This window comes from Leishmania infantum, chromosome 20, assembly GCF_000002875.2.
Source record: "Leishmania infantum JPCM5 genome chromosome 20".
Lineage (NCBI taxonomy): Eukaryota > Euglenozoa > Kinetoplastea > Trypanosomatida > Trypanosomatidae > Leishmania > Leishmania infantum.
In genome coordinates, this window is record NC_009404.2 from 215,843 (window position 1) to 284,122 (window position 68,280).

General features: G+C 58.4%; 11 protein-coding genes across 11 annotated transcripts; all 11 read left to right on the plus strand.

Annotated features, from left to right (window-relative positions):
* Positions 1–2,266: 2,266 nt before the first annotated feature.
* LINJ_20_0660 (conserved hypothetical protein) lies at positions 2,267–4,114 on the plus strand (the record flags this gene model as incomplete). The annotated part of the gene is made up of 1 exon (XM_001465156.1): positions 2,267–4,114. The coding sequence occupies one exon, from the start codon at positions 2,267–2,269 to the stop codon at positions 4,112–4,114; it is 1,848 nt and encodes a 615-aa protein (XP_001465193.1).
* A 992-nt stretch (positions 4,115–5,106) lies between these two features.
* LINJ_20_0670 (conserved hypothetical protein) lies at positions 5,107–6,327 on the plus strand (the record flags this gene model as incomplete). Its single annotated transcript, XM_001465155.1, has 1 exon — positions 5,107–6,327. The coding sequence occupies one exon, from the start codon at positions 5,107–5,109 to the stop codon at positions 6,325–6,327; it is 1,221 nt and encodes a 406-aa protein (XP_001465192.1).
* A 1,421-nt stretch (positions 6,328–7,748) lies between these two features.
* LINJ_20_0680 (conserved hypothetical protein) lies at positions 7,749–12,311 on the plus strand (the record flags this gene model as incomplete). The annotated part of the gene is made up of 1 exon (XM_001465154.1): positions 7,749–12,311. The coding sequence occupies one exon, from the start codon at positions 7,749–7,751 to the stop codon at positions 12,309–12,311; it is 4,563 nt and encodes a 1,520-aa protein (XP_001465191.1).
* A 1,666-nt stretch (positions 12,312–13,977) lies between these two features.
* Positions 13,978–17,637, plus strand: LINJ_20_0690 (conserved hypothetical protein; the record flags this gene model as incomplete). Its single annotated transcript, XM_001465153.1, has 1 exon — positions 13,978–17,637. The coding sequence occupies one exon, from the start codon at positions 13,978–13,980 to the stop codon at positions 17,635–17,637; it is 3,660 nt and encodes a 1,219-aa protein (XP_001465190.1).
* Positions 17,638–19,823: 2,186 nt separating this feature from the next.
* Positions 19,824–22,979, plus strand: LINJ_20_0700 (putative kinesin heavy chain; the record flags this gene model as incomplete). Its single annotated transcript, XM_001465152.1, has 1 exon — positions 19,824–22,979. One exon carries the CDS (start codon positions 19,824–19,826, stop codon positions 22,977–22,979), a length of 3,156 nt encoding a protein of 1,051 aa, XP_001465189.1.
* Positions 22,980–24,195: 1,216 nt separating this feature from the next.
* Positions 24,196–26,397, plus strand: LINJ_20_0710 (rRNA biogenesis protein-like protein; the record flags this gene model as incomplete). The annotated part of the gene is made up of 1 exon (XM_001465151.1): positions 24,196–26,397. One exon carries the CDS (start codon positions 24,196–24,198, stop codon positions 26,395–26,397), a length of 2,202 nt encoding a protein of 733 aa, XP_001465188.1.
* Positions 26,398–27,631: 1,234 nt separating this feature from the next.
* LINJ_20_0720 (putative serine/threonine protein phosphatase 2A regulatory subunit) lies at positions 27,632–29,431 on the plus strand (the record flags this gene model as incomplete). The annotated part of the gene is made up of 1 exon (XM_001465150.1): positions 27,632–29,431. The coding sequence occupies one exon, from the start codon at positions 27,632–27,634 to the stop codon at positions 29,429–29,431; it is 1,800 nt and encodes a 599-aa protein (XP_001465187.1).
* A 1,555-nt stretch (positions 29,432–30,986) lies between these two features.
* On the plus strand, positions 30,987–31,733 carry LINJ_20_0730 (conserved hypothetical protein; the record flags this gene model as incomplete). The annotated part of the gene is made up of 1 exon (XM_001465149.1): positions 30,987–31,733. The coding sequence occupies one exon, from the start codon at positions 30,987–30,989 to the stop codon at positions 31,731–31,733; it is 747 nt and encodes a 248-aa protein (XP_001465186.1).
* Positions 31,734–33,182: 1,449 nt separating this feature from the next.
* On the plus strand, positions 33,183–33,830 carry LINJ_20_0740 (conserved hypothetical protein; the record flags this gene model as incomplete). Its single annotated transcript, XM_001465148.1, has 1 exon — positions 33,183–33,830. One exon carries the CDS (start codon positions 33,183–33,185, stop codon positions 33,828–33,830), a length of 648 nt encoding a protein of 215 aa, XP_001465185.1.
* A 4,709-nt stretch (positions 33,831–38,539) lies between these two features.
* Positions 38,540–42,556, plus strand: LINJ_20_0750 (conserved hypothetical protein; the record flags this gene model as incomplete). The annotated part of the gene is made up of 1 exon (XM_001465147.1): positions 38,540–42,556. One exon carries the CDS (start codon positions 38,540–38,542, stop codon positions 42,554–42,556), a length of 4,017 nt encoding a protein of 1,338 aa, XP_001465184.1.
* A 15,478-nt stretch (positions 42,557–58,034) lies between these two features.
* Positions 58,035–61,241, plus strand: LINJ_20_0760 (conserved hypothetical protein; the record flags this gene model as incomplete). Its single annotated transcript, XM_001465146.1, has 1 exon — positions 58,035–61,241. One exon carries the CDS (start codon positions 58,035–58,037, stop codon positions 61,239–61,241), a length of 3,207 nt encoding a protein of 1,068 aa, XP_001465183.1.
* Between the last annotated feature and the right edge of the window lie 7,039 nt (positions 61,242–68,280).

Consider the following 68,280-nt stretch of genomic DNA (forward strand, 5'->3'; position numbering starts at 1 on the left):
GGCATCCCCCCAAAATCGCGGTGCAGGATGCGGCACGCCACAACGAGAGGTACTCGACGGCCACCGTTCCACACCAATGAGCAAGGATTCTGAGCTCACCGAGCGACAGGAGTCCACCGTCGCCCAGCTCCATACGGGTCGCATGGAGTGCGGATGCTGCGCTGGCTGCTCCTCCGCTAGCATCGTGGTACTCCCCCCCCCCGCCCCCGCGTGCTTCTGCTATGAGAGCGTCCGCTCTGGCGCTGCGCCGAAGACGCTACGCGAGATTTGCGGATCGCTCGAGGCCCAGAGCACACCTCATTTCACGCTGTGGCCTTGCGTGCAATGATGTGAGTGCACATGTGCTCCTTGCGCTGCGTGAGCCTCCTCCGTTCGGTGTCTGTGGCTGCCCCCTGCGCCCCCCTTCAGAATGGCAGGCTGTGAGCCCTTCGTGCCCAGGCACATGCCTCTCCGCGGGCCCATTCCGCTCAGCGCACCCACTGCGGTGAAAGGTGTGCGAATTCGGGAGAAGGCGGAGTGTCCCTGCCGCCACAGGCTCACGGCAGCGTCCCATCTGCCGCGGCACATGCGGGCAAGCCGTCCAGACACGCCCCCATGGCATCGACGGAAATGGAATGTAATAACAGCGAGCCCCCCCATCCCCAGGCAGCAACGCCGTCCTGACGCAGAGCCCAGGATGCAAGAGTGCGAGCGCTGTGCGCACGAGCTGTCAAGTACGGCTGGCATGGCGTATCGCATCCGACCAAAGCATCCCGAGGCTGGCAGAGCGCGACTGCTGGACGAGAAAGGTGCGAAGAGACTCGAAACCGACCAGCCCCACAGTGCATGCGCGCGAAGCATGCGGCATCCTCTCCATGTGACCGGGTGGGCTGATGAGGCGCAGACGCCGGAGGCATCACGCCAGCACCGCGAGTTGCACCAGCGAGTCCTCTCCAGGCTCACATGTGTGGCGAGTCCCCACACCCTATCATGCAATGCCGCGGCTTGAAGCGACTTAGGAAGAGGCACGGCGTGCCGGCCGGGTGCAGGGCCTCAGCGAGGGCCCTGGCCTGAGGCTGGCCAACCTCCTCCCGGAGCTCATCGGGCATGCGCCTAGACCCATCCCCTACTACCCGCACGGCAGACGCCACCGCCACCGCCCTCGAGCAGGAGCCTGGACGCGGCCCGCACAGGTCAAGGCATGCAGTTCACGCAAGGCCGCCTGGCGCCGGTCGCGCAGCACGTACCTGACGAAGGGCCGAGGGAGGAGAGGGCGAGCCCGTACGACGCACGGCCCCGATTCGACGGCAGGGCGGTTCGTTCTAGAGGGTCGGGGATGGTGCCGTGGTGCAGCAGGGCCAGGTGAGCGGTGGTTGCCTGCATCTATCGGCTGACTTGTACGTGGTGGGATGGGCGCGTGGGAAGATATGTGAAAGGCAGGAACGCTGCATTGCTTCTTCGCATCTCTCTGTGCGCATGTCGGCTTACCTTTCCTTCTGCCTATCTGCATCGATCTCTTTTGTCGTCTGATGCATGTCTTGAGGCAGGCTCACCAGCGCTCAGTCCGTCGCTCGCGCAGCCCGCTGTGTCTCCGCTTGCAGACGGTGTGTACATCAGTATAACAACAAAAAGCGATCGCACGGTAGAACTCGGCGCTGATGCGCCTGTGTCTTCCGCTGCATGGGGCTGCTTTGGTGTTTACCAGCGCTCCCTTTTTTTTTCTTTTTTTTTCGGCACTCTCTGGTACAAGGCGGACGTACGTGGGTGGTTGGGGGCACAGGAAGGCGTGCGCACATTAGAGCGCAGGAGGAAGAGGAGGAAGGGATCAAAGGCCTGCGTCATTCTGCCGATACAGTCGTGCAGCAGAACGAGGCTGTCGTTTTTCCGGCTGCTCGCCACTTTTCCTCCCTCCTTCATCTTTCCGCCGGCTCCTTGGCCGCCACGGGCTCGCGCCCTCGTGCACTTCACACCGCCGCAGCTGCTCCGTCTGCAGGTTGCCTTGATGGGCCTCTGAGGCCAGCCGTGTTTCTTTTTGCCCCACCGTCGATGCACCTGACGTGACTGCCCTTCGCGTCGCCTCTTAGCCCGTCATCTCTGTGCTGGTCCTCCTCCGCCCCATCACCACTGCGCAGCCCGTCCTTTGCGTCCGCGTTAGATTACATACACCCACACACGCGCACACGTTGCGGCACAATAGTACCGGGCGAGCCTCCTCTCCCACCGCTTGCCGGCAAGCGAGTGAGCCGTTCGCACTCACGACAAGCCAGCACGTGCACAAGCACCAGACATGCTTGCCACCGTTCTTCATGTGCTGCTGTTTGTTGCCGGGCTTATTGGTCTCTTGGCCATCAAGAAGCAGCGCCTTCGGCACATACCGACCCGTCGCACGCACATCCCGCGGCGCCATGCTGAGGGCACGCTGTGGTTGCAACGCTTCGTGAATGCGGTACTGGACATGCTGCACGGCGCGTTGGCTGAGCAGCAGGCAAGAGCGGCTGCAGAGGCGGCCGCTGCAGGAGGCGGCGCAAGTGTCTCATCCCCTCCACCAGAGCCAGTGCACGGCGCGCCCTTAGAAAACGATGCTTCAAAGAAATTCGATGCGCCCGCGAGCGGTGACGGCACTGTGTGCGACGGCGATGCTGACAGCGTGAGCAGCGCCGAAGTGCTGTCCGAGCTGCCGTTCCTCAACGCCCTAAAGGCGCAGCTGGAGGAGCAGATTAGCGCGCTGCTAGAAGACAAGGGCATCGCCTCCTTCGCCGACTTTCGCGTCAAAGACTGGGGTGGCAAACCTCCTGTGATCAAGGCGCTGTACCTCTCCCACGGCGGGGGCGGGGGCAGCGGCAACACCGCTGCGAGCGTCACGGGAGCGTCCGCGTTGTCCCCCGCCGCGCCTGCTGCACCTTTGGCTGGTGGTCTTGGGAGCATGGCCTCCTTGGACAGCATGGGTCCTGGCGGCGCTGCGGCGGTGGCACAGCAGCGCGTCGCTGGAGTGATGCCGCTAGGCAACCTGAGTGGATTAGGGAAACAGACACAGCAGCAGCAGCCACAAAATCCTCCAATTCAATCGCCCGTGTCGGTTGGGTCGTTCTCGTACACGAATCCGATGCAGCCCCTCGCGGCCTCAACAGTGAGCGCAGAGCGGCAAAGTGACGTCAGCGGGGACGCCGTGAACGCAACTGTCCGCTCATCGACGGACCCGTCGATGCTGACTAGCCTCCGGTACCGAAGCTCAGGCGATGAATCCGGCGCCGCGGCAGGGGCAGGGACAGCTGGACGCGAGCGCAATGTAACAGGCCCCATGGCACACTCTGTTCGCCTCAGCAGCAGCAGTGGGGCGCACGGAGGAGCTGACCCGAGCTCGTCAGTAGCAGGGCCTTCCTCGGCTGTTGCCGCGGCGGGAGTGACTGCCGCACATACTTGCGGCGCGAGGCACGCCACAGACACAACGCGCTCGCTCTCCGTCCTGGATGCTGAGGTCGAGGTGGAGTACAGCGGCAACTTCAGCATGTCTCTCAACGCCGACCTCCCCATCGCGCGCGGGCGCTATCTGCAGGTGTACGTGTCGCTCAGCGATGTGCGCATGCTCGCCGCGCACGTGCGGCTGCGCCTCTCCCTGGAGTACGAGCCAGCCACGGTAGAGTCACCCCAACCGCAGCCCTATCTGAGCGGCACACTGTGGCTCCTTTCCGATCCGATGTTCGACGCCGCCTTCCATTCCACTCTCACGCAGTACCGTATCCGCGACTTCTTCATGGTGCCAGTGCTCGTGAAGCTCTTTCTCCTTCGCTTTGTGCGCACGAAGCTGCGACCCTCTTCACAGGCGGTGACTGCCTCCCGGCCTCCGGGGAGCCATCGTCGTCGCGCTGGTGCCGGCGCCAGCGGTACCATCGGCACCGCCGCTGGCAGTGCTGCCTCGGGAACCGGCGGTGAGCAGAGCGCCGGCGTTTCCACAGGCATGCTGGCCGACGTCAACGAGGATGCACAGCATGGCGCGTCCGATGCGTCGGGGCTTTCATTCCGAGTGCAGCTCCCCGCTGACGTGGTGGATGGCGGGGAGCATGGGTGGTCGTCGATTGCGCGTGGCTCGATGAGTGAGCAGCCCGTGCCCTTCACCAGCGCCTACTTTGTGCGCTGAGTGCAACGGCTACAGGTGGTCTGGCACCCACAGGCAGAGAAAGTACGAAAGCAATACTGCATGCGCAACGTCGGCTCGCAATCAGTGTACGTGTGCTTTTGCTGCCTTGCATCGCGTCCGGAGGCGAAAGCGAAACAGGCGAAGATGGGCCGAATCGAGTGAAGCGGTAGACCGAGTCGCAAGCACGGTGAGGACGCTGTGCACGGCGTGTCGCCTCCTTACGTGTTTCGTCTCTTCCTGCGGTCCCTTCTGCGCTTTTCCAAAAGAGAGAGATGAGGGAGGGAGGGAAGGAGGGAGGACGGGCGCATTTTGTTTCTCTCTCTATGTATGTGTGCTGTGGCGGCCTTCCAGCTCTAGCCATATCTGCGGCTCTCCCTCTCTCTCTCATGCTCATCTCGTGTGTGTGTGTGTGTGTCGTTGCTTATCGATGACCACGCCACACCACCACCGTCATCTCTGCCCTCTTCTTCTTCCGCCATCGCATCCCTCTCTTGTTCGTGCCGTTGTTGTTCATTACCGCGCACAGACGTGCGGTTATGAAAACGTCGCCACCTCGCTCGTTGTGAAGGGCAGCCAATCAAAGAGCGCCCCACATCCACACACGCGCACACACCATCCTACACCCACACGCACACCCCTTCGATGGCGGCGCCCCATCTGTTCCTTTGCCTTTTCCCATCTGTGTTTTTGTTGTTACTGTTGTTCTTCTCCCGTTCACTCAGCACGACGCAGATTGGCTTGTGCAGCGCGTGTGACAGAAAGACACGCCGGTAAGAAAACACGCATACGCCTGACGCGTGCAGCGTGAGGTGCCGTCAGTCACTCTACCGTCGCACACACACACACACACACACACACGAGAGAGAGAGATAGAGGGAGGGAGCCTGCGGCCAATTGCTTCGGCAGAGGCCCACTTCCAAAAGGAGTGTTTGTCTGCGTGCTCCAGTCGTGCCGGCACATCGCTGTGCGAGCCGGTCGCACGAACTTCCAAGATGCAAGCAGGCAGGCGAAAGTTCGTTGCAGAGAGCATCGCCGCGTACAGGGCGTCCCAGGGGACGTCAAACGACAAGGAGGTCGTCGATGACCTCCGATGGCGCGTGGTCGACCTTTGCTCCCGGTGCGTCAACAAGGTGGAGCTGCAGCTTTTCGGCTCGCTCGCCACGGGGTTCTGCACCACCGGCGCCGACGCCGATCTGTCCCTTACATTCCGTAACTTTTCGCCGTGGCTGAGCGGGATAGAGGTGGTGGATGCGCAAAACTTCAAGCGGCTCGCACGCGTGGGGCGCGAAGCTGGCGAAATGGGGATGGAAAACGTTCGCCTCATCAACGCCCGCATCCCTGTGTTGCAGTTCCAGGACGCAATCAGCGGAATTCGGTGTGACCTCACGATCGGCAACCTCGGTGGGGTGGCAAACTCCAAGATACTCGCGGAGATCCACCGCGTGCTTCCTGACTTTTACGGCGCCTACGTGTACCTCGTCAAGGAATGGGCGAAAAAGTGCGAGGTGGTGGCGCCGGACAAGTCGATGTTCAACAGCTTCACCATGACGACCATGTCCTTGATGGTGCTCCAGGAGCTGGGGTTGCTGCCCATCTTTGTGCCGACTGGCACGTACGGCGAGCTCACTTTGCCCGATGTCCGAAACGCGCTCGACACTTTCCAGCTGCCACCCGTGTATGAGGGGATCGGGCAGGACGATGAGCGCCTCGGCGAGGCCGTCTACTTCTGTCTTTTGCGTTTTGCAGAGTACTACTCCAAGTTCGACTTTAGGAACGGCACCGTGAGCCTCATGTGCCCGCGCCGACATCGCTCTCTCTACGCCCAGATTGTGAAGCAGCACATTGAACTCCTCGGCGAGCGGAAGCGGAAAGAGTGGAGCGCCTACCTGCTCGGCGACCGCGCGGCGTCCACCTCTTCTAGTCGCTTTCCCCAGGTGTCCTTCGAGGAGTCGATGCGCCACGAGGCTCTTCAGCGGCAGGCGGACACCGCCTTCGTTGTGGAGGACTTCGTGAACTACGTCAACTGTGGTCGGCGTGTGCCACCCGGACGGTGCTCAAAGATTCACCTGGAGTTCAAGCGCCTGTACGAGCAGCTGCGCGACGAGGCGAACGTCTCCTTCCGTGACGTGTTTCACGAGACGCACGCGATTCCGCTCACCCACAAGCCGAATCGGCCAGACTCGCGCGTGGAGACCTTCGAGACGAAGCAATAGTCGAGGAAGGCGCGCGCGCCTCTTCCGACGACTGGCTCACACAGATGCCGGAAAAGGAAAGCTGGAACAGGAATGGCAGTGATGTTGGTCATTGCACATCAATGATGGATGTCGCGGGTTGCTCATGGCCGTCGGCCTCTTTGAGGAGGGCCCATGCCGCAAAAAAAATGTGGTTTGCCTTGCCCCGCGCACACGGGCAGTCGTGTGTGTGTGTGTGTGTGTGTGTGCCTGTGTGCGTGCCTGTGTTGGGGTGGGCCGGTACACTTGACACGGAAGGCATTCATGCCTGGGTTTGCGTGCGAGCGGGGGCCACCCACTCACACGCCCGCCGCTGCTGAATCAGTCAAGGTGTGGAACGTCATCTCGGGCGTGCTTTTCATGGGCAGCGTTACGACGATATGTTCGCGCGACCTTCCCCGACCCCGCCCTCGGGGTGCTCGTCGTTGCCTTTGTCACAAATGCATGCTGCTCTCGGCTGCACAGGTCCAGCGGTGATGTGACGCCGTTGGCCATCGTCATCGGTTTTCGATTTCGAAGCCTCCTACCCCGCAGGTACACGCCAAGCCTTCTGTCTCCATCGATCGCTCTCGCTCTCCTCGATGCACTGCCCCCTCTACCCCCTCCCTCATCCTCTTCCCCACCCGCTCCCCTCGGCCACTTGCCCGCGCGTCTGTGTCCACAATGAAGCGACGGGCGATAACGTCACCACGGCAGCTTTGTTGGTTGCATTCGTTGGTGCGCCCGGACTTGCGCGCGTCGGGGAAGGAGGGACGACGGCGCAGACCAAAAACAAAACACCCAATGCAAGCCGCATAGGCTCCCTCCCCACTAACGCTTCGCTAGAGGAGGTGGTGGCTGAGGCGTCAACACGCCTTCTCGCATCTCTCGGCGCTGACTTACTGGCGGCACAAGCACCAGCACACGCACAGATCGCTACGCGAGCACGCACCGACTGCAGTCGCCTCTACCCTCCCTCGCTTTTATCGTAGCCGACCGGCTTCTCTTTTGCCAACCTCTCTTGTTTTTTTTTTTGCTTTGGTCTTGAGAAGGCGCCGCATCGCCGGAGCCGCTCTCGACTGCCCCACCGAAGGGCTGAGCTCGTGTCGTACGGCAGCTGCAGGGCAAAAGCTCCTATGTCGTCTTCGACTTCTCGGTTGCCCTACTCTCACGCGCATGCAGCGCACACCGACTCAACAGCGGATGCACGTCGACGAAAAAGCGGTGCGGCTGATAGGCCATTGGTGGTGAGTGCTGGTAGCGCCATGCGCCAGTCGATGACGCCGTGTGCGCCGGCTGCGTCTCTGGCCTCCGCCTCGTCCGACCCAAAACCCTTTCTGCGGCAGCGCCGTCTGCCCTCCATCCTACTTGACAGCTGGGAGTTCCGCAAGCTGGCCGCTGAGGGGTCAGTTCTCGCCAACGCCATGCTCTCGTACGACGTCGACGGCGACGGGCTCGAGGAAGTGATTGTGGGCACAACGGAGGGCCTGTTGTGCGTCGTAAAGCCTGACCACCGCGAACCGCTCTTCCTGCGAGTGCTCGCGGCGACCATCTCCGTGGTGCTGTACACACCCATTCAGAGCCGCCTCGTCCTCGTCACCCTTGAAGGGCAGTGCGAGGTCATTGACCACTTCCTGAAGCCGACCCAGAAACAGCAGGCAGGCAGTGAGCCCGCCAACATGAACGCGACCTCGCCCACGGAGGGTGGTGATGGTGGCGCTGCAAGCGTGGGCGGGCCGCGGTATCAGAGAACCGACAGCACCAGCTCACTGCCGCGCACTTCACCGCCTCTTAGCGGCGGTGGTCGTACAGCTGGAGGCGCTCGCGCCGTCGGTGGGGGCGCCACCGCCTCTCCACACTCCGCAGGTAGGCCCTGGGGTGCTGAAAGTGCCATGCCCACCCGCGTCTTTCACGTGCCGTCCAACTGCCTCTGCGCAGACCTCTCACCGGACAGAGACTCCGACCTTGTCTTCCTCGGCTCTTACGATCGACGCTTCTACGTGTACTCCATCATCAATGGCTCGTGTCTGCTCTCCCTGTTCGTGCACGACCCCATTACGTCAGTGAAGGCGTTCGCTATTCCGACGTGCGCTGCAGACACGCACCCGGCCACCACCTTGTCGCCCATCTCCGTCTGCGGCAAGCGAGTCTCTAATCGGGGAAGCAGATGCGGGAGTACTACGGGGTCGCAGAGAACACGCGCTAGCAGCAGCACCGGCACCGGTGCCTCGATACTGGTCGACTCCCCGCGCGAAATGGAAACGACGTCGGACAGGCCGGCAAAGGCCTCCGCGTTATCCTATATTCCGCTCGTGTTTATTTCTACCCCGACGCATCTCATCCTCCTTCCTGCCGGGCTGGGCGATATCCAGCAATGGCGCAAGCTGCAGCCCAAGTCAGCGCACCTGCCCTTGACTGTGCAGCTCCGTAGCGACGATCCACCGCTAACGCCGCATCCGCCACAGCATTCGAAGCAGCAGCAAGCGCAGCGCAAACACACTGGCCGGCGTTCCTCGTTGAACGGCGGCGGCGGAGCAGCAAACATGGGCGCAGCTTTGGCGACGTCGGCCACTGTGCATCTTCGCAGTGACGACAGCCACCCACGCGAGGGTGAGAGTGCCGTCCCGCCCCATATGACGCGCGTGCCACCGGCTAGCTTGCCCAGTCTGCGCCAGCCTCTGTCAATGTCGGCGGACGCCGGTTTGAGAGGCGTTCTGGCGGGTAGTGCCCCGGGAGGGAAGGCTTCCAGTCGCCCAGGGCGACTTGGTGGCGCCGCGACAGAGCGCCGGTGCGACAGCGTTGCTGTGATAACGGGAGGAGCGCATCACACCTCAGCTGTTTCAGTGCCAGCCGCGATGACAGCAGCAGCAGTAGCAGCGGGTGCATCCGCCGGTTTGCCACTCAGCAGCAGTCAGCTGCGCCGCCAGGCTCGCAGGCATGCCATCCAAGCAGCGGAGATGGGCCGGCCAGTCCTCGTGAAGCCTCTGTGGGCGCTGCACATTGGGCGTCATGCACTCGACGTGCCCCTGCTTCAGCCAATGGTGAGCCCCGACGGCCACGTAGGCAGCCGCTTCGCATCAGCTGCGGCCGCAGCAGGGTCACCGCAGCCTTCGTCGGTTACCGGAGCCATCGAGCAGGAGGCCGCCCCAGGTACCGCTGCCGGCAACCCATCCGCGCTTCAGCCTTACGGAGGTGGACGATCCTCCATCATGTCCATACAGGGCTCTGTGAGTGGTACGACAACGAGCCAGCGTGCCGCGAATTCATCGGTTTTCTACGTCAGCTTGCCGTCGTCCACATCAGCGCTACAAGAAAGCACCGCTGCCAGCAGCAACACCTGCAACAGCGTTGTCCGGCGAAGAGGCACGGTGGCTGGGTCGGCTGACCTTTGGCATCGCCGCGTCAATGGCCACAGCTGTGAAGGTGGTGAAGACACAGAGGCCTCCAACGCAACCCCAACGCTGTCTTCGATAGGTGTGGCGGCCGCACAGAACACTCGGCGATCGAGTTTGCGCACCCCGGCACGTTCTCTTTCCCGACAGCTGCGGCAGTGTAGTGCAAACGACAGTAGTGATGACGACGGGCCGGCAGTGGGTGGCCGGCGCTGCAGCAGTGGCGACGATGACGAAGATGCCGGGCTGCTGAGCGACGACGGAGCTCTCAGCTATGTAGGAGGCGCCGCCCCGGTGATGAGCGCGGGCGGCATGGCGGACAGGGCACATAAAGAAGATGACAATAGCGACGGTGGCTACGGCACGGCGACCGATGAAGACTTCGGGCTCGACAGGTCAGGCGCTAGTACCACAAGAAGCTGCTGCAGCAGCAGTGGTGCTAGTGACCGCAGCTCCAGCATCGAAGTTAATGCGGGCATCGAAATTGGTGGGCGTCGCGCGCTGACTAGCAACTCGATGCGTCACTCGCGACACCATCACCACCACGGCACAGACACTGCCGAGCCGGCGTTGTTGGCGCGCAGTCTGTCCCACAGGCGAGCGGAGAGCGCGCCGACGATACTGCTGCGCCGCACTAGGATCGCGGACGGTGCCGACAACGAAAACAGCAACGCCGGCGCAGTGGGGCTGCTGGAAACCCCTACCCCAACGAAGGAAGCCGCGCATGTGTCTCTGGTGGGCGTTGTAGAGCAGAAAAGCGAGCGTCGCGCGCGTCAACGCCATCGATGGGCAGCCTCGAGAGGACAAGGCGAGAGGGGAGGTCGTGGACCATCGCGTGAACGTCACGCACAGGTGTCCGTTTCTCGGCAGCAGTACGCACAACAGCACACGTCGGCACACAGCGCGTCTCCTCCTCTAGCCGCTGTCGCATCAGCCCCAGTCGGCGCGGGGGTGCGACTGCCCACCTCCGTTGATGTGTCAGTGGGGGCGTCGCAGGTCGCAGTGGCTCTCAGCTGCGAGGATGGCCTCGCGTTGGAGCTGCGCTTTTCGATTGCGCGCCTTTCCTCCCTCTCAAGGTGCGAGCGGAGGCTGCCACGCGGGACAGTTCGGCTTTACGACATGCAAAATCCGCGGGGCCGGCACGCCACGGCCGGCGCGGCCCGCAGAAAGGGCGGCGGTGCCACCAAAGGTTCCAGGCCGAGGGGTGAAATTCCCGGTCGCGACGATGGCGGCGGTTCCAGCATGCGACCCGCCTCACCTTCGACATCGCCGGAGGATGCGCGCTTGCGTCAGCCGCACCGCAGCCGCGGCTCACAGCGGCAGCAGCCGCAACGAAAGGGCGCATCGCCGGTGACGTACAACATATACTTGCCAGCACCAGCCGCGGGGCAGGTGGGGACAGCAGCGGCGCTGTCGTCACTGTCTCATATCTCCGGCTTATCTTTCACATCTTCGCATCAACGGCAGTGCAGTCGGAGCGGTCGCCGTGGATGCGGCGACGCAGGCGGTGCTCTGGCAACGACTACAGTAATAAGCACCCCTGCGGTCACCAATGTCGCTGGTGCTGCAGGAGTGTCGTTGGCGCAAGACGACACAGCGTGCCCTGCGTCAGCGACAGCGAACCATCCTCTAGGGGTGTCGGCTGGCGATGCATCCATGCTTGACGCAGACGGCGGAGCCGGCAGAAACAGCCGTGACGCGTATGTCCAGCACTACCGGGAGGATGCCCTTGTGTTGCAAGCTCAGTGTCTCTGGGCGGCGCGCCTCAGCGATAGCCCTCTCGTGCAACGTTCTCGCGTGTTCAGCGTTCGTGATCACCACCTCGATAACGCGTTTTGCACGGTGTTCGTCGCCGCCAACGGCACCTGTTTTGCTGTTGACGGCGACACCTTGTCCGTCGTGGAGTGCTGCATCAAGGAGGACTGCAGCTCCTTCACGCTGATGGTTGGGCCGCTATCCACGACGCCAATGCTGCCGGCGAGGGCGAGTGCGACGACGCTGCAGGAGGCAACCGCGGACGCGTCCGCTTGGGTCAAAGATGGGGTGGCGAACGGCGTGTCCGCGGCCACGATGAGCTTCAATGTTCTCCGTGGCGCAGTGGGGCGCACGATATCCTGTGTTTGCGTCGGCCTTGATGAGTTGTGCGTGTACTCGGTCGGGGAGGCGAATGAGCTGTGGGGGCGCCGTGACTGCTCCACCGGTGAGTCTGTTACCTCTGGCGCCAACGAGCAGATCTCGCTTCTCTCGCGGTGCTTGCCGGACAAGAGCTGCGCGTCTGTGGCGGAGGCTGCCGGCGCGCTTACTGGTGAAGCGGGCCAGGGAATGGATGCCCCTGCGGGATGCTCTCTAGCTTCCATGGACTCGGGAGAGCAAGCGCTGCTGCGTCAACTCGCCGTGCGACTCCGTCAGCACGAGCAGTACGCCAGCCCCCCCTCCCACCATGACAGAGGTACGGGTGCTGGCGCTGCCTCCGGAGGCGAGCATGCGATCGAGACCGATGAAGAGGCTCTCATGCGCGTGAAGAAACTGCTGCTCTACGACTACTCGGAGCAAGAGTGGGAGAGGCTGCAGTGGCTTGATCATGCCCTGACGTAAGTCTCTCCGTGCTTGTAGGTCTTCGAAGGTGTGTGCTTGTGTGTGTGTGTGTGTGTGTACTGCGAGCCGTTTTTTGTTGTTGCCTGCGCGGCAAACCCCATGTGTGCGCGTGTGGTTCAACCCACCGCGTGAGCGAAGATAAGCAGCATGACCGGGAGACAAGAGAAAAATGAGACAGCCACGACGCGTGAATACCGTTATGGTTGTGCTAGTAGCAGCGCCCCCTCCCCTCCTCCTCCCCTCCCCCTCTGCAGAAGGTGGCCGTTGAATAACTGAAAGGGCGGGAAAATGGAAAGGGCATCGGTTGCCGAGGGCGAAGCGGACCTTTGGCCCCGAAGCGCATGGCGGCTGCGGGATGGGGAGGCAGCACTGCACTGATGAATGACCAGCGAGAGATGGATCACAGCGGAAGAGGAAGCTGAGGAAGGGTCTCGCGTGTTTTCGCCTTCGATGCCCTCTTCGTCTCTCTGCTCTCCCTCATTGCCCGCCTCATCATAGCGCCTTCCTCGCCCTTGCCCATCCCCACCCCAAGTCGCCGCCTCCCTGCGTATCTGCGTCAAACAACGCCTTTCCCCTTGCCGTGCGTGGCCTCTCCTGCTGCTTTCCTGCTCCGGTTCTCCTTCCGCTGTGGCGGTCACTGCGATGGACATCCCCCTCTCCTTTCCGACAATCACGCAATATGCACATGCGCATGCACAGCTGCAGCCGAAGTCCACCCTCGCCCCCCCTCCTCCCTCCCTAAACGGGAAAAGAGCTTCCTCGGGGGAGATAGACGCATGTGTATGTATACATAAACAGATAGGCACAATTGCACCCGCACGCCGCATCCAACACCGGCAGCCCCCTCTCCCACGCAAGCACGGCCAGGGATAGCAACAACGGCACACTAGCCACACGCGTCTGCGACTCATAGACCTTGAAGCCGCATACAAGCTCACGTACAGGGGCACTCAAGCGCGCGCGCACCCACCCTCGCCCCTACTCGCAGTCAAAGGCCTTGTTAGCCTGTTTCTTTCCCATAAGGTGCTAAGCGCGGTACAAAAGAGGTGAAAAGTCGTGCGTGCGTTTCGAGTGTGGCGCCAAGGCCGCCGCGCTCCCACCCCCACTCTCCTCCCGTCCCTTTGTGGCTTGCTGCTGGTACTACGGTTATCGTGGCTTAGGGCGGCGGTTCTTGTGCAATATTAATTTTCGTTCTTTTCGCGGGGGGTGCTTCACCCTTTTCGTGTTCTCTGTTCTCCTCTCATACACTCGGCAGTACATGAGCTTCTCCCCCACCACCATTGTCACCATCCCCATCACCACTGCAACCGGAGCAGCCTCTACCGCCCCTATCGCTGCTCATATGCGTTTTGTTATTTTCCTTCAGCTGCTCCCGGCAGATCCTGTTGCATTAATTCGCTGTCTTCGTTCGCCGTGTGACTTGCCAGGCAGAACCGCCGACTCCTCTCTATTCCCACCGCCCCCCCTCCCAAACACACACACACACACGCGCGCACATTCTCTCCCTGAACTGGCACCAGGGCTGAGGCACCGTCGCACGCACACAGTGCCGGCGGATGCATTCAGCAGCATCTGCGCGAGCGTGTCGCAGTGCAGACACCCCGGCACGTGACCGTACCTGCCGTGAAAAAACGCAAAACAGAAAACAATAAACCCGCTCGCCGTCATGCAAATGCTGCGACAAGCATTAGCACCGCTGGATGTAAACGGATCCTCGATCTCGCACGACACAGCCTCAGCCGCACCGCACAGCATCAGCGGCGGTGGTGGTAGCTGCACGACCCGCGATGTGGCTGGCATCACGGATGGAGGCGCAGGCGTCTCGAAGCACCTAGAATTGGCCAAGCACGGCCACCACAGTCAGAAGCACAACAAGCGTCGGCCCTCGTCGTCATCTCCAGCCAATAAGGCTTCTGCGCTTGTGCAGGCCATTAGGGAACAGCAGGTGGGCCATGCGAGGGAGATGCATGTGCCCGCCTTGGACGGCGTATCGCCACACATGGATGCCGCCCGGGCCTCCACTGAGGAGCACGTGGGAATCAACTGTCGAGCAGCCCACGTCCCAGCGCCGCATGACATCACAGCATTTCCTGTTGCAGCCGCGTCTGCAACGCCGTCACCTCATTCAGCAAGGGGCACCGAAGTCGTGGATATGAACCCTCACCCTAGTGTGGCTGCAGCCTCTCGCGAATCAGGCGCGACCGTGATGGTGGCCGCGGCGCACCCACCACTCTCTAACAAGCTGAATACGCCGTCGCGTCGCTCATCGATGGCGCGGCTGCGACAGCAAGTCAAGGCGCAGCTGAAGGGCGTAGAAGTTGCTGAGCCTGCCGACGACACGTCACCGGCCTCGGCATGCGACTCTGACGCCGTTGCTGCGGCGCTTCAAAACGGAGCAGCACAAGGAGGGGAGACGGAAGAGCAGCTGTCGCTTTACTCGCACCAGCCAGCATTACCGAGCACTCTCCTCGCCTTCTCGACGTCGGCCGAGGTCGCATCACTCAAGGGAAGCGGCACGGCCACAGAAGCACTCGCCATGCCGGCGGTGCCCTCAGTCGGCGCCGCCAAAGTCCTGCCACACGGCCTGCGGTCCCCCAGCGCCATCACAGACGTCGGTGCAGCACCGCTCGACTACTCAGGGCTGGGCACTGAGGAGAGTGAGCCCGTGAGCAATGTCAGCCCGGCGCGATATTACTATCAGCAGCAGCAGAAGAAGCGCTCTGCCTCGTTACTCAAACAGCGAACCGACGGTGTTGCTTCGAGTCAAATCGGAGGTGCGCTGCAGCCGAATGCCCCGTTTCACGCGCTGCAGTTTGGGTCTTGCGCTCCAGCGAACCCTGTCGGGTCACCGCCACTGTTATGCCGCAGCGAAGTGCCGCATCGTCTGCACAGCCCGCACCAATGCCACGGCCTCCGCGTCGACAGCGAAGAGAGCGCTGACGCGAACTTTCGACCGGGCAGCAGAGCGAGCAGAGAGTCTTGCGGCACTGTCACCCTACGCAGCCGGCCAGCACGCCCTACAAAGGCAGTTGCCGGCGGTCGCTCCTCAACCTCTTCGCCGGTGGTGAGTGACTGCGAGCTGCCGTCGCTGATCGTGTGCCCCTTCGCCTTCACGGGCTGCTGCGCCGAGGGCGCCCACAGGAGCGCCGACCTGCACAAAGGCACCACACTGCACCATCACCTCATAGCCGTTGCAGCGTGTGTGCAGCGGATGCGCGTGCGCCAGCAGGAGCTCGAGCGGCTAGTGCGCGGGCTGCAGCAGCAGGTGCACACGCAGGCGCTGATGCTTCGTGAGGCGAGAGAGATGGAAAGGGCTCGGCAGCGCCCTGCTGCGAGCCGCAGCGAGCTGATCAGCTCACGGGAGTCGTCGCTGGATAGTTGTCTTTGCCTCGCACCCACGCCAGCCGGTGGAACCAACGCGCTGAATGCGCACAAAGACCGCAAGGCGCTCCCGCGCGACGTGAGCATTCGTGAGCCGCTTGTCACGGAATACGGCACAGGCGACGGAGACGGTGACAGTGCTGGAAAGAACGCCAGCGAAAACTACGCCGGTAGCGACTCGCCCGGTCGACGCGCACAACCACCACACGGCATTCAAATGCAACGCGGTGGCAGCCACGGTGTTCGCAGAGGTGACGGCGACAGGGATGGCGCCCGGCTGTACGCGCGTCAGCTGCGCATGCGCATCTCGGCAGGACAACAACGGCTGCATATGGTCGACGCTCCATCAAGTACAAGCGTATTGCTGACTCCTGTGCGGCGCGGGCTGCGTTCATTGGCGAGTGCTGTGACGGCGGCCGCAGTCCAAAAGACCACCGTTGCAGAGGTGCAGGGGCTCGGCGAGAAGATGCGACGTGCAACGGCAGTGCAGCAGAAGCAGCAAGAGCAACGGCAAGGTAGCGCAAACGGTGGCGAACAAGCACGAAGCTGCACTCCGCAGCCGAATAATCTGCACAGAGACGGTATCGAGGATTTCTCCAGTGTTTCAGGCGATGGGCTAGGTGATGATGATGATAGTGTTCAAGGGAAGCGCTGTATGACAACGTCGTCAGCGGCGCGACTCTCCGATGCAGACATCTGCACCGAAAGCGGCTGCTCACCGGCACGGCACGGCAGGTGTGTTGCGGCGCCCTGCGTGCACTATGGCGCCTACCCACGGCAGCAGCCCGGCGCGGGGGGCAGTACCGAGGTGAGCGGGATGAGCAACGTACCGCCCTACCAACTTCCAAATGAGTCTGTGAGCCCGATTAGAAGCGCCTCCCTCGACCTCGACGACCACGAGGACGACACTGACGCTGGTGCCATGCGTCAGCAGCTCTTGAACCTCACCTCGACGGAGATCCCAGTGGCTACCAGCGCTGACGAGAGCTGTATCACCGGCCGCACGGGCCAACCCGGTGCGCGTGCGAAGCGGAAGACAGGCCTGCAACTATCCCCTGCCGCGTCGCCCCGCTCGGCGCCGTCGCTGGTTAGCGCGACCTACCGGCCGTCCGAACTCGCCTGTGCAGAGGGCAGCGATGATGAGGATGCCGTGCATTTGACGGGCCGATTCTCACCGACAATGGAAAGCGCAAGCGCGGTGCTCGCAGCGAATCGGCAGGTGCGCACCGACGACGCATCGAAGCCTCTCCTGGTCGACGGCGTGCGGCTTGCGGCTCCCCTCCAGAGGCCGACGCTAGTGCGCAAATCAGACGTTGTGCCGTCGCCCCCAACTGCGCGTGATGGCGCTGATCGGATCAAGACCGCGCTGCCACCTGTAACGCCGCCCTCCTTGACCACTCTAGCGGCTGCTTCGGTTGCCACCGCCGCCACCAGCATTCTGAGCAAGTCGTTTGACAAGCGATCACGGCAGATGAGCGCGCCAGAAAGCGGCGGCACACGTAGGCCGCTCTCCGGCATCAACTTCGACGCACCATCATCCGCACTGTCCGTGAGGGCATCACTCCTAGTCGCAGCAGACAGCGGAGCCCCCATCGCGAATCACAGCCGTGTTCATGCCTCGTACGACGGCATTTCAGTGGCTACGCCTCTGCCGGAGTCGGTGTCGAAGCGAAACTCGGTCTCGAAGAGCCACCTAGTGCATGCCCACAGCTACCGCATCGACAAGGACGCGACTGGCGAGCATAGCGGTGTCTTGGCTGGTAGTGCAGATTACGCGCTTGGCGGACCTGGAAAGCGCGGAGGGCGTCGAAGTGGATCACAGACACGCCGTGGCGCAGTCATACGCCGCCCGTTGCACGTGACAAGCGTTCTCTCCCCGCAGGAGGCCGCTGATCAGGGGGTGGCGGTGCATCCCGTGGGCCTCCCCCCAAGGCGAGAATCATAACCGCGGCAGAATCTCATGACAGGCGGGCAGGGAGGCTGTGGTGCCAGCAGCGGATCCATCGGTAGGTGGTTGCTCTAAGGGCGAGGCGGAGGTCCATGTGAGGAGGCACATGAAGGAAAAGCGAAAACAGGGCCTCGCTATCGACAAGGCTGCCGAACTGAGATTGCGCCATGCGCACCCCTAGCACCTTCTGCCCTTGCCCTTGTGTGGATGTGCGTATCCAACGGTGTACACAACGTGCTTACTCCGCTAGCTGTTCTTTGTTCACTTTTTTTTTCCGTCGCTGTTTCGCCACACGCCCCCACCCCCAACACCACCACCACTGCCATCATCATAGCCTCCCTCTCTCCCTTCTTTTCACTTAGATCCACTCACGAGCATCGTGAGTTCGTAAACGCTCATAGATGCATACATGCACACACACACACACACACTACTGCCCAACCCCCAAGAACGTCGGAATATGAGGTCATACTTAAAAGCGGTACGCCGGCTCTCGGATCATGCCTGAAGGGCGATCGTTCTCGAGGCAGGAACGCCTCCCTCGTCCTCCCCAACCCCTCTCCTCTGAGACCTCTCGCTGGATCCTTTCCATGTGTACGCTTGCAAGACGTGTATGGCCACACGTGCTCACTTTTAAACGTCTGCGAGCGCAGTATCGCTGACTGAGAACGCGTTCTCTTCACGTAGACGCACTCGCCCACACTCCTTCTCTCCCTCTTGCGCTGCCACCTCTCCCCCGTCTCTCCCGCCTTGCCATTGACGACTGCGTGTACGTGTGCACAGGTTGCTGCACTCCGAAGTTCCAGTGTGTTGTCACTTTCCATAATGGCTCTCCTGCCTCCCTCATTTCTTTTCTTCCTTACACGCCGACGCTCTGCTGCACGAGATCGCGTGCGCTTGTCTCTCCTACTTTCCGTAAAATAGTGGCCATCACTCTTTGATCATCGTACACGCTCGCGCAGCGAGCGTCCCCTCACCCCACCCCACCCCCACACACACACACCCGCACACTGACTACCGCCATAACAGCAACGTCCCCCCTTACTCCACGTGTTGCTGTAACAGCCGCCGCGGAGAGCACGCCTACCCTCACTCGCGCACATACTCATAGATGCTGATAATACCGTGGCCGTTTTCCATCGCTCAAGCTCTGTAGCACACATCTTCTCTCTCTGTCCTCGCATTCTTTTCGCTGTGTCTGTGGCAGCGGTCCACAAAACGCAGGACCACTGCTCGGCCTGCCCACGTTGTCGTGGCTGCCCCCCCCCGTTGTACGTAGATTGCCCCTACCCCCTCCCCCTTTTTTGCTTAGCTTTCCTATTCTTTGTGGATCCCCCCTCAGACTCCAGAAGTGGCATAGACCTTTCCACCGCCGCCGCCCTCAGCGCCTCGCCAAGCCACTCCTCCTCCTTTCTTGCTTGCTTCCCTCGATCTCTCTCTCTCTTGGCGTGTAGCTCTGCCGCGGATTGGCGATTCAGCCTATCACTCTGGTGCACACCAGACTCCAGTTGTGAGGTGCGCAGGAGGAGGCCGGTATACAGATACCGCCCACCGAGGTGGGAAACGCAGACGCGCACACCCGAAGCACGCTTGCTATCGGTGCATGTACTCGCACATGCGCGCGCAGAGCAACTTGACATCTCTTTCTTCGCTCCTCCCACCCCCACACCCCACCCTCCTCTCATTGTCCACAACGCCGCCCCTGTGAGGAGAGTCTGACGGAGTGAGCAAGAGGTTACTCCACAAACACAGATACTCTCTCCGCAGGTGCCGCCCCCCCCCTCTCTCTCCCTCTTCCCAGTTGCCGTTATCGGTGAATGAAGGGGATGCACGACTCGTTGGATCACGTTCGCGTCTGCTGTCGCGTGCGACCCCTCAACGCGAGCGAAAAGCGCATCCAGGGCGACTTGTGCATATCTTTTTCTGACCAACGCCCCGATGCGGTCGACTGCTATGTCGCTCCTACCGCCGGTAGTGGCCCTGTGAACGGTGGCTGCGCAGCCGGTGGTGCGGTGGCGGCGGGCAGAGGCGACGGGGTCGGCGACGCCGGTGCTTCGCCAGGGCGGCACTCCTTTACCTTCTCGCACGTCTTTCGGCCAACTGCGAGGCAGGCCGATGTCTACGAGCACGTTGCCCGCCCCATCGTGGTGGATGTCCTGTCTGGCTACAACGGCACCATCTTCATGTATGGGCAGACTGGGAGCGGCAAGACGCACACGATGTTCGGAGAAGTGAATGGTGGTGCATGGGCCACAAGCTGCGACTCAGGCAGGCCCTCTGCAGGCGTCGCCTTCAACGCAGACACCAACGAGGAGGACGTCAACGAGAAGCCGAAGGAGGAGGACAGTCCTGCGCACACGCGCCTCACCGAAGAGGAGCACGGAGAGATGGAGCCTCACGCTTGCGAGCGTCAGAGAGCACAAGCGGAAGGCGAAGACGAGGAACGACACGAAGAGCAGAAGCAGCAGCAAGCATCTCAGCAAACCTTGCAGGCGCCCGGCACGTCTCCCAGGGCAACGCGGCCGAAACTCAGCACCTACCATACCAAGACGGGCCACCCGGCGACCTCAGCGATAGCGACGACAAGGAGCGCCGCAGCCGTGCCACCACCGTCCGCGACGACGACATCTTTCTGCCGCACCCGCGCCACCGTCACTCCGCTTGGCGAGCTGCAGCAAATCAACACGCTTCAAAACGCTACCGGCAGTGACGCTGCGGAGTACTGCTATGCAGCGGTGAACAAGTCGACAAAAATGTGTGCCGCCGCCACCGCGTCGACCTCTTACGCTCCACCGTCGTCGTCAGCGGCCCCAGCATCGCCGTCCTCTGCGTTCTCCCGCAGTGGACCGCCTCGGTGTACGGTGAGGAGTGCGGCGGGTATGCGGTCCGCCTTTACGGGCGACGCCGTCAGCGGCGTCATACCGCGAGCGGTGCACGACATCTTCGACGCCATCGCCCACGCAGACCCGTCCAAGGAGTTCGACGTGCAGATGTTCTTTGTGGAGGTGTACATGGAGCAGATTCGCGACCTCCTTGTCCCGAACCCGTCCGCCGCGATGCATTCATCGTCGGCTGGTATCGCTCCAACGCTGCCGATAGGGCCACGCAAGCTGCAGCTGCGCGAGGATGTTAGCACCAACTCGTTCTACGTCGATGGATGTTGCAACCCGCATGTGTCGTCTGCCAGGGATGTGCTGCATCTGGTGAAGAACGGTCTCAAGCAGCGGGCCACCTCAGCCACGGCGATGAACGAGACGAGCAGCCGCAGCCATTGCCTGCTGAACCTGACGGTGAAGAGCGTCGACCGCGCGCAGGGGGTGTCGACGGTAGGGAAGCTTTACTTGGTGGACCTCGCTGGTAGCGAGAAGGTTGGGAAAACCAACGCGACAGGGCTGCGCCTAGAGGAGGCAAAGCTGATCAACAAGTCCCTCTCCACTCTTGGCATGGTTATCATGTCCCTGACAGATCACAGCGCCACGCACACGCCGTATCGAGATAGTGTGCTGACAAAAATCTTGAAAGACTCGCTCGGCGGCAACTCGCACACGGCCCTTGTGATCTGCTGCAGCCCGTCCCCGTGCCATGCGCAGGAGACGCTGTCGACGCTGCGCTTCGGTGCTCGCGCGAAGGCTATCGAGAACAAGGCCGTCGTGAACCGCGACCTCACCGCGGCGCAGCTGCGGCGCATGTTGGAGACGGCCAAGGGGGAGATCGAGCGGCTGCACGTGAAGGTGCAGCAGCTGAGCATGACGAGTGGAGCAGTGGACCCCTGTAAAGGGACGCCGGACTTCCCCGTCGTAGCATCGCGAAAGCTGTCGAGCGCCGCCACTGCTACGGCGTCTTCAATGGCGAGCGAGGCGGACACGTCCCGCATCAGTGCACTGCTGGAGGAGCGTGCGACGGAGCAGGCGCGGTTGCAGAATCTCCGCGCTGAGGTGGCGCAGCTGCATGACAGCCTCAGCAGCGCCCAGGACATCATCAGTGCCTTGCAGGAGGAGCGCGACGGCTACATCGACAAGGTGCAGAGCTTTCAGGAGGAAATAAGCGTCTGGGAGGACGCACACTCCGCGTCTTTGAAGCGCGCGGCAACCCAGGACGCGCTGCTGCAGCAATGCACGGTTCTCCTCCGTGCCCAGGCAAGCGAGATCAAAGACCTCATGCAGTGCATGGCAGCCTACGCCCAGCCCCTTCAGCAGGCCCGACAGGCCGTCGACCAGCTCCACACCTACGTGTATGGGGCAAACACGAGCCGCGAGCGGCAGCGAACGCTTTTTACCCCGGAAACGTGCCAAGAGAATGCCTTCGCGGCAGCATCGCAGGGCCTCCTGTCCCGTCCACTGGCCTCCGTGCACGGATCGAATGTGAGCGCCGTGGGCAACATGACGGAGAGCAGCGGGCGGCACATCACCGGCAGCAGCAACCTTCCAGACGGGCAATCACCCAATCCGCGTCTTCAGCCGGGCGTGGACACAGGCCCGCCACAGCCGAGCAGATCGAGGTCTCTGCCGCAACACTGTGTTGCAAGCGATTACCGTGACAACCTCATGTCGGGGTCGATAAGCGTGTCGCCTGGGACGGCAACGGCGCAACAGTGGGTATCGCGCGCCGCCTCGGTAGGACAGAATGACAGCGGTGCGTCGCACGTCGGCTCCTGTGGCCTGGATGGAATGACACCTGCAGCACCTGCAGAGTGTATCCGTCGCCTCGAAGAGGAACTCGCCTCGCTTCAGTCTGACCACGGCGCGCTGCTGCAGCAGCACAAAGAGGCGCTGGCGGAGCTGCAGTCGAAGCAGCGCATTCTCGACCTCCGCCGCGGCCACCTTGCCACCGTGAAAGATGAGCTGAAGCGGGAGTACATGATAAACAAAGAGCTGCGTGAGCGCTTGGAGAAGGGGCGGGACAGCCTACGAGGGCCGCTCGAGATGGCGCGCAATGATGCCAACTACTGGCGCCGGCGGTACGAGGAGCTTGCGAGCCGAAAGGAGATGCGATGCGCCGCCGAGTGCCAGCGTGGCTCCCCCCGCTTTGTCTTTCCACCGCCGCCGCCGCCGCAGCAGCAGCAGCAGCCGCACCAGCACCAGCACCAGCAACAACACGAGGCCGGGCGCAGCGGCACAATGGACGCGGATGCCTTGAATCTCATGGCTTTCCACGCTTCTGCCGATTCGGCCAGTGGCGGCGCTGTGATGGAAATTAGGAACCGTCCCTCCATCCCGGATATCTCATCCGGCGTCCTGTCGTCGAGGGCGTCTGGCGAGAATGTGCTGCTGAGCCTCTCCTCGGCCACAACACCACTGCGATCGACTGTGGCACGGCTCACCACAGAGCTCGAGGACTGATGTCGTTTACAGCTGATGAGCGCATTCCTTTCCCTCTCTCACCGCGTGTGCTTGTGCGACCGTGATGCACAGCTATCGTCTTGCGTTCCCACAGTGCCACAGAGACGGCGCTCACTCTGGCCGTAGGAATTGTAGGCGGGGCTGCTGCCGCACAATATCGCGCACGCGCCATGCTTGTGTCTGTGCGTGTGTGTGTGTGTGTGTGTGTGTGTGCAGAGCTCCTCTTGGGCAACATCTGGAGAACTGCACTACCGAGAGCTCTGGCTAGTGGTGCTCAGTCTATGGTGTATCTTCTCAGACGCGCGTGACGCCATTGCCGACCCTTCGCGCCTCGTCCTGTCAGTGTGTTGTCTGCGGCCACCGCTTCTTGTTCAAGGCAGGCGGCCGGCGAGTCGGAGTTTGGGTGGGGTGAGCGAGTTGTTGATTAGGTCGTTGATACAGCGTATTCCTTCTACGCCTGTGCTGGGCGGGCTAGTACGATGATTGACTTTCTCATTGCTTTCTATTGTTTTAGAGAAGCGTGCTTAAGGGTGCGATGGCGTCTGGTGCGTAGACTCCGTCTCGCCTTTTTCGTTTCGCCCCCCCCCCGCGCACGCACACACACGCACACGCACGCACGTTTCAGTGACGCCCTCGCGCATGTATACACGAGTAACCCATGCGCACAAGAACCAGTAAAATAGGGCAGGGTATAGGCAGCACGGCTAGAAAGGAAATAGAGACATGTGCTGCTTAACGGCATTGATGCGTGTGCGTGTGTGTGTTCCTGTGTTTCTGCCGTCTTTGCGGCACTCGTGTCCGCGATGAAAGCGCGCATATCATGTCTACAGGCGGGTCCGGCACGACCACGCTCCTGCCTCCTCCCCCATCGCGGAGTGTGATTCTATGCAGCGCGGCATCTCTCTTTTCCTATTTGTTTCTTCTTGTTGCACCCGCGGCTGCGTACGTAGGAGGTGAGGAGGGGCAAGGGCCTGTCAACCCCTGCTGCCTCTGCCGCTTCTCTCGTCGGAGCCTGCCGTTTGCATCCTGCGCCAATGTGGATGCACTTGGATGTGCATCGCCGCCATCTCGCCCCATGTTTCTGCGCTGCTTCGATCTGCCTCACTCACCCAGCTCCCCCCTCTCTCTTCCCTCCGTAACTGCATTGACGGCCACGCACCACCGCCTTTTCTGGGCTTCTCTCTTCCGCCAAGGACAGCCATCTTTGCGAGTAAGCATGTCACGCACCTCATCCAGCGCCGCCACCTCCGCGGCCCCGCTGTTTCGGGAGTACCGCGTGCACCACGTCACCACCGATGGTATCCTTGTGCAGCTGCCCGAGACGAGGGGCTTCGGCCGCCTCACCACCGCGACTCTTGGCGATGATCTGCTGGCCAAGCGTCTCCTCACGAGCCTCTCGGCCCGCGAGCAGGTGATTGCCATGCCGATGCGCTTGCGCGACGCGCAGGGGTACCGGCTGCTGACAGTAGATTTGAAGGAGGGTTTTAGCGCGATACTCACCTACCCCGAGCCTGTGCGCCGCCTCGTGCAGAGGCTCCTGCGCAAGCACATGCTGGTGGGGCTCGGCACTACTGCCGCGGCTCGCCTCGTGCGCGGCTCTGCAAAGGGCTCAGTGCTCACTATTCAGCCTCGCATGACGGCTGTGGCGGCACTGGAGGACCTCACCAAGGGTGACTCCTCCGCATCCCTCAAGTCGTTTAGCGGGGCCGCCGCTCGTGCCCAGCAGAGGCAGAAAGGCCGTGGCGACAACGGTATCAGCAGCGACGACGATGAGTGCCACGTAGATCGCGCGCAAGAGAGCGGCACGCTGGGCGTGAGCACAGAGAGAAACAAGGCCACAGCCGACGGAAACATCATAGAGGTGCGCATTCTCAACTACGACGTGAACGCTGACGTCGTCAATGTGACAGCGAAGGCGAAGGTGGTGGAGGGCACGCCGGTCGACACGGCCGTGTCCGCGGCGGCGCTGGCCACGCTGCACCCTGGCGACATCGTCTCTTGCACGGTCCTCCTCTCGTCGACCGATGACGGGTGCGCTGTTGTTCAGATACCTGTGCAGAGCGTCACAGTAGACCCGCACGACAGCAGCAGCGGCTGCGTGACTGTTCTCGGCTACTATGTGTACGACTGGGACGGCAAGGGGGTGCCTGCGGCGCCGGTGGTCGGCCACACGGTGGATCTCGTGATCGAGTTCTGCCCTGAAATCGCCGTTCTGCGCGACGTGGCGCCGTTCGCGATTCTGTCGAATCGCCTTCGTCAGTTCCACCGCCTCCCGGCGGTGCGTCACTTCGCCGAGACCACGATCGAGGCGTCGGCTTCTGCTCTGTCCGCGGCCAACCCTACATCTCCTGTTGCGGCGCGCGGGCTTCTGGGGTTCTTCCCGTGGCGGACCGAGTACGCGGCGAAGGCGCGGCGCGCCGAGGAAAGCGAGGACGATGAGGACGCAGCTGAAGGTCACAGCGGCCACGGCTCAGCTCAGGATCGGCAGCAGCGGACGCGCCGCCGCAAACTGGAGGAGGCAATCGACGCCTACGAACGCGGCATGGAGACGGCGGTGCCGACGAGCCCGGAGGAATTCCAGCGCTTGCTGCTCGCAAACCCGAACAGCAGCTATGTTTGGACGCAATACATGGCCTACCACGTTGGCCTGCAGCAGTACGAGGCGGCGCGTCAGGTGGCCGAGAAGGCGCTCAGCACTATCGGTGTGCGAGAGCAGGAGGAGCTGCTGAACGTCTGGGTGGCGTACCTCAACATCGAGAACCTGTACGGCACGGAGGAGTCGCTCTCGGCGGTGTTCCGGCGCGCGCAGCAACGGCAGCTCAACCAGCTGGTCCTCTTTGAGCGACTCGCAGATATCTACGCGGCGTCCCGCAAGCCTAATCAGCTGCTTGCATTGTGCCGCGCCATGACGGGCAAGTTCCGCACTGAGCGCCGCACGTGGGAGCGTCTCGGCATCGTCCTTGTCGATCAGGGCAAGCGCGATCAGCTGAAGCGGACCTTGAAGGACATGGGCGATGTGCTGAAGCGAGATGACGCCACGCTGGCTATTGTGCACATTGCCATTCATGAGTACAAGCAAGGCAGTCCCGAGAACGGCCGCGCGCTCTTCGAAGGCTTGCTGCGCAAGGTGCCGAAGCGGTCCGATGTCTGGTCAATCTACACTGATCAAGAGATGGGGCTGCTGAACCGCAAGGACCCGACGGCGTCAACGCTTCAGGTACGGCAGATCTTCCAGCGCACGGTTGCGATGAACTTTTCGGCAAAGGTGATGCAGCAGGTCCTTACGCGCTTCCTCTCATTCGAGAAGCTGCACGGCACGCCGGCCGATGTCGAGTCGGTGAAGAGGTTCGCGCGCACCTACGTGGAGTCCAAAATTCAGGCGTTAACCGACTCCGTCCCCGACGCGGCGGCCGCGTGATGCCTCAATGGTGGCCATCTCTCTGTCTTTTTTTGTGTGCCATCGTCACTGAAGCAGCTCGATGCTGTGCTGTCATGTGCATGTTCTATTCGCAGGCGCGTGTGTCTGCCTGTCTTACTTTCTCTCTCTCGGCATCCATGTGTGTGTGTGTGTGTGTGTGTTGCTTTAAAAGTATTTAATCAAGTGACGGCGTCCAGGTCTGCGCAGTTCTATGTGCTGCTGCTGCGGCGGCTACGTGCGCTTCCACACAGCGGGTGCGGGTCGCGCATACAAGGGCAGGCGACCTCTCAGTGGAGGAAGGGGTGGGGAAAGGGGAGTGCGAGCGGCAAGGGTGTCGCCATGCAGGCACACGCGAAGCGCCTTTTCCGTCCCTTTGCTTTCTCGAGTGTGTTGGGGGGTGAGGGTTAATCGAAAGGAGACGGAGACGACGTCAGTGGTGCGTGCCATACAACGAATAAGCGCCTACCTAAGACAAGGCACAGAGCTGTACAAACGAAAACCAAGAGATGGAGGGAGAGACGGAGAAATGATCGCGCGCAATAATGTGCGGTGTGCCAGACCCACTGTTTTCCGACATGAACGTAGCTGAGAGTGGGCTGCCGGAAGAAGTGTGCACAGGCGTGCGTGGCGGTTGGGCTTCATGACAACGACGGCGGGAGCAACGGAAAAGAAGCGTGCGCATCGAGTACGCAGCAGTGCAAGAAGGTAGCGTTGCACCGACGCGCCGTCGAATCCTCGCCCTGTCCCACCGCCCACGCTCTCTCCATTTGTGGCAACGACACCACGAGCGTTCCGCGGCGTATTGCACGCGAGAAATGATCGCTTTCTGCGCATCCGTCGACACGTCTTTTCGACCTGCTCGCATCGTCCTTTCCACGCCTTGCTTTTCGTTTTCGTCTTTTTATTTCGTGTCCGAATGAATGGCGCTCATCTGTCTGCGCCAGCATGTACACATCAAACGTTCTTCGCTCTCCCTCCCACTGTCTTACCTTGGTACCGCTGCCGGAGTGTGGCTGTGTGAGCACGCGCGCGCGTGTGTGTGTGTGTGTATCAGCCTAGCCGACACAAAGCTGGCAAGCACGCCATACCGTATACAAGTGCGCACCGATACTGCACGTGGAGGGTGCGAAACCCGATACCCTTTCTTGTCCTGTGCAATCGCCCCGCTTGCCTGTGTGTCTCTCCCTCCTTTTGTGATATCACTAGCACGAACAACCCACAACGCGCCATCACGATGGAGCAGTTCGACTCGGTCAAGACTATGATCGACAACCTCCGCTCCGAGGACCCGGAGGCGCGCCTGAGCAGCATGCGCGGCATCCACCTCATCAGCACCACGCTGGGCCCCGAGCGTACCCGTGACGAACTCCTCTTGTACCTCACGGACTACCTCGACGACAACGACGAAGTGCTGCGCGTGTTCGCGAACGCGCTGGGGACGATGCTACCGGAGGTGGGAGGCGTAGAGTACACCGGCAGTCTTCTGGCTCCACTGGAGATCCTGGGTAGCCTGGACGAGGTCACCGTACGCGACGAGGCTGTCGCATCCCTCCAGCTCATTGGCAGCCAACTCTTCTCGCCGGGCAGCACCACGGGCAGCAGCAGTGCGTCTTCCGCCGACAACAAGCGCAAGGACTCGAATGCGAAGGCACAAGGTGAATTCATAGGCATGGTCCGCCGCCTCGGCGAAGGGATGCCGCAGTGTCGCAGCACCGCCTGCTCGCTCATCTCGACCGTCTACCCCTGCGTCGACGCCAGCACGCGCGCCGACTTGATGAAGCTTTTCCAGAAGCTGTGCGAGGACGACGAAATCCTCGTTCGGCGCGCCGCATGCATTGCCATGGGCAAACACCTCGCCGGCGTACTTGGTTCGAAGGGGTGCTCGGAGCTGGTGCCGGTGCTGAACGCGTTTGCAAAAGACGAAAGCGACGGCGTGCGCCTGCAGGCGGTGGCGACGTGCGCGTCCCTGCTGCAGGTGCTCCCTGAGACGCAGCACTCAGCTATCCTGTTAGCAGTTCGCTCTCTCTCGTCGGACAGCTCGTGGCGCGTTCGTTACATGACGGCAGACTCGTTAGGCAACCTCGCGGCTGCTCTCTCGCCACCGGACGTCGTGAAGTATGCTGTGCCGGTGTTTCGCTCCTTGTGCCAGGACTCAGAGCCGGAGATCCGTGCGTCGGCGGTGTTCAACATGGCGAACGTGCTTGCCGCTTGCCGAGACGCGACCGGCAAGAAGGACATCCTCGTGACCGGTACTCGACTTGTCTCTGATGACGTCAGCCACGTCCGCATGAGCCTCGCGAGCGCCGTTCTGAAGTCCGTCGCGCACGTGGCAAAAGATCTCTGGGGCACTACCATCGTCCCAGCGTGCACCGCACTGCTGCGGGACGCGGAGGCGGATGTGCGACTGGCACTCGTGTCCGGTTTTAGTTCCATGGGCAACACCCCGGAGGCGAAGGAGCTGGCGCCAAGCCTGGTCCCTGTTGTCATCAGCCTCGCTGCGGATTCAAAATGGCGTGTGCGGGAGGTGGTTGTCGCACAGGTGCCCTACGTGATCACCTCGCTGGGGCGGAGCGCAGAGCAGGTGCTGCAGGTATGTGTAAACCGTCTGACCGACCGCGTCGCCGCCATCCGTGACGCCGCAGTGCAGTCGTGCTGCAAGCTGGTGGCCGAGCACGGGAGTGGCTGGGCCGCCTCGACGCTCCTGCCACAGGTGCAGACTCTTGTGACGGACTCCAACTACCTCCATCGAGTCGCGCTCTGCCATCTGTACGCGGCCCTTGCGAACGTCGCCGCTTTCGACGCGGCTACATGTGAGTCGGCGCTGTGGCCGCAGCTTGTCATACTGCACAAGGATGCCGTGCCAAATGTGCGTCTGAACGTGGCCAAGGCGATCATGGCGCTCAGCCGCGCTGACAAGATCCCCTCGCGAGTAGCAAAGCCGGTGCTGAGGGCCCTCAGTGAAGACGCTGAGGTGGACGTGTGCGACGCGGCGGTAGCGGCGCCGGCGCTGAAGTCCTCCATGTCGAAGAAGTAGAAACCTAGCAAGCAGCGAGGCGGTCATAGAGGGAGATGAGAGCACCGCATACAAGTGGAGAGAGTTGTGCAGTGGAAGGGGAGGAGAAAGCAGAAGGAGCGCGCTGCGACGGCAGCCGACATTGCCGGTGCTTGCGTCCCTCGCCCCCACCCTCCCTCTCTGTGTGGTGCTGCTGTTTAAGAGTATATAAAAAAACACAAAAGGAGGCCCTTTCCGTTCCTATGCGGCATCTTTTCCACTCATTCATCGTGCTTACGCGCCCGCCCCCTGGAGCAGAAACCTGGAGTGAGGAGGGGTGAAGCGGAGGTGGAGAAAGGGGATAAGACATGGATGGTGCGCTCCTAATGCAGAGGCACATGTGTGTATGCGTATATGCGGTCATGGAGCACCTCCTCTCGGCCTCTCGGTGTCTGCCGGCGTGCGTGCTTCGATGTGAAGATTCGTGTTCGTTTGCCTGCACACGCGTGACCGTTTCCACTTTGTGTGCGTGCGTGTGCTTGATTAGATCGACCTCCGTTAACTTCCGACGCTGTTCCATGTCTCCGTTGTTGTTCTGGTGGTGTGTGACGGGTTCTCCCGTCACGCCCTCTAATTCCGTTTCTCTCCTTTTTCCAGGGTGCGCGCCACCTCGTCAGCACAACGCCAGAGCGTGTACAAAGTCAACAAAAAAGATCCGCCCGCCCCTCCCCCATTATCCGCTCTCGGACCCCTCCCCTGCCGTGGATGTGCACCGAGCGAGGAGGCGCTGGCACGCGCGCACACGCGATAACTGTCGAAGGGCATCAAACGAGATGCATGATACATGGATGCACAGCGTGATGTTAGCTCGCACATACACGCTCACACACAACGAGCGGTAACTCCCCCCCCGATGGCTGGCGGCCCTTTCCACCCTCGCGCTCGGGCCTTTCTCGCGTGCTTACACGGCTTGTTTTGTCGCTCGTGACTACGGCACCAGCGCAGCGGTAGCAGCCGCAGCGGATGGGAGCCAGAATTGCGTAGAAGGATCACGACAGGCCTGTTCACGCCCCCTTCCCCCACGCACCCCTCCTTTCTTCCCTGCCCAGGAGCGCTTAGTCGATTTGTTGCTCTTCCATGTCCGACCCGCGGCTTCCCCACGGGACTCCTTCCTACCCCTCCGCCTCCCTCCCCTCTCTCTACTTTTCCCTTCGGTCCTCACCCCTGGGTGGGAAACGCGCGCGGATGCCACCAACACGCTCATGCCTGTCTGTGAACACCGACAGCAGGTATCTCCTTCCCCTCTCCCTCCCCCTCCCTCTCCCCTCTCTCCCTTCTGCATTTCACTGAGTGGGCAGACAACGCAAGCGCTCTGCTGGGTGGAAGTGTCCCTGCGGGTTTGTGCGCGTGCGTTCGTGCGTGTATCTGTGTGTGTATGTGTATATGCGCATCCGAAGAATCCGTAGTGTACTGGAAGGTGCAGCGCGCAGACCACTCCAGGCCGTACAACAAGTAGCGCGCCAATTCAACGGGTAACAAGACGCACATTCGGCGCCGAAGGACTGAGCTGTGGCGGACGGTGGCGTTACGGCAAGAGATGCTACGTCGCACACTCGCCCACTGTAACAGGCCGAAAGGCCCGCCAGGGCTGCGGCCCGGGAAGGAGTACCGCCTTACCGTTCCGTATCGCAGCGAGGTGACAATGATCCGTCAGGCCGGCTTGAAGAAGTTCAACAGCAACATCCGCGAGCTCTTCAAGAAGCCGTTGGAGCAGAACAACATCAAGGCTGTGCCACGTGACCTGGGTGAGCTGCCCCGCAACTACGTTGTGAAGCTGCTCTTCTTTCACCAGCCGATTCGCCTGCTTGACCTGTGGGAGCTGTGCAAGCAACACAACGACGTCCCCCTCGACTCTGCGCGGCACCTGCGCCTCGTGCTCAAAATTGCGAAGCTGCAGAAGTGGGTGTACGCAGAGAAAAATCAGACAGACAACCTGTACTACTACTACGTGCACCAGAGCCGCACACATGAGGTGCAACAGATGGTGCGGCAGGACGAGGTTGTGAAGCGAGCGCGGGAAACCGAGGTAAAGGTGCAGGCGATGCGAAAGGAAGAGGAGCGTCAGGCACGCCAGGCGCAGAGCCTTGATGACCGCATCATCGCCCTGCAGAACACGCTAGTGAGCAACGTGGGTCACATACGCGCCTTTGACCCCGCCTTCGTCGATGCCAAACCCTACGCCATGGAGTCTGGGGCGGTGAACTGCGCGTGGCACTGGGAGCGGGCAGCCGATGCGGCGGCACAGAGCTCGTTTTCTCACGCCGAAGAGAGCTCGAAGCCGTGAGAGTGGAAAGCAGTCTCCTTTCCCCCACCCCGCTGGTCGGCTGTGTGCGTGCATCCGCCGCGTCGCGTTCCTGCCGTTAAGGCTGTCTGTAGGGTCATGACTGTGCAAACGGACGCGGAGAGATGTAGATGTGCGGGCAAGCGCACGGCTCGTTTATTCTCTTCCGCTGGGTAGGGTGCGCTTCCGTGCCGCTCGCGACACCCTTCCCCCTCCCTGCCGCGGTGGTGCGTTTGTTGGTATTACGTGCATGAGTGTGTGTGTGTGTGTGTGTGGCGTGTGGCTCGTTACGGTATGCGCCATGATAAAAACGACATTGGCAGAGAGTAATCGAAAGAAAGAAACCCTCGGTGGGCTGCCCTTCAGGAAGGATCGAAGATGGTGATCGTGATGGGAATCCCCCCCTCCCTCCCCTCCTCCTCCCTCTCACTGCGAGCGAACACGAACACGCAGATCCAACAGGTGCGACCGTTTCGTTTGTGGGTCGTGCAACCCTTTTTTCATCATGTCGCCAACCACGAGCCCACTCTACCCCCCACTCCCACCCCACACACCTTATTCGCAGGCAGCCTCACAGCTGCTTCCCCATGATGCCTGGAGCCACCCCTGGTACATCCCCCCTCTGATGGGGCAGACTCTCCACACCACTGAACAGTGAGGACCGTGTGGGATACGCTCAAGTCACGCCGCCGCAGTGCCATCCAGGACCTGGCCGCCGACATCAGCAGCGATACATCGCTCTGACCTTCCGCACCCCATGGAGGCCTAGCCCTGCCGCCACCAGAAGTGGTTTGGCATTTGGGCAGGGGATATGAGGTGTGTGTGTGTGTGTGAAGTGGGGAAGGTGACTGCTTGGCTTCTCCCACAGAGAGTGGGTGTGCTTGATCCTGAGGTGCGACGCACTGCTGGGCGGTGTCGCCCCGTCGTGAGGGTGCACGTGAGAGGGCCCAGAACAAACAAGGGCGAGTGGGTGGAGAAGCAGACGAGTCGGCAACCGGCACCGTGGTAGATGTCTCCTTCCCGTCCAGGGAACTTTTCCGTCTTCGTTTCGCTCTTGCATCACTCCTCCGATCTATGCATGACGCTTTCTCTACGGGAATGCCTCACATACGCGGCTCTGAAGCCCCTCTTCCCCACATTCTTCTCCTCTCCAAGGTGCCTCCTACGCCGAGGTTAGTTCTCCTTATCCTTTTTATTTCCGCCCTTCTCTGTGACTCTCTACGCTGGTGATCTGCGTGCATAGCTTTTTGTTTGGTTGATTTCGCGTTGATTGTGTGGAAGGGCGCGCGCGCGAGTGGGAGTGTGAGTGCATAGTGCGTGGAAGCGCCTCCTTCATCCCTCTCCCTCTTCCCCTTCCCGCCCAATCTCTCTCTCTCTCTCGGCCTCTTATTAGTCTTATAATCTGCGTTACCGTTTGCCTTCTCTTCGTTTTTGGATCTTGGCACCAGCGGAATGCAGTGGCAGCAGGCGCCGCCGGGGATAGCAGCCCCCTACACGGCGGCACCCAGTAGCACATCACCGCCCCTCTTCGGTGTAATCATTCCCGGCTACCCCGTACAGACTGACATCTCCCCAGTCGACACCGGGCGGTGGGTCGTCTACCTCGGTGTCGCACCAGAAAGTTTTGTCGTGTTTCTCACCATGTCAGAGCCGCTCCCTCCCGGCCACGGCATCGGCCTCTTTCTCGCGCGCGAGGACACGATGAGTTTTCAGTATGTTGGCGCCCTGACCCAGCAGCGGGCAAGCTTTATCGTTGAAGTCCCCGCTGTCTTTTTGAATGCCGCCCAGCCAATCCGTATCGTTCTCGGGCTGGCACTGGAGCGGGAAGAGGAGCTGAAGAACCTCGGCTTCACGCACGAGCAGCCGTTGCAGCAATCGCAGGCAGCCACCAAGGTCGCCATCGCCGAGCGAATTCTCGAGGATCTGTATGGCTTCGTCGTGAGCTACGCCCGCACAATCACCTTGGGCGGCGGTAGCGGCACCAATGACGTTACCTCTATCGAGCCTGGCGACTATGTCGTGATGCCAACGTCCTTTGTGGACAAGTGGCGCGCACGCCTGCAGTCAAAAATAACAAAAGACAACGCCTTCTGGACATAGGCTCGAACGCGATGCCAAAAAGGGCGGCCGCACGGCGGTGAGAAAGAGCGGGGAGAGTGCGGCAGCAAACGGGAGAGCAGCACCTTCTCACCGTCAAGCGCGCGTGTGCGCCGTGTGAAGTGCACTGACCCGACCCCTTTCCTCGTAGAGCTCTTCCTTCTCTCTCTTTTGAGGGCTCATTTTCTCATTCTGCTGTTGTCGTTAGCGCACAAAAAAAAAGGTGGAGGGGAGAAGTGCGTAGTGTATGGGCGCGCTGCTCTCGCTCAACGACAGCTGCCGTCGCTACGATCGCGTGCGACCTTGACGCGCAGTTTTGCGGTCTGCACAGGCAATGGCCGTTGTCAGGCTCGATCTGTGCCTCCCTCCTCCTCCTTCCTCCCTCCCTCCTCTCCCGCTCTCGCTTTTGCGTGTTTTTACTTGCCTGTACGCACCGCCGCCGTGTGTCTGTCTGCATGTGTGTTACGCTCCCACCTTCTTCCCCCACCCCCTCTTACTCTCTCCGTGTGTGTGGGGGGACGTCCCTGTGTGTGTAAAGGTCACCGTATCTTTCGAAGGCCTGCGCAGCGTTTTGCTTCTATGGTTCACGGTGCGGGAGCATACGAGGGTTCTCGTTGTTGTTGCTTGCACGATCTGATACAACAACGTACGAATCTGAAGGAAGAGGCGAAGAAAGAAGAAAAGAGCACAGAACGAGGGAGGGGCGGGACGCTGTTGCGTGTTGAAGCAAATAGAAGATGTCGGAAGGGCCACCCCTCCGATGACAAATCCGTGTCCAACCCTTTTCTCTTCGTCACTCTTTGTGCCCACTCCACCCCCTCTGCGAGCGCGCTTGCATTGCTTGACAGTGTCCTTCACAGAATCGGCCGCATTCTGGAATCACGTGTCTGTTGTTCTCTCGTTTGAGGTGACGTGCACGCCGCAGTGCACGTCGAAGCAGCAGGGCCGGTAGCACCACCCTTCTGCCGCTGCGGCTGCTGAGGATTTGGCGCGATTCGCTTCATGTGAGCGAGCCAGCATTACGGTGCCTCTTCTTATGCTACCCTCTCTACCAATCTGTCTCTCCCCTTCTCCCAACTTCTCTCTCTGCTTTGCTTTTTGATGTGGCTGCGCTGCTGCCGCCGCCAACACCACCACCGCTCTCCCACGCGCGCGCACGGCCCCCTCCCCCACCCTCCTCGGCCCCAACACCGCACGCGCAGGTTTGTTTTGTCGTGTTCTTTCCTTCCTTTCACTTACTTGCCTTCTCTCTTTTCTTTTTCATCGCTTCTCGTTTCTTCGCGCCCCTCTCTCTTCCTTCCTTGCCCTTCCTCTACCTACCTTCCCTTACCTCCCTTCCTCTGCCCTTCCCCCTCGCTCTCTCCCGTCGTCGGAATCGCCTTTCGTGTGTGTGTGCGTGTGTGTGTCACGGTTGTGTGAAGGTGCTCTTGCGTGTGCGTCTCGACGGGTGCCAACGAGTGTCGTTGTTGCGCTTTTCTTTTTTTTTTTTGCATATCCCACGAGCGCGTAACATAGCAGCAGAACAAAACAAGAAGGGAGGAAAAGGGGGAAAAAAGAAGCGTTGAGGGGGAGAATCGAAGAGGCGGCCCTCTTTCTGTTTTCTGAGCAGGCTAGTCTCTCGACGTGCGGGTGAGAGAAATAAAAGCGAAGCGATTATCGGTGTGAGGTTGCCGTAACGCGCGGATACGCACGCATAGGCACGAGCACGTACGCGCGCCCCTCCCCCCTTCACACACGCACACACGCCGGCACGAAGGCGCAGGCGGAACAAAAACAAAGAAGAGGGGAGGGAGAACGTGCGTGGAGAACTCCCCACGCGTTGCTTTTCTGGCCTCGCGCTCCTCTCACGCTATTTTTTTTTTGTTTTGTTTTGTTTCCACCACCACCACCACCTCTTCACCTTCCTTTGTGCACTGTGGCCTTTGCTGGTTGTGTTTCGGTGTTTTGTTTGTTTCTGCATTTTGTGCTCGTATAGAGGGGACCCAGCGCTGGATTGGGCTGCTCGTTCTTCTCAGCTCCGCTCTCTCTCTCTCACCTGTCTGTGCGACCCAACTCCGTTACCTTCACCCCTCTTCCCTCTGCTGATCTCGTCCTCGTTGTCGTTGCATCTCAGTACCCTGCCTTCTCCTTTTCCCCCTCTTGTGCGCTTGTCTCTCAGACTCCCGTCTTCCTTCCCTCCCCGCCCGTTTTTCTTCTCCCCCCCCCCTCCGCCCACCCACCCCACCCCACCCACTCCATCCCCCACTTGGTAGCAGAAGCATACATCTACACAGAGTCTTCCCCTGCCCTCGCAGCCCTTTGGGTTGTCTTTCTGGTTTTTGTCTGGTTTCTTCGTGCGTTTCTTTTTTTCTGCGTATATATATTATATCGGTGCGAACCAACGCCCCACCAACGCACCTATACCTTACATCTATACGCACACGCGCCAGCGGGTAGGGGGGATACAGAGAGAGAGAGGTGCTAGAATCCAAGCTCTCTTGAGGTTCCAGCTCCCTCTCTGTGTGTGAGCTTGCTTGTGTGTGTGTGTGCGTTTTATCCCCCATCCCTCCTCCTTCGGCCTACATCTCTTCACTGCTTTTCCTCTCCACAATCGGCATCTCTTACATCAGACCCCCTCCCCTCCCCACCTACCGCGACTCCCCAGCGCTTTTTAATCACTCTCCTTCCTCTCTAACGCCCTCTCGCCCTCCCTTACCCCTCACCCCTGCTTCTCTGCATTCATTTCGTTGTTCTTTTTGACCTGCGAGCCTATACGCTGGCAGGAAGCAAAATACGCGATACACGGGAGGGGCCGAGCAAGCGAGATTGAGCGAGAGACGGAGCGAGTACACCTCTCACACCAAGACAAGCACTCTCGAAAACGCAGTCGCCGTGCTTGCAAAGACATCAACCACGAAAAAAAAAGAATTTCCTTTCCCGTGCTCCGTTTTTTCCCGTTTTCTTACCGGTTTTGTTTTGTAGTAGTAGTGCTTGGAGAAACGGGAGAGAAAGCGCCGTGCGCCCTCCCCTTGTTTTGTTTGGTGTGCTTGTCTTGGCTCCTCTTATCGCCCCCCCCCCCTTCTCTCTCGCTATCTTCACGCCCGCCCACCCCTCACATATCCCCCCGCTCTTCACTTTTTTGGGGGTTTTGTTGGTTGCTTGTTCTCGTCCCGGCGTTTTGTGTGGTGTGTGTGTGTGTGAGTGTGTGCCCGCAGGAGAGAAAAAGGGAGGGGGAGGCACTGCTGCCGTGACGACAGCAGACCGCCGAACAGGATCCAGTGAGCGGTACCGAAGCGAACCCCAGCAAAATAAAGAGGCGAGGGGGGCAGGGAAAAAGTAAGCAAAAAGAAAAGGGAAGTAAACGCGGGAGAGGGAAGAACCGTCGCCTCGTCGCGTCACTTCACTTCACCTCTCTCTTCCTCCGTTACGGTTGGTGTTTAGCTGGTGCTTGTGCACGTTCGAGGGCGCTAGCGCCTTTCTCTGAGTGTGGGGCAAGCTCAGGGTGTGTGTGTGTGTGTGTGTGTGTCTGGGGCGTGCGTCCTCTTGCTGCTGTTCATTTTCTCTCGCGAGTGTAAAACGTAAGCAGCGAGGGAGACGATAAGAAGAAGGCACGAAAACGCGTCGGTGTTTTCGACGAAGACGAACAAGCGCACGAGAGACGGAAACGATCGGGTCGTGTACGCCAAACGGGTGTGAGAGAACACAGAATGTGAAAGGGGGAGAGCAGACCGACAAGAACAGCATAAAAAAAAGGAGGATACACACATTACGGAAATCAAGGAGCATCTCTTATTTCTTGCTTTGGTGTTTCCTAGCGCCCTCGCTCTTTCGATTCGCTTTTTTTGGTTTTACGACTGGTGTCCCTTCCCAGCACTCGCCCCTCTTTCCATTTCTCTCTCTCTCTCTGTTGTCCTTTTGCCGCTGCTCGCTGTTCTCATCCCTCTCAAGAGTGCTCGTCGATCCTTTATTTGTCCGCACGCGTTAAAATAAGCGTGTATCTAAGCTCGCGCGCCTGCGTGCGCCCGTGTTCGTGTGTGTGTGTGGATCCCTGACAGGGAAAGGGGGTTGCGTTTACCGAAAGCGTCTTTCCTTCCCTCTCCTCTCTTGTCTGTGTGCCTCACGCCTCCTCGGTCTATTTCTATTTCCGTGTATCGTTTGGGTTCACCGTCTACACGTCGTGTCCCGTCGTCGGTCGTATCTGCCGCTCGCACTGTAGGAGTGGGCGCTTTTGTTGTTGTCTTCTCTTTTTATCTGTTTGTTTCTGCGTGTTTGCGCTTGCGTCGTTGTGCGACCGGCCTTGCCGAGTGTGTGAACACGTGTGCGTGCAGGCGGCGCGTCAAAACGTGTGTTTATATATATATATATATCAACACATACATAGCGTCTTATCGATTGCCCGTGTCTGTCCGTCCGTCTGTTGTTGGTGTGGCCCTCTCCTCTTTTGGCTGCCCCTCCTCCCCTTTTTTTCCTCTTCGTTTCGCGTGTCCCTCTCTCAGCTTGAACCTCGCCTCGTGTGTTCGCTGTTTTTGTTGTTCGTCCCCTGCCTGGCGAATCCCTCGCCTTCCCGCCCTCTCCCACACACACGCACGCACACACACACACACATACATACATACACGTACGTAGAGGCCTCCGCACCAGCAGTCCCAGTGCTTTCACCAAAGAGGCGAAGCCCAGCCAGAGAAAGGCGCGACCTGAACCGAGCGCCCACGAAAAAAAAAGACGAAAAAAAAATGGGTGGCTATCCTTCTCACGATGCGCCGAACTTTCTGTTCGCGACGGCAGCGCAGCACCCCAACAACGGCGGTACGACAGAAGTATGCCTCGTTCCGCTTCTGCGGCGTCACTTCAACGATACAAACAGGCGACTGAAAGATGCGGTGGCGCAGCTCTACTTTGACGGCCCACCCAACACGACGGCGCTCGCCCTCCAGGCAATGCAGAACGGCATTTCCTCGAACTGCACCACACCCGACCTCTCGGCGCAGACATCCCTGCACAATATGAGCGACACGGCGAGCGGTGTCACCCCTTCTGCCGGCCCACCGCCGCCGGCGCTCAACGCCGCCTTCGCCAGCAGCGGGAACTTCGACGCCAGCGCCGAGACGAAGCGGAAGGCTGTGCACGCGTACAAGGCCATGGACCAGCTGCTGAACGAGATTGAGGCATCTTTCTTCACAACAACTCGTGTCGTGTACGATTCGGCGTCACAGGCCAACGCGAAGTTGCGCGAGAAGCGCTTGGCCTCAATCAAGGGCATGGACAAGACAAAGAGCCCCAAGGTGGGCCCGGCCGTGGGTGGGTCTGTGAAGGGGGATCTGGCGGCTCCTCGTGCCATCGGCAGCTCCTCTCGTGCATCGCTCTCGTCGCAGCAGTCACTGACGCCTCCCCCGCCTCCAATCCTGCGGCCGGTGCCGTGCGCGGTATGCACCATCGAGCCGGACACGTCGGGCCGTCGAGGCTCGTCAGGGCAGCAGAACTCCACGAGCCCCAACGGCGCTAAGGGCAACAACACTCTGACAGCGCTGAATGTTCCGACTCCGACAGCGGGCCCCAACGGACTGCAGATGTCCGGCTCCAGCGGCAGTGTAGGCAGCAATCCGTCCTCGCCGGAGTGGGTGACTGTGCAGGGCCGTCGTCTGCGCTGCATTGGGTACCTCTCGTGCTTTTCGAAGCCGCGAACTGTCGACGAGTCGAGGGAGGTCTACGGACCAGAGTCGAAGCCGCCCCTGCACGTGCTGCGCATCAACGAGTGTGGCTCCAAGGGCCTGGACGTGGCATTTGAGCTGATCTTCGAGAACGAGTACAAGTACATGCACCTGCTGGAGCCGGTCGTCTTCTTGGCCAGCATAATGTTCCGCTCTCAGTACCTGACCAGCAGCATGCTGCAGCGTCCCGTTCACTCGCCTGAGGTGGAAAACGCGTACTACGCGCACCTGCAGCTGCTTAACATTCATGTAGTGCTGTCAAAAGACCGGGTGCACCAGCTGAAGATACTACAGGAGCAGCTTCCGCTCCTGGACTTCGTGGAAGAGATGGGTCTTAGCGAGCGGCACCTCGGCGCGAGCGTCGGCGGTGAGACGGCCTCCTGCGGAGGTGGTGCGGCTTCGCTGGAGACAACGTTGACTGTCGGCGACATTTCGGCAGAGATTATCGCTGCCGCGACGGCGGACGGAGAAGCCCCGACGAAGACCGACAGCGACACCCTGGTGCAGACCGTTGTCAGCGACGGCGGCGAGGTGGCGAAGCCGCAGCGGCAGGCCCGCGGCGACGACTCCGAGGACAGGGAGCACTCCGATGTGGATGATGACGGGCACAAGAGCGGGGCAGCCGGCACGGTCGCCGATGTCGCAGCGGCGGAGAAGGCGGTCAAGAAAAAGGAAGATGGCGAGAACGAAGACGACGACGCGGCCGACTCGACGCGCAACACCACGGTAGATTGGGAGAAGGATGCGAAGCCCAGCAGCGCCTCGGCCCCTACAGCAAGTCGTCGCACACGCCGCAGCCGCCGCCGCCAGCGCAAACAGAAGACGGCCGAGCCGCAAGACGAGATCTACCGCAAGACGCACTGCACCATGCCTGAAGTCTCCTTGTACGAGTTGAGTTCTGGCGAGCGTGGAATTGAGGTCATCTTCGATGGTGCGCTGCTCGCGCGCATGATGAAGCTGATTGCAGAGACGGCCGCATACGAGACCGTCAAAAACTCTTTCATCCGGTGTGATATGGGGCCGCTGATGAAGGAGCGCCGCCACCTCAACCAGAGCCGCCGCGAAGCACTGCAAGAAGATGGCAGCCTCGAGCGCGAGGAGGAGCGCGTAATGGGAAGCACGATTGTCGCCGCCACGGTGCGCCACTGGGTGAAGGAAGGCCTTGCTGCCGAGGAGGAGAAGCGCAAGAAGGCGCAGGCAGCAGCAGCGCACGCAGAGCAAGCGCAACAGGCCGCGACCACCCAGGCCGCCGCCGCTGCAGCCGCCCAAACCCACCCACCCCCGCCCCCGCTGGCGGCGCAGATGCTGCACAATCTCCCCGCGATGCACGCCAACATAGCGCAGGGCGTTGCACCGAATGCGCTGACGGGGTCCGCGGCACCCACAACTGCCGGACACCCGTTGCTCGCTGCGCAGGCGGCAGCGATGGGGCAAAACCCAGCCATGCTGCGCATGGGCATGGTGCCGTCCAACCAGCCGACGGCGGCAGCAGCCCCGACCACGGCCTCCACCGCGTGTGCCCCCATGCTAATGTACGTGCCCGGCGTTGGTTACGTGCAAGTGCCGAGCAACTCCCGAGTCTTGACGGCGCCAGCCGCGCCGACGCAGGCGGCGCACCCGGCATACGTGATCAACCCGGCAACGGGTCAGCCAATGATGGTGGCTCCTCAAGCCGCATCCGCAGGCGCCACCAGCGCCTCTGGCACACCCCCGCAGCCGCCACAGATAATGGCCTTTCCGTCTATGATGCACATGTACAACGTACCCCAGCAACAACAGCAGATGATAGGGGCCTCGCAACAGTACTTTGCTGCTCAAGCAGCGCCGCAGGCAGTGCAGCAGTCGCAGCAGCAGTACCAGTACATGATGGGTCCTGGTGGGCAACTGCTGATGGTGCCGGTGGCGTCCGCGCCAACGGCGCAGGCAGTGCAGCAGCCACAGCAGCAGCAGCCGTTCATGATGACCACTATTCCACCGCAGCAAGCCCCGCAAATGCAACCGCAGCAAGTGTATATGAACCCTTACATGATGCCTGGCGTGATGAACATGGCCGCCGCGCAGCAGCACGCTCAGCAACAAGCCCAACAGCAAGTTCAGCAGCAAGCGCAACAGCAAGGACAGCAAGCTCAACAGCACGCCCAGCAACAAGCGCAGCAGCAGGCTCAATATCACGCCCAGCAGCAAGCACAGCACCAGGCCGAAGGGCAAAAGGCTTACCAGCAGTTCATGGATGCGCAGGAGGAACTTCAGCTGTTACGCCAGCTCCAGCAGCAGGCTCAACTGACCCAGCAGGGGCCTCTCAACGAGCAGCAGCAGGCGCAACTCCTGAAGCAGGCACAGATGATGCTGCAGGCTAGGCGGGCCCAGCAGGCTCATGCTCAGCAACAGCAAGCACAGCATCAGGCCCAGCAGATGGCTCAGCAGCAACAGGCACAGCACCAGCAGGCTCAACAGCAGCAGCAGGCCATGGCCAACATGGCGGCGGGAGGCAACCCGCAAGCCTTCGGTCCGCAGAGCGCCTCTCGCACACCGGCTTCTACGCCACCGCAGCAAGGCAGCGCCGCCGCGCCGCCAGCACCGTACAACGCAGTGCCCAGCTCTGTCATACCACCACTGCCACACATGCAGGGGATGCAGCACACGAACATACAAAACATGTACGCTCATACCCAGCAGCAGCAGCCTGCGCCCACCTCAAATGCGTCTGGCAAGGAGATCTCATCGTCAGGGCCGGCGGCAAGTGCGGCTAACACGAGCGCCAAGTCAACCGGTACCGATGCCGGGGCCGGTTCTGCTGGGGTCGCGGGAACGATCGGCGATCAGGCGACCGCCCCAGCAGTGGCAAATTCACATCCGAAGACGAACCCGTACAGCTTTGCTGCAATCAACGACGACGAAGACGACGCCGCGGTCGCGCTTGCGGCTGCGACGGCTGCAATGGAAGCTATCCGCGGGCATGGCGGCATCGACCGCGACGACGACGAGGACGAGGACGGCAGCCAGTTTTTCTCAAACGGCCAGTTTTTCTTCCGCGCCCAGTAGAGAAGAGATACAAGAGGCAAGGGCTGCTCAGGGGAAGCGGTCCTCAGTGCTGAGGGGAGGACAACTGCCAACGCCTCACCCGCCACACGCGACTGAATGCCGCTCTTCCCCCTCCCTTCTCCGCTTGCTTGCATGTATTTAGGCACAGACGTGCACGCTGATGTGTTTGTGCCTGTGCGCGGTATGTGTGTTTTTTTTTGTTGGTAATTTCTTCGTGTTTGTTTTCCTTTTTTATTTTCTTTTGTTCCTTTGCTGTTGTTGTTCTCTTGGTGGTTCCTGTGTGTACCTTTTCGGTGTTGTTGTTGTTTTCTGTGTGTGTGTGTGTGTCTCCCCGTCTTTCCTTACCGGTGTGAAGCATAGAAACACGCACACACACACACGCACAAAACCAACAGGAAAGAAAAAGGCAAAAAGAAAACGGGTGAGAATGGGAAAAACGAGGCGAAAGAGGTGGCGCATCAAAAACGGAGTGCATTCTTGATGTATATATGTATATGTATACGTGTGGAGACAGAGAAAAGGCTTCGACAGTCCTGCCGAAACGCTGTTCCACCACCCCTCAGTGGGAACACACACACACACAGGGAGAAGCAGATCCACGAGCTAACACCCACTCACGCACACACGCATGCAAACACGTATACAACAAGATTGATAACTGCCCCCCCCCCGCATGCGTGCGCTCGCTCCTTACCACCACGACCACTTCTTTCCTTCGCCTTCTTTTTTTTTCCTTCTTTCCCGCCCTATGGGAAAGGGGTTTGCTGCACGGTTTATGTTGACGCCGCTTATGCTTTGTTTTTGTTCGAGGTTTTTGTCTGCCTTGCTTTTTTTTTGTGTGTGTGGGGGGGGAGGAGCTCGCTTGTTTCGCTGTTGTTGTTATGTCTCGCTTGCCTACGTTGGTGTTTCTTTAGAGTATATATATATATATATATGTAGTCCTTTGAATTCTAATCTGTTTTCTTTTTTTTTGCGTTTTACTGCTCGCTCCTCTCTCCTCCCTTCGCCCTCACGCCTTTCTGGTTCATTGCTTGTGGTGGTGATTGTTTTGTCGTCGTCGTCTTCTTTGGCGCTCTACGAGGTCCTCTTTTCTCTTCCATCCCTCCATCCCCTTTCTGTTACGGTGTGGTGGCTTTTTGAACTTTTCGTTGTCGTTGTACTGACCTCTGCGGTTACTCTGCAGGTTTGCTTGTGCGCATATATATATATGTGTGTGTATTGCTTGGTCGCCGATACCATGGCCTTTCACCACGTGTCTCGCCGCTGTTGGTCAGGCTCCCCATCCCCTTCTAGGAACTGCTTCTTTTCGCTTATGCTTCCTTTTTGTTGTTGTGTGTATATATATGCCTGTGCGCGTGTGCGTGGAGTGCCTCTTATGTGTCTCCCCCCATCCCCTTTAAAACAAACAGCCAATAGCACACAAAAAAATTTCTCCTCGTCTCGTCTGCCCAGCGTGTGCATCTTCCGGTGCTGGCCAACGAGAAGCACTTCAACATCCAAGCGGCCTACATATATGTGTATTGAGATGGGATTGGTGCGAGAGAGCACAGGTGAGTGCGAGACGACGAAAAGAAGTGTGCAGAGAGCTCAGGCGGATCTGTGCATGGTGCTCTGTCCTTCGTGGGGTCGACACCCACCGACGTGTCCCTCACACTGATGCCCCTCTTGCGCCCTGGCGGTGGTGAAACGATGGGGTCCTTCACCATCTCTTAGCTTTTTCATGACTTTGTCTGTGTTTAGTAAAGACTCGAGCTAAGGCGTGTGTGCCGAAGGCCGTGCAGAACTGTTTTTTTCCCCCTGGTAGAGAGTGCGGGGGATTCGAGGCGGCGCAAGGCGAGGAGGGCCTCTTGGCAACCGACCAGAGTGTTTGGCGAAGAGATATATGGGGAGAAGGGGGTGGAGAGCGAGAGCATGACACGCAGTGCGACGGCTATTCGCTTGCCGCTGCCGCCCTTCCCCCCTCTCTGCTTCTCTTTCCTATGTGAGGGGGGACTGATCGTGCTTGCAAAGAGGCGCAGAGACTTTGGGCCTTGACCGAGCATCGACAGAGATGAGGTAAACGGCAAGAGGACGGAGGGAGAATGCCTCTGCAAAAAGGGCCCAGATTGTGTTGCGCGAGAGTGAGGAAAGTCTGAAGGAGATACCCAGAATACGCCGAACGGAACGGGAAAAAGAAGGCGTTAGAGGACCTGCGCAACGGTACCCGTATATAGGCACCCCACCACCACCACCACCACACACACACACACACCACGGCATGTGCAGCACCCTTGCGTTGGTTTCTTTCCCTTCCTTTGTGGGCCCTCCTCGTCTTCCTGTGTCGGTGTCGGTGTCGGCTGTTGTTTTGCGTTTTGTGATTTTCTGGTGTCTTCGCTGTCCAGCCACCCCTCATCTTCGCCTTCCCACTTTTGTCTGTCTGTGTGTGTGTGTGTGTGTGCATAAACTCTTCATCTCGGCTCAACTCGTCCTCTGTCCTGCGGGCGGCACCTTCTGCAATGTTGTGTTCTCGACCTCTCTGTTGTCCTTTTTATTTTTTCTTGCATACTACTGTTGTCGTGTTGTTGATTGGGAGGGAGGGGGCTTCCTTTTTTTCCCGTTTTTTTTTCTATTCTGGTACCCTTTGTGTATGTCTTATCTATGGAATAGGGATCTACCACAGAGGCGTACACGCGACATGGGTTTACGTAAAGCAGGTGCTGTCGAGTACAGGAGACAAGAACGAGGAAAGCGATAACATCACCCAACCCTGCCGCATCATTTTCCTTTCTTGCTTTGTTTTCACCGGTCGGTTTGAGTTGATTGGTTGCTCAGCCGGCACACACGCACGCATACACACACGCACGTGGGGCTCTTGTCTGCTTTTTGTTGTTGCTCCTTTCGCGTCCTCGCTCTCCCCTTGCAGGGAAAAGGCCGGGGAAAAGCTGCATGGAGAAAACCACCGAAGAGGGATAGAACGAGGGAGGCAACTGGAAGACATGGCGCGGAGCAACAAAGCCCTCAGCGACGTGTCTGTGCCGCTTGGCGCTGGATGTGAGGGCTTATCTCTATGATTGTGCGCGTACGTCTATTTTAGCTGGAGGTGCGCTGCATACCACGGCCCCACCGACGCACCTACCCCGTCCTCCCCCTTCCATACCCCTGCGCCCCCATAGAAAATGACCCTGCCCTCTTCCCCGAATCCTCCTTACTTGCCTGTCCCATCCGCTCTTGTTTTTGTTTTCTGTGCTACCTTGTTGCTCCCTCTCTGGCAGACAAGACTGGCACGTGATTGCCACGCACACAGCCACCCTCCCCCACCTGCACGCGCACGCACACATCTTCATCGGAGACACAATCTTAGCGTTTCCCTTCGTTGGTTCTCTCCCTCCTCATTGCTGTTTCTTTCCCTCCCGACCTCTTCCGTTGTTACCGAGAGCTTTTCCTCTACATCGCCTTTCCTTTTATGCATGCGGTGTTGAGTTCCGTCGATGTGCGCCATCGCCTCCATCCGTATTTTTTTTCATTCCTGGATGTGCATTGAGACGTAGGAGCTGCGCACCTTTCACATCCCTCCTCTTCCAACTCCCCCCCCCACGCACACACACGCACAGGCACGTTTTCTTTTTGGAAGAGGGGAGGAGGCCCTCTATGTAGTGCTCATCCATCGTGCTTCGATGTAGGTTTGACTCTTCCGCCCGCCCGCCCGCCTCCCCCCCTCTTACTCGCCACCTTCCCCATCGCCTCTCAACTCCCATGGCCTTCTCCCACCGGCAAAGTATCTCGCCTCCCGGACCTCCCTCCTCTCTCGCTCCCGTCGTGCCTCTCTCCGTGCCTTCAGCTCATCATCTTGCTTCTGTTATACGGGGAAAAAAAGAAGAGCGAGGGTAGCACCCCCACTCCCCTTCCAGAGCACCATCAGCACAAGTGGCACAGAAACTGGCGGGGCAATCCCTGTCCCTGAGCGCATTCCGCCGCACAGGTGCGTCAGGCAGCTCACCCACCAGTCGCCAAGCCGTTCCTCGCCCTCTCTCCTTTGCTTGTATGGCGGTGGAAGGGGATGGGCGCGCGAAGGACAAGCGAAATGCTTGGAACAGAAAACGCACGCCTGCGCGCATGTAGTGAGAAAAAGGAGCATCTTCCTTTGCTTCTCTTGGGGCTGGAGGAGGAAAGAGAGCGGAAATGGCGATCCGAAGGTACTCTTATTACTGTGATTGCCCACTCCTACGGTGAACTGTCCTCGATGGGTCTGATCATGGATGTGTGGAGGAGACACGCGCTCAGTCGCTGCCGATGGAGCACATGCTTGCTGGAGGGATGGCGCGCATTCATCTTTTTTTGTTGTTATTTTGCTTAGCTCGCCTTGAGCCACTGCTCCTATTGTTTCCTTGTGTTGGGCTGCGTCTGTGTCTGCGTGTATGTGCCCCTTTACGTTACTTTCCGTCAGTGGCGAGCAACCAAGATACAAGAGGTACATACACGCACATACATCCGGGAGAATCGAAGCGAAGGAGAACGCACGACGAAGGCAGATAACGAAGAAAAAGGCGGATGCATTTTTATATATATAAGTGTGTATGCATATAGCTGCAACCAACGAAGGCACGCACAGAATCTGAGCTGGGAGACGTTTTTGTCTGTTTCTATCTTGTTCCATATTTTTTTTCTTCGGTTGCCGTTCTCTCTTCTATCCCCCTCTGTCTTTCTTTCGCTCATTCATCTGTTTCTTTTTTTTTGTAGCGGACGCGTCCCCCGATACCACCACCACCGCCATCACCGCTCTTCCCATCTCGCTCTCGCTCTCCACTCCGTCTTTTCCTTCCTCCTCTCTCCCTTTTCCAATCCTTCTCTCCGTTTCCCCCGGGCGCCGTCTCACTCTCTCTCGCTCTTGTTAGCTCTTTTTTTGTTTTTCGTCCCCTTTTCGTTAGCATTCTTCTTGTCTTCGCCAGCCCTCCACTGCAAAGACCGGCCCTGACATCTCCCCCGTTCACCTCGCTACACGCATGCCCTCTCTCTCCTGTTTTTGCTTGCTTTGCTGTGTTTCTTTTTGTGTTTTTTTTTTCGTGTCTGCTTGTGTGTGCGTCTTACTGTCGATGGTTCTACTCTTCATTCCTCGTGATCTTTTCTGTCTTCGCCTGTACATCCGGCCCGGTATGCCTACACCCGCCTCATACTGTACGCGATGTCCCCCACGAATCTTCTCTCCGACTTTAGTGGCTTTACCTTCTTTGTTTTTTTTTTTGTTTGCCTCTGCCTCGTTCAGCGGACTCATGTGAGCTGGAGAACATAGCCTGCACGCCACTGTGTATGCGTGTGCGTGAGTGTTTGCTGGTTCTTGCGCTTGCGGACCGTGAAAGGGACGCTGTGAGGGTAAGGAGGAAATCATGAGGAATGGCGTCGAGACGCTCTTGCTCTCACGTGCGCGCGTCCGCCTACACTGATGTGCTTCCCCTGAATCCACGGGTGCCCAACAGCTTCACGTCCAAAACTAGCACGCACACGCATAAACCACAGACGCGCGTGTCCCGCCCTTCTCCTACCTCTTTGCTTTTTTTATCTTTCCCATCCCATCGCGGCACACTCAGCTCGCCCCGCTGATGGATTCTTTCGCACATGGGCCACCTTGGCTGTGTCTCCGTCTTCTGTTCGTTCCGTTTCTTTTATTATTACGATTTCGTCCCCCCCCCCTCCGCGCCTCCTTTCCCCTTCTTTTTCGCTGCCGTGTCGCTGTTTTGTTTTGCGTGTGTGTTCACCCGTTTTCTTTTTTTGCCCCCGCAATCCTCGCCTCGGCAATCGCATCGATGAGAGCCGCCGCTTGGGGAGGTGGAGAAATAAAGTGACGGGAAGAGGGGTTTGGGTGTGCGAAGAAGGCCATTGGCTCCACCCACTGCGTCATACTTGCCTTGTCCCTCCCTCCTGACCTTTTCTCTTTGTTCTTTCCGGTTATTCGGGACGCATGGTCTCTCTCTCTCTTGTCTTGACTTCGTTGCTTGCGAACCACCTGCTCTGGGCATCTCCGCCCCCTTCGATGCTGTTTTTCACGGCTGCAGGACTGCCCCCTCCCCTCCCCCCGCTCCCGTCTTTCGTGTCGCCTCTCTGGTTTCTTTGTATTTCTTTTCCTTCTCAGCGTTTCTTCTGTTGTCGGCCTCTTGTGAAGGATGTCCTTTTTTTTTCTTTGGCAGGGTGGAGGTCTCCTCCCCTTCTGTCTCCCCTCACGTGCGCCTATTCCCATCGTCTGCGCGCCCCCTCCCCCGTTTCTTTCCGTCGTCACGTGGTCGATGTCGGATCCCCTTCCAGCTGCCGAGTTGCTGATGCAGTGCGTGTGTGTGCGTGTGTTTTCGGTGCTGCTTTGCCTGTATGTGAGTTTGTGGCAGACGACCCAACGAAGGAAGCAGAGGAAAGGACGAGACGTGACGTGTGATGGCAGTGATAAGAGAAGCCTGAAAATAGGGTATGGCGTGTGCCCCGTGCAGCTTGCACTCGCTGGTGACGCAGAGAAGACGCCTTCGGCTCCCCTCCCCCTTGTAAGTTCTCTGAGTTGTTGAACCTTGGACAGACGCGCAACAAAGGAAAAGGAAGACGAGGGGTTCTGCAGAGAATCATGGCGTTTCCGTGAACACTCATCTTGCTCTCCTCGTCTCCCTCTCGCTCAGGCAAACCTCTATGTTTTGTCTTTTCGCACTCGACTGTTTTGTTTTTGTGTCTTTCGTAATATTTTCATTCACTGCCGCCCTTACGGTGTCTCATCGCTTTCTTTCCCTCTCTCGGTGTGATGTGAGGCACACGTACGTCACTCATTGGCCCTCACCCCACCCCACCCGCTGCCATCCCTGTCCTCTTTCCTTGGTTGAATTTTGGTCCTTGGCATGTGCTGTTTTATTGTTATTATTCTTTTCGGCTTTGGAATTCTTGTATGCGTCTCCGTGGTTGTGGTGGCGGCTATTGACGGGTTGAGCCGTGTAGTGCCTCTGTGGTGATGCTTGAATTAACAACGAAAAACGTATTGAAACGGAAAGGCAGAAAAAAAAGGAGCACCATGCAGCTATGCCGATGTGCATCCACCGTGCTCGCTCACCTCCTCCCCCTCCCTTTTTTATGATGTACGGAAGGGTGAGCAGAACTTCACATGGACGTGAAAACGACGTAGTCGTTTCTCCCGCACGAGACAGAGAGAGGCGGCCGGGAGGCAGAGGAGACAGCCGTGCTCTGTCCCATTGTCGCCGGCTTTTTGCTCAGCCCTGGGTGTGCTGGGTGTGTACACATCTTAGATTCTTTTTTTTTGATCGCTCTTTCCTTCCCACGTCCTTCACTCGCCCCATCTGCCCGCCTCTCCCTCTCTCTGTGCGCCGCCGATGCGTCTTCTGCCCCACCAAAATCGAACGTTGTGCCTCCCCTCTTCCTTTCGGCACACGCAGACACACAGAGACAGACGTCATACGAAAGACGACACGTTTGACGTGAACAAGGGAAAAACAGAACCAAAACGTTACGTCAAGCGCTACTCTCGAACTGTGCAGGTGTGTGTGTGTGTGTGTGTTTTCTGCGTTTTTTTTTCTGCTGCGGCCCCTTCACCACCGCCATCATTGCCGTTCCCCTGGCTCACCTGCGCACCCTCTACATCACACACGCTTTTCTTGTGGTGGGGTCCCTTCACTTCTGCCGGCTTACCTTGCACTGCTGCCCTATCATCTGTGAATCTCGCGTTGTAGTTTTTTTTGTTGTTGTTGTCCTTCATTTTCGTTTGCCTCGGCTCCAATTCGTGCATCCACGCACGCACGCGATAACATTGGCTCTTCCGATCTTTCCCGCTCCTACTCTGGCGTGCACGCATATACGCACAGTTCTGGAAACGCAAGGCGCAACTCTCTCCAAGGCCTGCCTGCGAGCTTGGCAAGCACAACGGCAGCGACGCGAGAGTTTCACAGCCACGCACGCGCACACGTTCTCTCTCCGTTGCGGCTGCGCTTCGCACAGTCCCATCCGCGCCACCACCACCGCCACCACACAGGCCGCTGTCCTCCTCGCCGGCCCCGCCGCCCCCTCCGCTTGCCTCTAAAGTCGAGACTCGCTCCAGGTGGCACGCGCAAGGCAGCGAAAGCACGGACACGCACGACTTTGCGATACACGCAGAATTGAAAACCGAGAACATAAGAAAAGGTGGTGTGTCTGTCTGTGTTGAGGAAAAAAAAGCGCAAGGACGACGCGGCGAATGGGCCCTCAAGGCTACGGCCAACAACGACGTTGTATTTCGTGCTTGCGCCAAGCGCATCGAGGAAAAGAAAACGAGGGGAGAACAGCGGCAAGCAACCACAGGCCGACCTTCTTTGTGTGAGCGTGTGTGGCATCTTTGTGTGCTCACCTGCTCCTCTTATTTCCTCCTCCTGCTTGGCGCTTTCCCCGTCTCTCTCGCCCTCTGCTCGCTCTCGCGTCACACAGCAGCAACCTCCTTTATTCTCCCGGCGTTGCATCCTCCTCTCTCTATCTCTCTCTCTGTCCCTTCACCACTCCCCCACGGCGCTTCCTTCGCATAAAAGTGCCACACAAGTGACGGTAAGCGATACGAACAAGCGAACAAGAAGAAAAAAAAAGGTCAGGAAAGGAAACGACGAGAGTCTTCAGGCTGAGAACGCAAAAAAAAAAACGAGGCGACACGCAATCGAAAACGTCGGAGATCTCTCCTTTTCAGGGCCTTCTTTTTTTTTCTTTTTGTGTGTGTGTGTGTTGTGCTGTTTGTGCGCTTGCGTGCTTCTCGGTTGTATCCTTCTTCATCCTCTTTGCCTTTGCCTTGTCCGTCGACAGCGCGAGCGGGGGGAGGGAGATCGACACAGTCACAGGCGTGCGGAGCACAGGCAAAAGCACACAACGCAGAAAAAAAAAACGAAGGAGCGCCGCCCCCTCTTCCCGCCTCTCTTTGCCTCTCTTGCCCCCCCCTCTGAATAGCGCATCCTTACGAGCTGAAAGGCAGGCGCGATATCTCTGCCTCGGCGCCCCTTCCGCTCCGCGCAAAGACGCAGCGGTGGAAGCGCAAGAGGAGGGGCCTGACGGCACAAAACGAGAAGGAGCGGCCGATACCAAAACAAAACAAAAAAAAACGAAAAGCAACACGCGTCAGAAGAAGGACAGCACAGCCCCTTCGCGTTATACCGCTCTTCCTTTGCTGTTTCGTGGTTCACATTCGCTTCTCTCCATCCATCAGACACCCCCACCCCCTTCTGGTCGTTCTCACTCCTCTCTACGTTTCGCAACTTAAGTGTGCGTATTGTCCCTGACATCCTGGCTTCTCTCCTCCTTCGCTCTCCCCCTTCCCTTTCCTGTTCTCCATAGCCCGAGAAGAACGCAGGCACCCAAACAAAAAGCGCGCACGCGCACACGCACACGGTGTGCTGGTGTTTTCTTTGGCTCGTGTGTGTGTGTGTGTGTGTGTGTGCATTCCTGCCTTTGTGCTATTCATCTCGAGCGCCGGTTTGTGGTTTCGTATTTCTTTGTTTTTTCCGTGTTTTGCTTTCTTTTTGTTCGTTTTGTTTTTCCGTGCCCTCGTCCTGCATTTCGCTGAAGTTGTTCTCTGTATCACCTCCGCGCGTGTGCGTGCACGTGTGCACTTCACTTTCCTTTCGTATTTGTCCACCACCTTCCATCCCCGCTCTTCTTCGTTCTTTTTTTTTGTTCGTTTCTCCCGTTTCGCTTGCTGTTACTTCTCTCTCCTTCCCTCTTTCTCCAGTCGCGTTCTTCCTATCATCGCCACCACCACTACCACTGCTGCAGCTGCCTCCTGTGCCCTTGTCTAGCTTGTGCACGCTGTCTCTTGACTCGGTTCTCGGCTTGCTGCTGCTGATCTCTCTCTCACATATCTGCGCGCTTCCGTTACTGTTGAGTCTGTGTCTCTCTCTGTGTGTCTCTCGCGCGAAGAGACAGAGACAGGCACACCCATACTGCCAGTGTAGTTATTCTTTTTTGTTGTTGTTTGTTTTTCTACTCTGTTTCTCTCGTCTCCTCCCTCTTGTCTGTTCCATCTCTTTATTCGCTGTCTAGCTCAGTCGTCGGCTGCAAATATCTGCCCTTCTTTCTTTGTCTTTTTTCTTTTGGCCATTTTTGTTTGTCAAGGTTTTTCTCTTTTTCCCTCGCTCTCGTCACGTGCCGCTCTCCCTCCCTCCCTCTCCCCCCCCTCCTCGAGCGGCTGCGACGGTGTTTCTGATTCTCTGTAGTACAGCACACATCCTTGTCTGTTACTTTCGGTGGAAATTAGGATTTGAATTTCCTCGTCTGGTTGCACCCAAACCCATACACGCAAACGGGCACAAGATCGAACCAGCTTTTCCGCTATCCATCCGTCTTCGTGCCTGGCTGTTGCCCTGTCTGTCCGTGTGTGTGTGCGCGCGCTGCTCGTAGTCTTTTAATTGTTCGGTCTTTTCTCTCCCCCGCCCCTTTTGGGTGTGCAAGCGTGTTGTTGGTTTCGCGCGTGTGCGTCTGTCCCTCTCTGTATCTCACTCGCCTTGCCCTTGCACGCGCCTTTACTTTTTTGGTGATCTCCCTTCACCTTCGCTGTTGTTTTTCCGCGTGTTTTCCTGGCTCTACTTGTCTTTCTCTTCCACAAGTGACGCCACATAAGAGAGGGCGTGGGGGAAAGACACCAGCAAGGCGAAGAAGGAGAAAAGGACCGAACCACAACAGCAAGGAAAGAAAAGCATAACCGTTAAGTAACCGAAACAAAAAAAATTCAAAAGTGTTCCTCTGTCCCTCGCCCCTCCCCCGGCTCCTTTTTTCCGCCCCTTGTCTGTCTTGTGTGTCTGTGCGTGCGTTCCACCGCACATACTCGTATATCTTCTTTTTCGCGCCCTTGTTGCTCCTCGCTATCTATATGTAAATATTGAAAACTTCGTCGGCCACCGCGACACAAACACATATATACCTGCGCTCATTCACATAATAGGCGCACTCTTTCTCTCTCGTATCATCGCGGCGCACACACGAACAGATACACAGAAACACTTCAACCGAAAAGAAAATAAAGCGAGTGCAAGAGTAAATCAAATACGTCAAAGGCACTTCTAAGAGAGTGCCGCCCTGTTGTCCTCTTTTTTTTCTTGGTGTGTGTGTGTGTACGAGTAGTACGTGTTCCACGTGGAGCTCTACCATCCTCCACTACGCGTATTACAGTCAAGCAAATCGATCGACTCGCGTCCTCACCTCTCTCTCACGTGCACCGGATCGAGGACGCAGGCCCGTCTCCAACGCACGCCGCCTACCTCACCCGTTCTGCTCACGCAATCCCCACCCACCCACCCTATTCATCACCAACATCCTCACCGTTCGGTAACGCTTGGTGCCCATCAATTCACGAAACACCGCTATTCCTGTGTTTCTCTTCGACTTTGTTTTACCTTTTTTTTGTTTTTGTGTGTGTGTGTGTCTTGTTCTTTGCTTCATCCCACCTTCCGGTGTCCATCTCAGCAGCCTCTCCTCGTGTGCGGTTGCGTGTTTGTGCTTTTCCGTTTTTTTTTTGCTTCCTCATCTCCTCCCTCACTGTCCTTCCCTGTACTTTCGTTGGTCTCTCCCTCTGATCTTTCTGAACTCTTGCTTTCTTCTTTTTTGTATTGTACTTTGTGTGTGTGTGCCTTCTCTTCTTCGGACCGGACGTTTTTTCTTCTGTTTTCGGCATTTTGTTTCTTTTAATCGCTCTCCCTCTCTCACGCATCCCCTTATTTTTAGTTGTTTTCCCATTTTACATGCGTCCTTGTTTGTTGTTGTCCTCTTTCTCGTTTCCTCTTGCTCGGGCTCGGATTCGCCCTCCCTTTTCCCCATCTGCACATCACTTTGTGTGGCCTCGTCATTGCCTCTTCCAATTCTCTTTCTGCCTCCGTCGCCGCCCCTAGCCATACACTCTCTCCTCTCTCTGTCTAGTATTTTGTTTTGTCGTTTTTTTTGTTTTTTTTTTGCTGTTTTTCTCTCCCTCTACAAGTCTATCTCGGTGCGTGTCTGTGCTTGTGCCTCACAGACTTGCTGGTAGCGTGTAGCTGCTCGCGCGTGTGTCTGTCTGCGCTTCTGGTTGTATGGGTGCTGTCTATCTGCGTGCACATTATTCTACCAGCTCGTTCACCGTGTGGTCGGCTATTCTTGCGGTTTTCTTTTCTTTCGCTTGCTTGCTTCCTGTAGCCCTTCGTGTATTTCTTCTTTTTGCTGCTGTGCCTCCTCCCCGACGCAGCGGCTCCACCCACCCAAGCCCGTTCGCCCTGAGAAGATACCTCCGCCTTCTCTCTACGTCCTCCCTCTTCGTCACTGTCTCCCTTCTTTACTAATATATCGTTTTGTTGGTTTCACAGTTTTCCCCCTTTTCGTTCTGCTTTCCGTTTCTTCGTCTAGTCTTGCTTGTTTCTGTGTCTTTTTTGTGTGTGCTCTTCATCTACCCCATCACAAACACACACGCATACTTACAGAAGCCTCTTCCTCTCATCAGCAACACCACTTCCGCTCTCTTCGATCCCAACAGAGTCAAGCCTCTCTCTCCCCACCTCTGCCACACCCTCGATATTCATCGCCGTGTACTCTCCTCTCGCGGGCTCCCTTCCCCCCTCCCCCCTTTCCTCTGGCCGGGATTCATATTTCTGTGCGTGTGCGTATCTGCCTCTACGTCCTTCGTCGTGTTCAGAGAGCAGGAAGCGCAAAGTCACGTGCGCAACAACAGCAACCAAAAAGAAAAAGAAAGCAAAAAAAAAAACGGTAGCGAAAAAGAGGTGTTTCCTCTCAGCTATCACACATTCGCCTACCTTAGCCTGTGTGTTGTGGTTTGTTGCGGGTGTGTTCGTGTATTTGTGTGCGTGTGTTTTGTTTTTTTTTTCTGTGGCTTTGAAATCTACGTGCTCTCGCTCCTCTTCCTTCATCATCTATCTTCTGCCACTACACACAAATACACAGACGCACGGCACGTCTCTCTCCCTCTCTTGTCCTCGCATCGGTTGTTTTCTTGTGGTTTCGTATTTCTTTTATTTCGCGGTTCGCCTTCTTTTCTTCCCTTTCTTTTTTTTCTTGTGTTTTATCGGCTCGTCCTCTCTCTCTCGGTTTTGCTCAAACACTCTTTTCTTTTTGTTGTTGTTCCTCTGACTTGTCTGGTTTGTTGTTTCGCCCCACACCCCCATCCCCCCCTCATCCCTCCCCTGAATTCCTCTCTCGCCTCTGTGAGTGTGTTTCCGTTTGGCATAAGCGGTGTCTCTGCTTCGTGTTGTTGGTTTGACTCCCTACCTCGCTTCATTTTGCTCTTTTTTTTTGCTGGTTTCTTCCTTGCTGCCTGACGCACTTCTCACACACACTCTTGAAAAGCGTTCGTTTTTTTTTCTTTTGTCCTTGCCGCCTTCTTCGTTCTGCTCGTACTTCAGCTGTTGGTTTCGTTGCCGCCATCAGCTCTCCTCTTTCCACTCACCATCTCTCGCTCACTCTTGAACTATTCATTTTGAGTGCGCAACCGTCCCGTCTTTGTGACTGTGTGTGTGCAAGTAAGTTGTGACGTTTTTGTTTTTGTTTTTCCTTTTCTTCCGTTCGTTCTTTGCGCCCTCTCCCCCTCTAATCCGCCCTCCTCCTCTTGTGTTCATCTCCTTAACTGCTCTAACGGTGTGTGTGTGTGTGTGTGTGTGTGTGTTTTCTCTTTATCTCTCATTCTACCCCTTCCTTCCCTGCCTTCTTTTTTTGGGGGGAGCGACTGTGTGCGTGTGTGTGTGTGTTTAGGTGTGTCTGTGCGTATTCTTTGGGTCCGTGTGCTTCACAGTGACCAGGTCTCCCTCTCTCCCTTTCTTCGCTTCTTCTTACCACCACCCTTCACACCTTCTCTTCTCGTAACTTTTCTCGCCTCCTCCAAATCGCGCCCTCCATTCCTAGGCTGCCTGTCGCAGCACCGTTTCTCTCGTTTTACGCCGACCGTGTGCTCTTTTCTCTCTCCCCCGTTGTTTGGTTTGTTTCCTGAAGGAGGCCCGGCGTGCTGTTCCCCCCCCCACTTTTCACTCTCTTCCATTGCAACGCCTTGTCGGCTTCTGCGTGTCTTCATCGTGCTCTACGTTGCCCTTCTCCGCCCCGCCCCCCCCTCCCCTACTTCCCCCCCCACCCCCTCCCGCCAGCCCAAAGTAGCAAGCCGTGAGAAACGCAAAAAAGCGGCCAACAAAAGGACGCAGAGAACAGCCAAAGCCCAAAAGAAGGCGGGTCACTTCAGGCCGCTGCGCATCCCCGCGCGCGCGCTCGCTCACCCACTCATCCGTGCTCGTCATTGTTCGCGTTTTCTCCCCGTTTGCTTTCGCGTCTACTAATTAATTTACGTGCGCTCGTTTTTTTCTCTACCCAACCACCACCACCACCGAAGGTGTTCCCTTTCGCACATATCGTCCACGCTCTCACGTTCTCTTTTTTCTTTATTTGTGTTCGCCTTCCTCTGTGAGTGTGTATGTATGTATGTGTGTGTGTGTTCTTTTTTCTCAGCAACCCTAATCATCTTCACACGCTCGTCTCTTCCACAGCAGCAGCAGCACCAGCAGCACACGCCTTCTGTTTCCGTGGCTCCCTCGCTTCCCTACTTTTCGTCGGTTTTTTAGGTGGTTTCTTTCTCTTCGTTCTTTATCTCTGAGTCTTCTGTCTCACTGCCATTCTTCTCCCCTCTCTTCTTCCCTCCTTCCCCACCCCCGTTGCTCTCGCGTACCGCGCGTTGTTGTTGTTTTCGTGTGTCTGTGTCTGTGTGTCTGCGTGTGTGTGTGTGTGTGTGCGCGCGTGCTGCTCCTTGGCCAGTAATTCGGCAGCGACAACAGCGAAACCAAAAACGAAAGAAAGCCAACGCAAAAAAAAACGCAACGATATTTAAAAAAAAAGCGCTGAGGCCACGGTAACGCGAAAACTTCGAAAAAAAATTTTCCTCAAGGTAAAGAAACGAAAACGAGGTGCACCAAAGTCGGCGAAAGGGAGGTGAAGTCAAGGAAAGCGCCCCCCGTTCTCGTGCTGCTCTTCTTCCTTTTCTTCTTCGCTCCTGTGTGTGTGTGTGTGTGTGTCTGTGTAAGCCTCTCGGAAGTATCAGCGCCACTCGCTTGTCTCTCCCTCACAAAACGGCACGTGTTTACTGGGCGATCGCAGACAAGCGTGTCGTTTTCCTCTCTCTCTCTTGTTTATATTTCCCTTCGGAAGAAAGGACTTGGTTGTTGTTGCTGTTTTGGCTCGACCCCCCTTTTGCGAGTGAGCCCGCCACCTCTTCTGCGGTCACCTGCTTTTCTCTCTTATTTTTTTTCTATTTTATTTTTAGATCGGTGGGTTCTCTTCGTATATATTATATTCTTTTCGGCCATTCCCCCCCCCCTTCTCTTTCCGGTGCTCCGAAAATTGAGCGGCAAGAGTAGGGCGAAGCGGGTCTGTCTCTTGAGTCGCTTTTTGCGCACGTATTTTATCGTAACCACCGCTGGGCCTTCTCCTCTTCCCTTCCATTATTATTACTGTATTCTCCCGTGTGTCTGTGGGCCCAAAGGATCAACCCCACAAGCACAAGATGGGCGCCACCCCTTCACGTGAGGCGAAGCCGACCATTCGGTCGCTGCGTTACGGCAACCACGAAATCGGCCTCATCCCGATCACTCGCGCCTACTTCAACGACCAAAACCCGCAACTGCGGCAGCAATTTATTCGTGTTCGCAATGACCCCAACGTGCGCTACAGCCATACACGCCCTCGCGGCTACAGCATGGCAGAGGTGCCTCCTGCCAACTATACGGAGGCAGACCTTGAAGCTTTTCTCGACACGGTCGAGCGCTCTTTGTTTGACACGAACGAGGAGATGCTCGACGCCGGTGCACTGCAGACGCCACCGATCAGCATGGCGCACCTCCAGCACATCATGCAGTGCGACGGGGAGGTAGACGTGTACGACCCGACGCTCGAGAAAGAGGCGGAGGAGAGCGACAAGAGCAGCCAGCCGCCCACTTCCGTGGAGCCGTTCTTCCTCGGCGCCATCGGCACGCCATCGTTGCCGCCCCACAACAGCGTCAACAGTGGTCACGCGACAAGCCCGCAGAACCCGTGCCCGCCGCGTGAGACGACGAGTTGGCTGCGCTCAACGTCCCTGTCCCTGCGCGCCTCCTCGTCGGACGAGGCCGGCAACAGCCCCGCCCACTCGGCGTCAGCCGTGTCTGCCACTTTATCTCTCAACGCCGCCACGTCGCACATGCTGCTGCCCCCGTCTACGCCGACGGCACCGCCGCAGGATGAGAAGACGTTGAAGATGCCGAGCGCTGAGGACTGTGCAACCGACTGGTTCCTGAGGCTCAAGGGCCTCCTCCAGGCGCACCACCGCCGCGTGGACGAGTCCTGCAGCCCCAGTGACAGTGACACTCACAACCACCATGAGCAGTCGCCGTGTCCGTCCCAGTTCAAGTCTGAGGAGTATATGCGCTTTAAACGTGCCGTGCAGCCCGTGCCGTGCGCGGTGTTGTTCATCTACGTCAGCAACCGCGAGGAGCACGACTGTTTCACGTTCCAGGGCCACCGCGTGAACGTCATCGGAAGCTTCGACATGCGCAGCCACGACGATGACCGCGACGCCTTCACACCAACGCTGCAGATCCGCAAAGCTATCCTCAAGGCCGCCGGCGACCGCACGCTGGAGCGCGTGCTCGCGCTATCGACGAGATACTACCTGGACAGCTTCACCGAGATCGTCCTCCAGCAGCTGCAGCGACGCCCTGTTGCGGAGCTGTTGGCGGGCCTTGGCGAGGAGGCGCGAAACCTGCTGTGCGACCTGCCCCCCAGCCCCCTCGCTGGCGGCACTGACGGCTGCTCGTCCATGCACGACCCCGTTTCGGTTGCGCGGGCGCTCTTCTACGAGCGTATCACAAAACTGCCGCTGGTCGTGTCGTCCCCTTTCAATAACTACCCTGCTCTCAAGTTCATCTACGACTTCACCTCCCTCACGCACAGCATCGAGAACAGCCAGTTTGTCCGCCCAGGCGACCTGCGGCTGTGCACGTACGACCGTGAGAAGGGGGAGCGCGGCATCGTCTTTCTATTCCACGGCCGCGCGCTAGCGCTTACGTGGCTGTGGGCGACAACGCAGACGCAGACGTCCACGGTCCGTGAGTCGTGGACGCAGTACACACTGTGCGAGCATACCCAGTCCCGCGAGCGGCGCGTGCAGCACTGGCTCGCCACGGACCCACGGGCTAAGACGCTGCTCGGAGACTCGGCCATCACGACGTGCTTTGAGCAGCACCTCGGGCACCTCCACAGCGAGATCGTGCGCGCGCGCAGCACCCCGACGGACGACGCAACCTCGTGGTCTGACGTGCAGGAGTACAGTCACGACATGAAGCTTTACCGCATCTTTCTGTCCCCGCTCTGCGGGCCGCTGCTTACGACGGTCAAGACGGCGAAGCCGGAGAAGGCAAAGGAGCGCGGCAACGTCAAGAGGGCGTTGGCTCCCAGCTCCACACCAAGCGCCGCAGACGGCGGCAATGCATCGACGGGCTCTCGAAGCATAGCCACGTCGGATCTGCGGTTGATGATGATGTCGCCGTCAGGGAATGTTTCTCCCGCGAACAATCGCAGCTGCATGCAGGCGCGCGGCAAGAAGTCCCCGAACAGCCCACTGACGGGCCTCAGCACGTCTGGGAGGACCCCGTCCACCTCAAACTTCTCCACTAGCGCCGCAACATTGGGCGGTGGCAGCAGCAGCAGCAGCGCTCCGATCTGCATGAGCGGCACCGCCAACAGCACCTTCCTGCACCCGCCTCCACACGCTCCGTCTACCCTCAGCGGCGACGGCGCGACGCGGGTGGCAATGCCAAGAAGTTTCATGGCGTCTGCTGCCTTTACAAGCCAGGCGGCTCCGATTGCCGGCATGCATGGGCCGATGCCTATCTATTTCACCGACACGCTGCAGCAACCGCAGCTGCAGCCTCCGTCGATGACACCGCCGAGCAACTCGCTGCATCTTCTGTCGCAGACGGTGCCGCCGTCGTCGGAGCCGCAGCAAACGGGTTGCTTGTCGCCGATGCTTGTAACCTCGCCACCGACGGGGCTTCCCTTCTCCGTGCCGTCCGCGCCTTGGTCGACGCACTCCTTCATCCAGTCGCCGCAGCCGTCACAGTCGACGGTGACATCGCCGGGCCAGCCACCGACGGCGGTCTCCACCTCATATGTTGTGCAGGTATCCAGTAACGGTGTGCAGACGCTGATGCCCATCACGTTCGCGCCGACCCCGAGCTCGGCCATTCCAAGCGTGAGCTTCTTCCATGCAGACAGCACCCAGACGAGCAGCGCGAACGCGCCGCACGCAGCCCAGCCGCCACCACTGCCGCCGTTTTCGGCGACGGGGACGACGAGCGGGAAGGGCGACACGTCGTCGCTGTCTTCCTCGCAGCAGTCGTTTGGCAGCAAAGGCACACCGCACGCGGGAGCGTCCGTCCTCGGAGGTGTCTCCTCGCCATACCCCCATCCGACTCACAACCTCGACGGCGCCGCTGCCGTGCCGTACCCGAATGTGATGGCCGCCTTTGCCACCGGACACGGCGGCGCCCCAATGGCCACCGTGCCCTATCAGATGGCCCCGCTGCACTCGACGTCACCGATGTTTGCGACGATGCACCAGGCGCCGGCACAATCTGTGAGCGACCCCACTGCGTGTTTGGCCACACCTAAAACCTACGTCCCCGTTGGCTACTTCAGCACGTCTGTGCCCGGACCCGCTTTTATGCCGCAGTGAGAAGCGAACCTCACCCACAGAGGCACTAGAACGTTGAAAAAGTGGCGTGCTTCTCGTACACGCGCACAGCGGCTCATGGCAGCACAACCGCAAACAGTAAACAGCCGTGAGGTGGTGCTACGCCCTCTCCTCCGTTAGCTTTCACACAAAAAAAAACAAGGATGTATTCTCAGCTGCAGCAAGAGCATCTTCTGGAGTCTTGGCAAGTGTATGTGTGCGTAGGGAGAAGGCGAAGGAAGAGGGGGGCACCCACCCACCCACTCGCTTCCCTGCCGTTGTTTTGCTGTACCTGTCTGGCATACGTTGTTTCCTTTGTGCGACGATGTATATAGAAAGAAAGACGGCAACAACAACGTTGTTCAGCTTCTTCTGCTGTTCATTTCGTTGCTCTTCTTTCGGACTCTGCCTGTGCGTGCGTTGTATGCGTTTGTTGTGTGTGTGTGTGTGTGTGTGTGTGTGTGTGTGTGCCGGTGTCTTCGTTTTCATGTGTTTTGCTTGCCGCTCTCCAACTCTCTCGCCCCTCTCTTACCTCGCTTCTCTCCTCCCTCGCCCCCTTCACACACGTGCGCGTTCTCTGTGCGCACCTTCTTTTGGTTTTTTTTGTTCTTTTACTTGATGAGTGAGTCCATCAATGCCTCCCCCGACCTTTCCCTCTTTCCCTCTTCCTCTTCCTCCATTTTTCTTTTTATTTGAACTTCGCGCTCGACTTTCTTTTTGTTTCCCTTGGTGCGTTCAATTGCTTGTTTCTGTACATGTTGTTTCTGTGCTCTCCCTCCGCTCACTTCAGCAGTCACCTCTTTTTCCTTTCTCCTTTCTCTCGTCACCTCGGTAAGCGCGTCCTCAAGTGTCCGCATGTTGTTCTATTTTAACTTTCTTTGTTGTTGACTGGCCGCCTCTCTCTGCCTCTATGTGTGTTTGTCGCCTCTCCTCCGCCCCCCACCTGACTTTTTGTCTCCATCTTTTTTTTTCGTGTGTGTGTGTGTGTGTGTGTGTGTGTGCACGTGCATGTGTTTGTGCGCATGTGTGTGTGTGTGTGTGTGTCGATCGCGCGTTCTTCGTTTTGCCTTCACTTTAAACACACAGGCATACGCACACACACACACGCGAGTGCCTCTCCTCTCTTCTCCCCTTCTCTCCTCTCCTATGTTTTATTTTAGTTCACTGGATCTCTTCTCCTGCGTCGTTTTCGTTTTTGTGTGTGTGTCCTTTTTTTGCTTGATTTTTTTTTGTTTCACCGGCTCGGTCGTGATGCACTCTCACTCCTTGATTGTTTCGTTTTATATCTGTGTGTGTGTACTTGCTTCTCGTGTATTGTTCACCGCGGTTCTTTTTATGCCTCTCCCTCCGGCAGCTCTTCGCGCTTTCCCTCTCTTCAGTTCTCTTCCACTTGTGTGTGTGTGCGTTTGTGTGTGCGGGGTATTGAGGGTGGAGGAGGGAGGAGGCGGTTGGTGTTGTTGTCTGTCGAAAGACATTTTCCTTTTTGTTTTTCGATTGGTTCTCTTCCCCACCCCTTACTTTTGGGGGAAAGGGGTATTCCTTCTCCTGTGCGCGCTAGCAGGTGGGTGGGTGGAAAGGGGTACACCTGCCGCAGCGTATCTCTTCTCCCGCGCCGCCACCACCACCACCCACCCACACACTACCCCTTCTATGCACCTCTCTGTGTGTTTGTGTGTCTATCACACTGAGACACACAAAAACACAGAGGCATCTGCCCTGTCACATGGGGGGGGGGGCTTCAAATGCTCCATGAGGGCAGGCAACGCTCACTGCGCTTTCTTTTATTTTTGTAGGTGTGTGCATGTGTGGTGATGTGAGCCGCTGTTGCTCTCTTTGCCCTCAGCGGATTCGAGTCCCTCGCTGCGCACATCTGCCCTTCTTTGTTTCTCATTCCTGTGACCGATAGCGTCGCTCTCCGCCTGCTACTCCGTCTGCACCCGTGTGCGTGTATGTGTGTGGACTCGCCGACTCTCACTCGCTCGCAATGAATCCTCTAACCTCGGAAATGTTACCCATGAGTGACTGTGCGTGGGCGAAAGACCACGGTGATAGATCGTGCGTGAGTTGCTGCGCGCGTCAATCAACCTGGTGAAACGAGAAACCAAGACCGAGAGAAAGGAGAGCACGACGAGGAAAAAGAAAACAAGAAGGCATTTGTGAGATCATCAAGACTTTTTTTTCTCTCTACTTGTTTGCGTCGCTTCCTCTTGCGTGTCTGTCTGCCCCGCATAAATATCCACACACCGGCATCAGTGCCTGCGTCTGCGGGGATAGGCGGCGCTAAACGCACCGAAACAGTCGTAGCCAAGCAGGAGAACATGTGATGATAAAAGGTATTCGAATGATGCCAGTGGAGCCATCCGCAGCGATGACAAAAAGTAGGCGCAGACGGACAACACAAGACGACGGCAGAAAGAAAATAAAAAGAGCGCGATGACGGGCCACGATTAAAGAATGGAAAAGAAAAAGGTGAGGCGTATGAGTGTCTTTTGTTTGTTTTCGTCACCGCATGTATGTATGTGAGAGAGAGGGAAAGCGAGAAGGGGACAGACATCACGAAGGTTCTCGTTTTTTTTTCTCCGTCGTACCCGCAAACGCCTCCGCAAATTCTCTCCTTGGTTTCCGAAGACATTCCTCACATGCGCACGATGCTATGAAGTTTCTCCTAGAGCATGTATCTTCTTCCGGTGTGCTGAGATGTCTCTCTCGCTCTCGCTCTCTCGTAGGTACCACTGCGCACCCCCTCGTCCTATTCTCCCGCGGTCGACACGACGCGCTGTTACATGGCGTATGTGAATGGAGGAGGGGAGGGTCGTAACGCATGTACACCCTTTCTGCGCTGTCCTCTTTTCGTTTGTTTTTCTTTGGTTTTCGCTGATGCCTCGTGTTGCACACCAGCTTAGCCCTCTCCTTCTACAATGCGCTCCCCCGAACACTCATCCATCACACACATACACACACACACACATCACCTCTTTTACTGCCGAAGAGCGCCTCTCCTAACTTGTTCCTTTTTCTTGTTTTTGTTCTGGACGGCAATCCTCTTTTGCTGTGGCGCATCTTCCAGTGCTTTTCGCGCTTTTTATGCCTTTACAATCCACCGGCACTTCTTTGGTTTTTTTTTTCGCATGTTTCTTTGGTTTTCTCTCTGAATTGAACCGTCGTCTCGCTTTTTTTTCCAGAAGAGGAGGGGGTGTTTGTGGTCGTCGTTGTCGTTCATTGTCAAGTGTGCTTCAATGTTTTTCTCTCCACTAGCGCGCAAACATCAGCCTCTCGTTCTCCCTTTCCTCCTTCCTCTCATCTCCGTACCGAGAGCTTTTCCCCATGGAGGCGGATCGCGATTTATTGCGCACGCCCGCGTGCGCGCGCTTGACTTCTCGGTTTGGACGTGGACTGTGGCACGTTCGGACCCTATAAGCGTGTACACATTTATGCTCCCCTGAAAAAGGGGAGTCATCTCGAGTCTTCTGCCCACCCGCCACACGCACACACACACACACACACCTTCCCTTCATCCGCCGATCTTTCAGTGTCATGTGCACAGAGACAGGCACGAAGACCCACAACGCCCTAAGTGGCCTGTTAGCTGGTCTCCTTCCTCTCTGCTTTGCCTTCTTTGTGTGCGTGTGTGTCCTCCTTGTTGATCTTACCCTCTCGGTGTGTATATCTGTATCTGAGCGTGTGTGTGTGTGTGTGTGGCTACGTAACTGGGTCGCCGAGCTCTTTTCTCTGTGTTTGCTTCTTTATAGTTCGAAAGCAAAGAACTTCTTTTTCCTCGCACTGCTGCACCGTGGTAGTTAAGTCGCTCCTTCCCTTTCTCCTGTGGCTCCCGTGTGTTCTCCTCATATTACCTATTATTGCTAGCACCACCTCCACTACTCTCTTTCTCTCTGTGTCAGTGCACCTGTTCTACGGGGTGCGAGAAGATGGATTCAGGGGGTTTTGTTTGTTTTGTCTCCTTCATCGTGCGCATCTGGCCACCGCTTCTCAGCCGCCAGGCGGGCATCCCCCCAAAATCGCGGTGCAGGATGCGGCACGCCACAACGAGAGGTACTCGACGGCCACCGTTCCACACCAATGAGCAAGGATTCTGAGCTCACCGAGCGACAGGAGTCCACCGTCGCCCAGCTCCATACGGGTCGCATGGAGTGCGGATGCTGCGCTGGCTGCTCCTCCGCTAGCGTCGTGGTACTCCCCCCCCGCCCCCGCGTGCTTCTGCTATGAGAGCGTCCGCTCTGGCGCTGCGCCGAAGACGCTACGCGAGATTTGCGGATCGCTCGAGGCCCAGAGCACACCTCATTTCACGCTGTGGCCTTGCGTGCAATGATGTGAGTGCACATGTGCTCCTTGCGCTGCGTGAGCCTCCTCCGTTCGGTGTCTGTGGCTGCCCCCTGCGCCCCCCTTCAGAATGGCAGGCTGTGAGCCCTTCGTGCCCAGGCACATGCCTCTCCGCGGGCCCATTCCGCTCAGCGCACCCACTGCGGTGAAAGGTGTGCGAATTCGGGAGAAGGCGGAGTGTCCCTGCCGCCACAGGCTCACGGCAGCGTCCCATCTGCCGCGGCACATGCGGGCAAGCCGTCCAGACACGCCCCCATGGCATCGACGGAAATGGAATGTAATAACAGCGAGCCCCCCCATCCCCAGGCAGCAACGCCGTCCTGACGCAGAGCCCAGGATGCAAGAGTGCGAGCGCTGTGCGCACGAGCTGTCAAGTACGGCTGGCATGGCGTATCGCATCCGACCAAAGCATCCCGAGGCTGGCAGAGCGCGACTGATGGACGAGAAAGGTGCGAAGAGACTCGAAACCGACCAGCCCCACAGTGCATGCGCGCGAAGCATGCGGCATCCTCTCCATGTGACCGGGTGGGCTGATGAGGCGCAGACGCCGGAGGCATCACGCCAGCACCGCGAGTTGCACCAGCGAGTCCTCTCCAGGCTCACATGTGTGGCGAGTCCCCACACCCTATCATGCAATGCCGCGGCTTGAAGCGACTTAGGAAGAGGCACGGCGTGCCGGCCGGGTGCAGGGCCTCAGCGAGGGCCCTGGCCTGAGGCTGGCCAACCTCCTCCCGGAGCTCATCGGGCATGCGCCTAGACCCATCCCCTACTACCCGCACGGCAGACGTCACCGCCACCGCCCTCGAGCAGGACCCTGGACGCGGCCCGCACAGGTCAAGGCATGCAGTTCACGCAAGGCCGCCTGGCGCCGGTCGCGCAGCACGTACCTGACGAAGGGCCGAGGGAGGAGAGGGCGAGCCCGTACGACGCACGGCCCCGATTCGACGGCAGGGCGGTTCGTTCTAGAGGGTCGGGGACGGTGCCGTGGTGCAGCAGGGCCAGGTGAGCGGTGGTTGCCTGCATCTATCGGCTGACTTGTACGTGGTGTGATGGGCGCGTGGGAGGATATGTGAAACGAGCAAAAAAAAGGATGTTGTGTGTGCGTTCGCCTGTGTGTGCGTGTGCGTGTCTTTATGTTGAGCAGATGTGTTTTGTTTTCTTGTTCGTTGACAAACATGTACACACTTGTTCATATGTTAGCCGCTCGTGTCTTCTCTCTCTCCCTCGCCTTTTCCTGTATGCGAGCGATACGTAAAGTAATATGTATGCGCGGGCTGTTTTCTGTCGTTTGCCTAATCTGTGCTGTTTTCGTTTTTGTTTGGATTTCCATCAGAATCTCCGTCTCCGCTGTTCCGCCGCCCCCCCCCTGCCTTTAGCTTCCCTGCCTCCCGTTTTTCCCTTTACTTTCCCCGCCTGTATGTATGCACTTGTGTGTTTAACGGATAGGACGTGGTTCACGCGTCTCGTGTCTGCGCCCTTTCGGGGTCTTCATCTCTCTACTCCCCCTCTCCCCTCCCCTCCATTTCTTCGATAGTGTTTCCTCTTTCATTTTTCCTCCTCCTCCCTCCTTCCCTCTTCCTGTCCGCCACCACCACCACCACCCTCTTTCTTCCACTCTTCCTCCTCTTTCACCTCTCTCGCGCGCTCTCTCTGTATGTCGTTCTCTCCTTCTCGTACTGTTTGCTCTTTTTTGTTCCTTTCTTCTCGTTTTCTGTGTTGCTCGCGGCGCGCCTCTGTTTCGCTTCTTTGGGGGTATTTGTGTCTGCTTGTGTGTGTGTGCGTGTAGTAGAGTCTTCCCGCCCCCCTCCTCAACTTGAATGCTCACCCCTCCGCTCCGCTCCCCCTTCATCTTTCTCGCCTCGCCACCACTTCGCTTGTCTTCCTTGCCCCTCTCCGTCTCTTTTGGAACAACAAGTTCCGTGCGATGTCTGTGCTTTTTTGTGTAAGCGTGCGTGGAGGGGGAAGGGTGCGTGGTTGCGCTGGAGGTCGCGGCAGGGTTACGACCTACGCGGAAGACCTCTAACCAGCCAAAGCAGTCGGTCGCAAGTGCCATCACAGATCGTCACCGCCGCCTCTTTTATGTTTTATTTTCTTTGACACTCGCTCATGCGCGTATGTGTGCATGCGGTGTGTGCTCGTACATGAGCGAGACCGAGTACGTACCCCAAGTACCTTCTCCTATCAGCACAACACACGTGCGTCGCTCTTTTTCTCCTCACCATACAGACCCTTCTCTACCTCCTTGAAGGCGATGTGCAATTTGACTACACACGCGAAACAAATGCCTGAAGAAAGCAACAAAAAAAAGAGAGAAGGATTGCTGCTCCGTTACGGCAGCTTAACTCACCGCCGCGCTTGCTATATCAATCTACATGGATGTATCTCTGCGTGTCTTTGTTGAAATGTCCCTCACCTGGAGTTTATGCATGCATCACGAGCTTAACCACACATTGAAACCCCGACTCGCTCTCCTCCAAAGGCATACGAAAAGAATCTCAGTGTGTTACAGGAAGTGTGCGATCGCCCACTGCTTTGGTCGGCCTCTCTCCCTACCCCCTCCCCTCCCCACCACCCCCAACACTGCACACACAGATACACACCCAGCTTAATTGGTTGTCTTCGTGATGTGCGTACTTCCACGCGGTTCTGTACTTGCTGCATGAGTATATTAACTCCCTCTCTTCGTGATGTGCCTCTTCACCAC